Source organism: Ammospiza caudacuta, chromosome 2, assembly GCF_027887145.1.
Source record: "Ammospiza caudacuta isolate bAmmCau1 chromosome 2, bAmmCau1.pri, whole genome shotgun sequence".
Taxonomy (NCBI): domain Eukaryota; kingdom Metazoa; phylum Chordata; class Aves; order Passeriformes; family Passerellidae; genus Ammospiza; species Ammospiza caudacuta.
The window spans coordinates 15,890,654-15,962,742 of record NC_080594.1 but is presented as its reverse complement, the minus strand read 5'-3'; the positions used below and the strand labels follow the sequence as shown (position 1 = coordinate 15,962,742).

At 40.1% G+C, this 72,089-nt stretch overlaps 1 protein-coding gene across 1 annotated transcript; it reads right to left on the bottom strand.

Moving 5' to 3' along the window:
- Positions 1-26,308: 26,308 nt before the first annotated feature.
- EMSY (EMSY transcriptional repressor, BRCA2 interacting) lies at positions 26,309-67,890 on the bottom strand. Its single transcript, XM_058825742.1, has 21 exons — positions 67,781-67,890; positions 66,699-66,807; positions 63,249-63,348; positions 62,531-62,605; positions 60,130-60,305; positions 58,763-58,915; positions 53,958-54,217; positions 49,254-49,521; positions 46,952-47,215; positions 44,694-44,843; positions 42,806-42,979; positions 40,494-40,630; positions 38,808-38,981; positions 37,706-37,904; positions 36,248-36,412; positions 35,833-35,988; positions 34,094-34,153; positions 32,864-33,015; positions 30,820-31,383; positions 29,466-29,978; positions 26,309-27,887 (listed from the first exon to the last, which is right to left on the bottom strand). The coding sequence occupies exons 2-21, from the start codon at positions 66,766-66,768 to the stop codon at positions 27,693-27,695; spliced, it is 4,005 nt and encodes a 1,334-aa protein (XP_058681725.1). The 5' UTR covers positions 66,769-66,807; positions 67,781-67,890; the 3' UTR covers positions 26,309-27,692.
- Positions 67,891-72,089: the final 4,199 nt, after the last annotated feature.

The window sequence follows — 72,089 nt, the reverse complement described above, 5'->3', positions numbered from 1 at the left end:
AGGAAGTCAACACATTGTGGACTACAGGAAAAGCAGCAATTTTCTGCTGCAATAGTGCTGCCAGTCCCAGTGAAGACTCTGGGGGAGCTGTGTGGTACCAGGCTTTGTGTCTGATGCATGCAAGTGATGCAATTGACACACCATGAGTGGAAAACCTGAGCCCAAGTCTCCTGCAGTGTATGTTTTGTATTACTTTTTGCTCCTTAAGTTACTGCAGCACTTCTGAGTTCAAAAGAGCAATGGGGAAGATGGACTGCTCCTCCAGCTTCCTCCTGGAAAAGGAATAGAAATCTGACAAATATCTCAAGGATCTGAGACTTTACACAAATGAAATCTGCTCCCGAGATGGAACCCAAGCACCACCCAGTCCTACTTTTCCTATGAGCTGTGGATTTTAGGAGAAAGTCAGTGCTAAGAAGAGGGCATTTTCATCTGGAGATGGTCCAATACTGCCATGTATTCAGTGGTTTCATGGCATTTCAACAATGGCCAGGTGCTTACAAGAAAAGTCATGACCCAGATGATGCCCTCCAGGGCACCTTGCACATGCACAAGACTGCTTGGAGCTGTACAGGTTTCTTTAGATCAGACACTTTTTTTTTCTTTTCTTTTCATGGGGATTTTTCCAGAAGACATGGCATGGAGAGAGCTGTAAGAGATAAGGAATTTTGCAGTGTCTCTAGACTGAAACCACCAGAAACCCTGAAATGGCAGGAGGGTGCCTTGGGCTGAAATAAGGTGGAAAAGACCCAACAAGGAGATTTTCCCTCATCCTGGTTGAGCTCTGCTCTTTGCTGGGGCTGATCTGGCTGGAGTCAGATGAGGATGGGGCAGGATGTACAAGTGTTACTTGTTTCCTTATGATACAATTTCTAAGGAATCAATACCGCGTCTACATTCTGGGCACACAAGAGAGTTAATGAACTTTGTTACTGTTGGTTACCTTTCCTGGAGGTGCCTTTGCCACAGCACTTTGATCACTTTTGTGATCAAATTCCTTGTTAAACCTACATTTCCCTGTAAAGGATCTCAACTACCTTGTACATCTTTCACAATCCCCTGAAACATTGGGGTTTACTTTACTTTAGAGTTCAGTTTAGTTTGTCTTTAGTTTAGAGACACCGTTTTACTGAGTTAAATTTGCAGGTGTATGAGTCAAAACTGGGTTCCTACAGCCATGTTTAGGTGTTCTGAGAAATGTGATCTCATTCAGAGAAATGTCAAGAAGCTTTCTGTGGCCATGGAGAGCAGAGGTACTCAACACCTTTGAAATGCTGTCAGCCTTGAAGAGTCTAAATATAGGTTTTAAGGTCTAATTTGAGATCGTGGTTTAAAAATAAAGAAAATTCTGTGGCTTTTCTTTCCTTGAATATCTACAGAATAGAAAAATTCTAGTGCAATATACTGTCATATACTTGTAATCTTGATTATTTCACTTACCAAGAAGCTGCTTTTCAGTAGACTTAAGATATTTCTTCAAAATAAGTTTGATGTCATATCTATGTTGTTCCATTTCATTTTGAGGAAATTTCATTTTAAATTACTTTAAAGCGCTATTTTAAATGTCTATCATGAATAAAGTCCTATGAATCCCTTCAAGATGCAAAGTATGAGGACTTTTTTTTTTTTTGTATAATGGAACAAGAATAAAAAAGTTGTACAAATATATGCACATGCCTTATGTCAGGCATTCAAAACAATTTCATAGAACACAATTTTGGTAAGATGACACCTGATAAACTTCCACTGAATGACATGCATCTGCATTATTAATTTAGTTAAACATTTTGTCCTGCATTTTTGTTGGGAAAAAATCAGAAGAGCGATGTGATGACCTGAGATTAGGGAAAAACCCCACAAGAATCTCTCAAACTTCACCCCTAACCTCAGTAGCAGCATCTGGGAGAAGAATGTTGTACCAGGGATGTCACCCAGAGACTTGTACAGCACACTGACTGCGATCCAGGACCATTGGAAAAAGGACCCAAAAATCGTCCCAAAATCAGCCCAAAATTACCCCAAAATGATCCCAAATAAACCCCAAATAAATCCCAAATAAACCACAAAATTACCCCAAATAAATCCCGGGGTCATGTGAGCACCAGGGATGGAGCCAGAAGTATGAGGAGTATTAGGAAGGATTGCAGAGCCCTGGGTGAGGTGGTAAGAGACTTGGGACTGCAGACAGTTTTTTCCTGGATGCTCCTGGTCAAAGGGAAGGGGTTTGAAAAGTCCAGTTGAAGCTGAGCAGTCCACAAATCCTTACAGGACTAGTGCCACAGGCAGGGATTCAGATATTTAGAATATGGGTCTTGCTTTGAAAAATCTGCTCTGCTGGGGACTGATGGGTTTCTTCTGTAAGAAAATGGAAAGAGAAATTTTGGTTATAAGTTGGCCAACCTGGTGAGGAGGGCTGTAACCTGAAGTTGCTGGGGAAATGACCCTCAATCCCTCCCACTCCCACCAGTTTGATGCCAAGGCCAGCAACAGATGCCCAGAGCCTGGAGAGGGATCCCAGGTCAGCAGAAGAGCACCTGAAGAGCAGCACAATGCCTTGGTGCAAATGCAGCAAGGGGAACACAAGAGGACACATGCACACACATGGAGCAATGGAAAATTATCAGGGCCACGGGGATGTGGTGGGATGGCTCCCATGCCTGGAGTATTGGAATGGTGGGATACAGACCCTTAGGAAGTGCAGGGGAGATGGCTCCCATGCCTGGAGTGTTGGAATGGTGGGATACAGATCTTTAGGAAGCACAGACAGCAGTGGGCCTTGTCAGTGGCCACCTGGAGTTCATGGCGCTCTGCCTGGGGAGGGATGAGGATGAGCTCATGGATCAGCATCAAAGAAGGGAAAGGGACAGGTGACATTGCAGTGGGCTCTGCTGCAGGCACCCTGAGCAGGAAGAGCAAGTGGGTAAGATCATCTATAGATAGGAGTAGCCACACATTCAAGCAGGGCATTGGAACTGGATGATCTTTAAGGCTTCTTGCAACCCAAATCATTCTGTGACTCCATTATTTTGTATTTAGCTGAAGATGTAGTTTTTGAACTCCAGTCCATGCTTTTTCTCTATTGGACCAACAAATCGAAAGAAATGTTGCTAATTTACCAGTCGCTTATTGAAATCCCATTAAAATTATTCAACGGCTATTTATTTCTCCCCAGTTATTTCTTGTATGGTCCTGCTATCAGTCAGGAAGGAGAAAAAAGACATATCTGATATATAAACTTATTTATCTCATTTTACGATCAGCTATAGAACTTAACTGTTTTTTATAAAAAATAAATAGGACTTCTATTGCAGGTGAGAGTTTTCAAAAGATACCTGCTGAGTTTCTGAGCATGTGTATTATCTTCAGTATGATGACATGTTGTCTGAGATATTTTAAGTCAAATTAAGACATGATTTACAATTTACATCACTTTTTCCAAATAACCATGGAAAGTCCCCAGCTGTGAACGTTTCACCAAAAAATCAGCGATGAACTGATATTTGGCAAAAAACCCTACAGACCATTAAAAAAGTTAAACCCAAAGGAAAAGGGTGGGGAAGAATGTGTGGTTTAAAATGATCAACCAGCTTACATTGTCCCCTCCTTGTAATTCTGCAGTCTTGCTGCACAACCAGCTGCATCCTTAGAAGAAAGCTTGCTTGGTAGCAGAGCCACACAGTGGGACCCACCACAGCCACGATGACACATGCTGGGCCTCATCCAGAGTGGCCTGGAGGGGATGGACAGGCTGTGCTTGCCCCCCCAGGCATCTTAGGGTGCACAGCACATTGCAGAGCAGTCATCACTTACAGGAGCTTGGCAATTCAGCTCCCATCTCTGCTCCTCACCCACACCACACTGAGCCAAAGCTGCTGGACATCATCTCCAAGGGGTCTGGTGTCCTTTCCTTGGTGTCCAGCAGCTCCCAGCTCCTCAGAACTAACCCCAACAGAGCTCCTAAGCTGTGTGTCAAGTGCAGACATGTGTGGCATGATATGCTATGACTGAACACATCATTGGATCAGATGACGTGTCCTGAGGCTCCCATCCCTCAAGGATGACCTGCACACAGGTATTATCCCAAAACACTCTGGGGCACCCCTTATCCATCACCATGAGATAAGAATATATGGTATTAACAGAGTTGGGATCAAACCAAGCATTTTGCATCAAGCCCTGCAGATTGAAGTATCTTTACTCCAACAGCCATACAAATCTCACCTATCTCCAAGGAATTATAGAGGCACCAAAACAGCAAGCAACAAAGTGAGCTGTAACTAGATGAATGTGAAGTATGAAAAAAAATCCTTAAAAGAGAAAAAGCAGGCAAAAATGTTGCAGCAAGTTGTTGCAACAAGTGTGTCTGGCCCTGCTTTGAGCAATCTTATTTGAGGTGAAATTGTCCATGTCTTCTTAGGTGACTCGCTCTCTTCTGGCCTTGGTGGTAGCACACCCTAGGAAAATGTGGTAAGGAACAATTTTATTTTCATTATTCCAAAGACTTGCATGAGATGATTTATCTTGACAGCAACAAATTCTTAGGAAGAAACTACCACTCACTGATGCATCCTACTGCAGATACATCCCAGATGTCCGGTCCCCTCCCAGTTTGAATAGCAGCAGACCTCTCAGAGGCAGAAGAATTCAGCCTAGGACATCACAGTGTCCTTTGTTTAACCTTTTAATGCTCTCTAGGCTCCTACCTGTTAGGTTCTGCTTATTACTGATTATCAGAAAACTTCTAGATAGAAATGGTGTTTCTTTCTGTTCAGCTTCTGCCAAATTTGGAGCAGCATCTTAAGAAACCTGACCTCTCTGCAAAGCTTGAATGTGAATCCATCCCATGCTCAAGGCTTCAAAATCCCTTACAGATTTTGGGAGTGAAGAGTTTGAGTGTTTGCTGCCTTCAGGCCTGTAAATCTGTGAGCTTCATAAGCAGTTAATTTTGTGTGATGCTGCAATATTGCACCTTATCTCCTTTTTTGTGAAGAAGACCCTGATTCTACTGCACACAGGACTGAGATGTTCTCGCAACAGGTTTGCAAGCAAGTACTGATAAAAGCAATAAAAATGAAAGTGCTTTGAGGATGCAAAGGTCGCTAGGTGGGAGTGAGGGCAGGAGAAAACATCAGGCTAGGTCAGAGGAAATGAAGAAATGGAAGCAGTCTGTGCAATGGAGACCTTGCTGCTGGAGGAAACATTGCATCATATCTCCAGGTGGCATCACTTGTGGTGGCAGGAGCAGGTCTGGGGGACTTTTTTCCCTCCAGATCTGCTGGCAGGGGGATTGTGGTGACTGAGACCAGCCTAGACTCACACAAACCTCTACCCACGCACAAAGGTAGGAGTGGGTTTTCAAGTACGTCTTGCCCTTCTCAGAAATTGCTATCACAAATTAGAAGAAGATAATTTGAAATAATTCTAAATCTTCTTAGGCCACAAGTCATCAATAGCTAATTACAGCTGAGACAGCTCTGGAAACATCTGGGCCACCAAAACCTGTATCTGTTACACCATACATGTGATTTCTCCTCAGAACATACAGCCAAACACTAGACTCAGACAACTGAATTGAAGGGTAATTTGAACCCCAAAGAACTTCTACCTTTTTTTACCATTATTATGCAAAATTAAGCTTAGAAGCTGTCTCAAAAAAAAGATCAACTAGAAAATCACATCAGTAGGATTAGGATTTCAGAATTGATGACTTTTGCTAATTTCAAGTCCAGCCTCTGTCAAATCCTTGCTCTATCACTTCATCCCCTCTCCCAGGCTTCAGGGCAGGGTTGCTCACACACCACCCAATATCAAAATAGTCAGCTGGGCAGTGCAGCGAGTGGTGCCATGGGTGTCACAAGTGTCATGAGTAAAGTGACACCTAATGTTAGGAAAATTAGTTCACAAACACCAGAGGTTTATGTATACAAAAAGGAGACAGAGAAGTCCTGTTACTTTATTTGAATAAAGGGAGAGGCCATGGGGCATTCCCATGGGGTCTCTTAAATTTTTGGAGGATGCAGCCTCCTTTTTATCCTGATTTCCTGGGCACATTTCCCTTCTCTCTTTCCCCATTGGCTGAGGTACTGGAGACATACAGACTTCCTGGAATGCCTGATCCCAAAGATTTCCCTCTAATGTATAACCCTCCCTTTTCATTTTTAATTCTTACAGAATTTAGGGGTTTTTCTTCCCCATTGTTTCTTTCATCTTTCAATGTCTAATTTCATTTATCAGCAAACCTAAAGTTTATTTGTAAAAGCAAATATATTTTTCCATTCATCAATCAGTGGAATCCTTCCCATTGTTTCCTTTATCTCCCAGTGCTAGTTTTACCTACCAGCAGACCCACAGCTTGTTTGTAAAGACAAATCTGCTATTCCTCCCACTAAGAACACTTAGTGCAGTGCTGCTTGGCTCAGTTATGATCACACTCCTCCATCACTGCCCAGCTCCACTGACCTGCACAAGAAGGGAATGGGATGGGACTGGACTCCAGATGTTGCTGCAAGGACAATTGCACAACCTACAGACAGAAATGTCCCACATTTGAGTGATCACTCAAACACATTGAGTGATCTAAACGTGTGCGAGGTGGGGACATCCCCTGGGTGTGCCTTAGAGGTTGTTTTTGGGTACTGGCTCATCAACAGCCTGGAAACCACCATGAGAGGTGATACTGATGCCTGAAAGAACCTGGAAATGAAACAACACACTTTGGAGATAATATTAGCTTGGGAGGTAATATAAAGACTGGCCTTTACTGGAGGCTTCCAAGGGCCAGATGTGGAAAATGCCTAAAAGCCGAAATGCCCACCCTGGCACAGGGTGAATACAGTTTTATAAGTTTAGCAAATTAGCATAATTGACCAAAAAATCACCAATTAGGAGCACAAGTAGTGAGGCAATTCCTCCCCGGTTCAGCCCCTTTCTAAATTCTTCCTCTTCAGATGAGAACTAAACTTTGTTTAGCAAAATGTGTCTCAAAGAGCTGGTTTCAGCCTTGGTTCCCAGGAATAACCAAGATAGGACAGGAACTTTGTACCCCTGGGGCTTGGAGACCTGAAATGTATTTTGTCTTTCTGCCTAGGGAAAAGGTAGGGAGAAGCTACAAACACAATAATAGGCTACAGAGCTACAAATTATAGAGAATATATAAAACCAAAAATAATTCTGGCAACATTTCTACCATGGGGCTCAGCAGCTCAGCAGCCAGCCAAGGCACTGAGCTGCAGTGCAGGACAAGGGCACCAGCAGCTGTGTGGGTAAAGCTACAGACTTATGTCACCCACCTGCCCCCCAACAATGTTGTTTTGATGTATTTTGAAGCAGTCAAATCTCTCTAGGCCCCCACTGATCCTCTTTCTTGTCCTTACAGGGAACTGAAGGGGAGCTTTTATGATGAATTCTCCCCAGGGAGGGTGGTGAGGCCCTGGCACAAGCTGTCCAGTGGAGCTGTGGCTATTCCACTCCTGGAAGTGCTCAAGGCCAGGCTGAATGGGGCTTGGAGCAACCTGGTGTCCCTGCCCATGGCAGAGGCGTTGGACTAGATGGTCTTTAATGTCTTTTCCAACACAAACCATTCTATGATTCTATGAAATTCAACATTTTGCATAAGGGCCTGGAGTCAGGAGTGACTTTGAGAAAGGACAAAGAGAAATGTGTTGACCAGCAACCCCTATGCATTATTCCATAAGATTTGTCTTTTAGATTAAAAGACTGACGTTTACAAATCACCATGCAGGCTTCCTGATAAATAATTTTTAAGTGGAAATTCCCCAGCTATTCCAGGCCAAAACCAAACACTGCAAGAGAGAGAAAGAAGCTCATGAGACTTTACAAAGGTGAGATAGGACTAAGGGTGGGAGAGAAGAAGCCAATGCCTTATGTAATGGCACACACAGATACCTGTGTTATTTGCTGTGAGATGCATGTAGCATTTATAAGGAAGAAAGCAAATGAAAAGGTGCTAAGAAAAGAGACAGATCAAGAGTAATCTTTTGTGCAAAGGCAGCTGGCAGCTTTGATCTGTATTGAGGAGGGGGAGGCAGTTAGGCATAGAATTCAGTGAGTACCCAATGCCCAACTTTTAATGGCCACAACAATGCTGTGATGTTCACAGTTCCTGGGTAAGAAAACTCCACGATAACCAAGATTTTGGTAAATGCCAATGAACCTTGTGCTGTGCTGGTTTTCTGGTGCAGCAGAGGAGGGAACCAATCTGCTCAGTCACTAGTAGTTATTTCTATCCACACATCCACATTGGATAACATGCATGACAGTGCCATATTGATTGCATTTCTTACAGACTGAGTCAGGAGGGCTAATAATTCCACCAGTTTCCCTTGATGCTTCACCACATTTACGTCAGGAAAATCTTTGAGTCCCATGGACTCTACTGGTGCGAATCTGGGAAAAAAAAAAAAAAAAAGGAAAGAGCAAGCACTGGTCTAGAAATAAAAACCCAAAGCACTGAGATTGGACACGAATTAGAAATATTCATCATAGAATAACAATGGCTTGGCTTGGAAGAGACCTGAAAGATCTTTGGTTCTAAACTCCCAGCCATGGGTAGGGACTCCTCCCACTAGACCAGGCTGCTCCAAGCCCCACCCAATCTGCCCTTGAGCTATTGCAGGGACGGGGCAGCCACAGTTTCTCTGGACAAGCTGTGCCAGGGCCTGAACACCCTCACAGCCAAAAATTTCTGCCCAATATCCCATCTAACCCTGCCCTCTGGCAGGGTGAAGCCATTCCCCTTGTCCTGTCACTCCAGGCCCTTATCCAGAGTCCTCCCCAGCTCTCCTGGAGCCCCTTTAGGCTCTGGCAGGGGCTCTGAGGTCTTCCTAAAGCCTTCCCTTCTCCAGGCTGAACACCCCCAGCTCTCCCTGCCTGTCTCCAGAGCAGAGGGACTTCAGCCCTTGGAGCATCCTTGTGGCTTCCTCTGGACTCACTTTGAATGGGTACTTATCCATGGGCAAATTACATTGGTGTGCAGGGATAAAGGTATGACACACCACTGACTGTCTCCCTGTGCTGCTTAACAAGAACCCTGAATCAATTTTTTCCCCATTTATGTTATGGAAGTGGGGCCAGCATTTCCTGACTGACCCAATACACTGATTAATATAGTCAACAGTCACATCTTGTCATTATTCCAACCCACTTATTCCACTCAGCCTGAGCAGAAATCAATTTTCCCCCTCAAAAAAAAGGCCAATGACTTTTATTATTATTATTTCATTTCACACTCTATTCAGCCCTTCAGTTTCTATATGGGAGTCAATCCTCTCCAGCTGTGAATCTGGGCTAGTTGCTGGCAAAGCAGCTTTTGTCCTGCCCAGCATTCCTTTGAGAGCACTACATTAAGGGAACAATCATCTTTCCATTATTCTTCAGCACCTTTGCCTTCACTCTGAACGTTAATGCAGACTAGAGGTGCCAGCTGGGGTGTTTTGTAGACTGAAACCCCTGAGCAAATTCTCTTCACTTCTGTAAACCAGGAAAGACCATAAACTTGGTATCATCACATGAACATCATCACAGATATTGTGAGTCCTCTTTTGGGGACTTTATGGGTTTTGGATAAAGAAACCCCTTCCCTTCGTTTGGGTGGGATTCAAGGGTGGTGTGAGAGATGACAGTGGATTAGGCATAAAAGAAATTATGGAGTTTATCAGATTTAGCCTAGGAGAGAGTTTTGTGTCCTATATTGAAGTTAATCCCATAAGATATAAATAATGGAAATTTTAAATGGTCAGAGGGGTGGATTGCACTTGGTCACATCTGAGCTGGACCAGGAAAAAAGTTTGGGTTTAAATAAACAACTTAAAACTATGGAGAGAGTCAGACACTGCAACTCTGAGCTCCCGACTGTGAGCTCAATGTGACACCCTCTTTTGCTATCAGACAGACTCAGTGGTGCCTTTACATAGACATTAACTTAGACATATGGAGAGACATCTGCCAACCCTATTGTGAAACCCAATAACTGGCTTCAGACCCACGTATTCCCTACAAGTGCAGTTTCTGTTAAATCACTGTGCAAATTATAGATGGGCTGAAGCCCCAGGAGGATTTTTAAGGTTCATTACTTTATTAGTTCTGTTTATCTTTCTGTTCTGTGGTGACAGCTGAAGTAATCCCAGACTTTAGGAATAAACTCACCTGTATGATCTTCATCTGTGTTTAGTTTAAGACAATGAGGTACAATATTGTCCACAATCACAGCCTTGTCAGGGGACTCATACACCATGCATTGTGCTGGAAATAACATCTAGTGCCCATTTGGTGCCCAGTGAAGCTGGTGGAAACTTAAAAATGTTGGTGGCAAATAAGGAAAACAGCTCTTTATTTTTAGTTCTGCCAAAATCTCAGCTGAAGGTTTGTCAAGGGGTCACCAGTCCAGCTTTCACTGCAAATTTGCTGACTCTGAACTTAAGTTGTTTGTTTGTTTGATTTTCTTAAGTGTCTGATAATGCACATAAAAGACTGAAACAGAGTGTTACAGAACAAATTTCAACTTTGATTTCAACTTTGCAAAGAGAAGCAATAGAAAAACAAAACAAACAAAACCTCCTCAATAAATCTGCAGTTAAAATGTTACATCTGAGCAGACTGCTGGCTTCAGTTTCTGCTGTGGGCTGAAACCTTGTCCATCCCCCAGTGAGCTTTGAGCCAAAGTAGTTTTTGGCCAAGTACAGTTTCTTCAGGAAGGTCAAGCCCTTAACCTCCAGTCCTCCTTTTGCTGGCAGCCCGGAGCCTGAATATTTTGGGACAGATGTTCAGGTCCTTGGGTCACTTAAAAAACAGGGGGACCTGTTTGCCTTTATTGGAGTTAGTCTGAAAGATATTATTCAAAGCCCTTTTTTCTTCATGATGGATTTTTCATTTTAGTTTTATATCAAAAGATCTGTTACCTATTTTCTTTTTCTGCTAGTGAAAGAAACCACAAATAAATTTTCTCCTCAAAAAAATACCAAAAAAAAAAAAACCAAACCAAAAAACCCCCAAACCAAAACAAACAAAAAAGAAAAAACAACAAACCCAACCAACCAAAACAAAACAAAAAACCAAACAAAAAACCCACTAGTGGTCCTGTATGGGACACTTAAGACCGTATCATGTAACAACCACAAAATATTCAAAATATTCAAAGCAAGTGAAAAGTTTCATAACCTTCATCCAGGAGACACTGGCTAACAATTTGTGCTACACGACTTGGCCTTCCACCCAGCTGCTGTCCTGTGCAGGTTGTATGAGCACACCAAGACAGTGTTTCTAATAGTCTCATTGGGGACAAAGAGCAGAAGAATTTACATCCTGAATGAAGAGGGTCTAGCAGAAGATTATACTTCTAAGTGTAAGTTAGTAAATGCCTGGATGCCCAAGCTTGCTCTCGAAATCCATACCTGGGAAAGAGTGTGGAAGGAAATGGGATTTTTGGCAGAAGGTCACTTATTATGTGCATCCTGAAATGGTTGGAGTGTGAGATGGGCATCAGGAAACAGCAAAACTGCAGGAACAAGCAGAATTTCTAGCACCTAAATGTGTGTAGGAAGGAAACCAAGTTGCACCCCTTCCTCTGCTCTTCCTGTGCTGGTTTCCTCAGCAAGAAAACCTGCATGGATGTGTGAGGAAGCAGCTGAAGTGCTTTCCAGCAGGGCTCTGGGTGAGGTGGCTGTCCCCTGGTTTAGATACTTCAGTAGACAATCAACTCAGATTAATGTAGCATTAATGTAGCTTTAGTTTCCTATTAAGTTTCTGTAGCTTTAGTTTTCCTATTAAGCATTTAATGTAGCTTAGTTTCCTATTAAGCTTCTGAAATAAATGTATACCCTCAGCTTTTCAAGAAGATCAGATTAATTGGCAAGAGGTTTTTGGTTTCTTTCTTGAACTTGGGTAGCCATCTTCCAGCTGGTTTGTACCCAACACGTCTTAATCAGTTTTTTGTCCTGTTTCTACAAGATCAATGACCACTGTTCTACCAGAGGGCTGCTGGGGTGACACCAGAGATGCTGGGATCGCTTGGTCCTTGGGAAGACGGTCTGGGAGGATCTTGGAGTGCCCAGCTGAGTGCTCAAGCTATCCATGCATCGAACCAGCAGTGCCTGAGAGGGCACACACTGCTCCCACCTCTGCCATGGCACAGGAGGCAGAAGCAGCAGCTTCCCAAGAGATGAGTGTGCTCACAGCCTTACGAGGTCGGGCTCAGGGCTTCTGCCCTCACCCTGCCTGCCTGCCCAAGCACAGAGCCCTCTCCCTGCCACACCCAGCAGAGAACTCTGACACATCCTGGAATTAACAAGGTCAATCCTAGAATTAACAAGGTCAAAAGGAGAGCTGAGGAAGGATCTGATTCTCTGGTATAGAAGATTCAGTTGGGAGAAAGGGAAGAGTTCCAGATTCCTGATCTCTTCACAAATCTTCTGTATTTTCTCACGGTGTTTTGTCGGTATTCCCTTCAGCAGTCGCAGCGCAATACAGACTTTCCCACCCCAAAATAAGGTTACAGACTTTCCCACCCCAAAATAAGGTAAGAATTTCTGGTAACTTTTGCCTGGAAATGTGGCTGAAGTAGCAATGGACAATTGATAATAACATAGACAAAAAGCAGACTCATTGTCCTGGTATTAGTTGGCAAGAATTGTCTAGGAACCCAATCTAAACTGCTGCAAGGAGGGTGAGATGGGAAGGAAGCCTGAACACACGTCACAGAGGAATTTATATCACAGGCTACGCTTCACATGTGATGTTTTTTCCCCCACCTACTCACACAGTAGGTTTGTGACTTTAATCTGTTTATTTTTAGTAGGAAGTGTAAGTCAGTAAATACTCTGAGCTGATAGTGCTCTGAGCTGATATTTTAGGCAGAGAGGCTTAATTGTATTAGTGTGCTAGTTGTTGTTATGTTTCTGGGTATTATTGACTTTGGACTTGCTCCCACACACTCCCACACTCCAGGTGAATAGGTTGTTTGGCTACAATCACAAACACTCCCTGCTACTACTGTGCAAACTGCTCAGGGTGGGTGTTTCCACACATCCCACATCCCCCTCCTGATCTCTGCTAAAAAAGTTGGAGCCATTGGAAGCTACCATATAGGTCTTCAGAGAGAATTCTCTTGTTTGCCTGCAGGATGAGTGGAGGAGAGACTATGGCCATGCAGGTTGTGAGAAATGATACATCTAAAAATTTTAAAAGGTTTATTAAAATCTTATCCAAAATACAGCAGAAGACTGGATAGAGAAAATGTTATGATGCTAGGAGCAGAGGATCTCTCCCACCATGAGCTCACCCACACAATGGAGGTTTCACCTTTTAACCCTTTAGCCCCTCCCAAAGTTCTGTCCATGGACTCCTTCTTTGCTGTCCAGTGGTGGAGTTCACTTCCTCAAATCTGGATTGGAGGTCAGGTGCTGCCATAGTAACAATATGACCATCCCAAATGTCCCAAACCCAGGCCACCCCCAATAATAACACAAGGGGAGGTAAAACATAACTATAAATCTATAAAACTTCTCTTAACATATAGACATGATATTTGCCTTTTAATGGTGAGAGTCAACCATCACATTGCTCATCTATCACACAGGTGGCCCCTACACTACACTGGCAAAAGGCAGCCACAAAGATGGTCAAATTGAGATACAGACTCTGCTGTTGCTCTGCTTTTGCAAGAAGTGATGAAATCAGCTACACCAGCACAAAAACTGGTTGTGAACTTCACCCATCTTGCTAAATTACTTGACTTAGATCTTGCTGCCTCAACCTGTCAGTGAAGGTGCTCAGGGCTCAGGCTGGTAAGGAACAGTCCTTTCACCTGCTGCCTGTGCTGTAGTCTGCAGTCACTCAGGTAGTTGTGCAAGCACTTGGCCCCAGTTCCACAAGCAGCATGAGATTCCTCAGTCATGCACAGATATCTTCTAGGACGTCCTTGCACGGGAACATTTGTCAAAGAAAACTTTATAACCCGGCAAATTTGCACTGAACTTGGAATCATCTTTACACAGCCTTCTCCTGATTCCCTATTTCATTCTGACTTCCTGAGTTAAAAGCTCTTTAGGTGAATACTTGATTTTTTATAAACACTCAAGTTCAAATCCAGACAATTTACATGGTTTGGGTAGCATCATCAAATAAAACACAGTATAAATAAGATCAAAAACCATAATGCAAATTGGCAAACAAATTACAAGTTTTTTTTTTAATTACTTGATTTTTATTAAAACCAAGAATAAAAGGGCAGACCAGAGTTTAGTCTTCAAATGGCTGAGGTCATCTTGGACTAGATGAAGACCTCTCAACCAAAGTGTTAACATGCTTAACTTACTTTCTAGACTGCAATTAATCTAAACTGCAATTAATCACCACCACCCCAAGCAAACAATCTCCCCTAATCTCCTTGTCATGACAATACATTTTTGTAACATTGCAGATGCTCAGGGACATCTTATAAACAAGAACTAAGTGCATATCTATTAAAACAATTAACTGAGTTACTGCTATTACAGATAGGTAAGGAGATGGTTGGCTCTTGCATTTAGGACATAATTATGTTGTGAGAAGTTATGTTAAGAGAAGTTTTATTGATGTAGAGTTATGTTATAGTCCTGCAGGGAGAACAGGGGTTTATATAGGAGTAGTGAGGGGCAGGGCAGAACACTGGAATGAATGGGATGAAGGCAAGAGGGTGGAACAAAGGAGAAGGAACAATGGGGTACAAAGAATCAGCATAGGGTAACAAAACATTCTGGGGAAATCCTTTTGCTCACCATAACTAGGGAGGTTATGGCTTATGGGTCGGTTCTCCAGGGGAGTGCAGCAAGCTTTTTCTTGGCTGATTTTCCAGCCTCCACATCTGATCTTCAATCAAATTGCAAGAAAGGAGTCTCCACCAATGGATAGTGAAGAAGAGTTAACTGGTAGACTTTGGGAGGGGCTGGGTTTACCTGATGCAACACCAAAGGTATAAAAGTTAGAGCATCCATTTAGTGGATGAGCACATGGCGGTTTAGTTCAATGATCCCAGAACTGTATTTTTCCTTATTCAGTCTTTTGTTGCATTAAGGCTTAATAAACCTTTTAAATTTTAAAAGTGAGTGTTGTTTCTCACACTGCAGTTGGTAAATATTATTCCAAGTTTCATAATACTATGTGCTTTAAGGCAAACATATAAAACAGCAGCTGCAGTTAGAGGAGTTTGCTTTTCTACTAATAATCAAATTTTGGCTTGTGAAAGGCTATTGGTTTTTTACCCTCATTTTTTTTTTCCTGGGAATTGTTGCACCAAGCACAGGCATTAAAAAACCCAAAAAAACCAAGAAAAAAAAAAAAAAACCCTGTCTTCCCAAATTTTTTAATGGGTTTCTTTACTTTTGTCTTCAATCCCCCCACCTCCCTGTTCATCAGTTGCTGGTAGCTCTCTTGTGTTACGTTGGTGCTGCTGGAGAGAGCTCATTCTCTCTGCATTTATATTGCTAACCAGGAGATTTCTCAGATCCTGTGCCCAATTAGGAACAGAGCAAAAGGCAGTTTAAAATATTAAAAAATTAATGGAATTGAAGCTCATAAGCAGTTTTGACCAGTGTAGCTCTACTACCATGAGCATGGACTGGTTGATGTACAGTCCCTTTGGACCCAGCTAATTAATTTTAACCTAACCCTGTAAAACACTTTATCTTGTATCAGAACTATAAACACCTTGGACATGACTGCATGGTTGTATCTGTGCATTCATAGCTATGACTTCTGTGGATTTTTAGTCTAACTCATAAACTTGGATTTGAATTAAGTAATAGAGGTTATAGACACATGATCAGAGAATCTCTATATAAATAACATAATCTAATAGCAAAAGAAGGCTAAATTGAGCACAGCTTCCTCTGAGAAGCAGATAGTATGGGGAAGGCCCTGGAAGAGGATGTTAGTTGGGTCTTATTCTTCAGGAATAACCAGGAACATTGCAGGGAAGGGAGGAATTGTGCTAGAAGAGAGAGATTTCCCAATTAAAAGCTGCTAGCTGGAGAGAGAAGTTGCAGAGCCCTGTAGAGAACTGCTGAGTGAGGATGAGCAGCAGCTTGGGATGTTGGATTGGCTCAAGGAAAGACACAGTGGTTGGTTAATTACATGAGGAGGGTTGGAGACCAGAGAAAAGACTCTAGAAGATGCATTTTTCTATTTCTGTACTATTAATTTTGCCCCAAGTGCCAACAGTAGTATCCAAGCAACTCCACCACAAATGGATTTTATCTTTACACTACCCCATGGAGAAAGGAGATGGCCAAAGGCCTGGGGAGCCAAGGCAAGAGATGTATTAGCCTGGGGTGACAGAAATTCTGGGGATGAGAGCCCTTGTTAAGCCTCTTCACCAAAAAAGCATGGTTTCCCCAAAGGAGGGAACTGATCAGCAACCTCCTGGTGTTTATTTGAGAAAAGGCCTGAGGATAAGGAAAACACTAACCATAGAGTTATTAAGGTTGGGAAAAACCCTCTACATTTGTCGAGTTAAACTCATTAAACCAGCATCACTGTGATCACCGCTAAACCATGTCCCCAGCTGCCATATAATGGAGAAGTGTCACACGCACAAAACCACGACCACATGGTTATTATAACATTTCTCCGCTGGAAAAAGAAATCCATTGTTATAAATGTGCCAAGCTGAGGCAGAGCTCACATTGCTCATACTGTTGGGTTTGCTCATGAGAGACAGCAGTGGGATGGGTCCTGATGAGAGGCAAGATATTGCTCCACTACAGCCATTCATGTGGGCTTTTTTCCATAGGCTACATGCAAAGGACTCCTGCATACTTCTCAACTTGGAAGCCACTCCTGGTCCACCTGTATTTCCCACCATCTGAACAGTTTGGTGAAGTTAAGGTGAAGTTAACACATTTTCCCCAAAATAACAACACTTATTTTGGCCTTTAGACTGGCAGTTCAGTACTGATATAAAACTGGCCATTGCTAGGCAATGTTCCCATCATTCAGATACAGCAGAGGCTTCCTTGCTTCAGCACGAGCCTTTTGTGCTTAGAAGTTCTATTACAGAAGTTCACCTGTAAAAGCAGAATATGGGAGATGCATGAACAGCAGAATAAGAAATTAAATGCAGAAGCATAATTATTTTTATTCCATTTAACACATAGAGTCATAGAACAATTTGGGGTTGAAGGGACCTTTAAGATCATCTACTTCCAAACTCATAGTGAAGAATTCATTCTCATAGTGAAGAATTCATATTTATGATGTCATGGTACATGGCATAACCAAATTAAGTAATTTGGGGATTTTCTGCTATTAACTTGATTTTTTTGAGCTATTTTTTTTTTGGCAAAAGATCAGGAAGAAGACCAGCCTGCCACCACACTCAAGCTGCAACATAAAAACTGATTAGGTATTGTTCTTCACAGGAAACCATTTACAGCACAATGCAGTTTGGGCTGTTCTGGCTTAGCTTTGCTGTGACACATCTGCATGGGATTGTTTACACTCCTGGAAAACAGGAGAGAGCTTACAGCATGGCTGGAGAAGCCTGGCTACATTCCTAGAGAGCTTCATGCAGGTGGCATCCAATAAAGGCACCTTACCCTTTGATTTGTCTTTTACGTCAATAATTGTATGTTTTTGAGGGGGACAGAGTGAAATCATATGTTGAATTTAAAACTCACCTACGTTTTCCTTCCAGCAAAACCCTTCATCATTCATAAAAGAAAAACAGAAACATACGACATCATGAGCTCATGTTTCAAAAATGAAGCATCCAAATAAAAGAAACAGTCTTTTCCAAACAGCAGTCTTTCTTCACTTCCATTATAATCAAGTTATATTATTTTGGCAAAACTATTTACTTTTTTCCATATGAAACAATGAGTTCTGAGTAGTTGTACCTGAAAGCAAGCCGAAATTGAAGCTGTGGCAGAGAAACCCATGGAAATCCAGGGGTGATCAGGGATGGCGGTTTTAGACTAAAAGAGGAAAATTTTAGATGAGAAACCCAGAGAGTGGTGAGGGCCTGGCACAGGTTGTGCAGAGCAGCTGTGGCTGCCCCATCCCTGGAAGTGTTCAAGGCCAGGCTGGATGGGGCTTGGAGCAACCTGGTCTAGTGGACTGTGTTCCCATGGCAGGGAGATTGGAATGAGATGATTTCAAAAGTCCCTTCCAACCCAAGCCTTTCTATGGTTCTGTGAAATCCAGAGTATAATTGGCCTTTAGTTTTGTTGTTTACCCTATCCACACTACTCATGGCCCTGAGCTACTCCATCCTTAGAAATTGCAGAGACTCCTTGCTTTTCTATTACATAAACAAGCAGTATCCTACTGCTTGTTTACAGAAGGGACTGGTGAATAGCAATAAAATAGTAATAAAATAGTAAATGACAGTAACAGAAAACTAAATCTGTGTGCTAATATAAGACTACAAGGGAAAGGAAGCAGGAGTGAGGTTGAGCAGTCCCCCTGGTGACTCCTCTCTGGTGAGGAGAAAATGGACCAACACAAGGCACCAGCATTAAGAGGATATTTTCCAAAATGTTTGTGAAAGAACAGGACAAATTTGAACAGCACACAATAGCAAAATGGGGGCATTACAGCCACAAACTAAGAGGAACAAGGCTGTAGCCAAGACACCTTGCACAGCATGGAACATGTTATGGACATCTGTAGGCTGGGTTCCTGCCAGGCCAAACCAGAAGATATCTACACTAAGCTCTCCCAAGTTGGAAAATGTATTTTGGTATCAAGAAATTAAATGCAGAAATTAAATACCAAACAACATTTCTGGTGGTACTTCAACAGCAGCAATGGTGAGTGTCATTTGAAGTTGCCATTATGAAACACATCCGGCCAAGGGAAGCACAAGACAAGTCTGATGGACAAGTCACACCAGAAGGACACACCAGAAATTCAGAAGTGAAAACAGAGACTATTCTGTTTCATTGAGCTTCTTGCACTGATTTGGTGGAAACTTGTGACTCTACAAGAAATATTATGATCAGCAGGATGGGTGGAATATTACAAAAAGAGGGTTCAAATCACAAGACTTTGAATTTTCATAAAACATCAAGCCAAAAAATTGAAGCATAAGTTAGAAACAGATTCTCAAGTCTGTAAGAGAAACAATCACCATTTTCCATAGGAATAAAATCCAAGCTCTCCAAGCGCATCCTGGTGTTTCCATTACCTATTATACACCTGGGTTCATGAGGGAGCTAAAAAAAGAATGCAGGAGCTGTCATTGCTCTGCATTGTCATAGGATGCAGCAGCAAATGGGATGCCTGGCAATGGGGAATGTTTTTGTAGTGTGGACTCATTTATTTGTGGAGGATTGTGTAGCATCCTGCCAAAAGAAAAAGGTGAAGTGTGAAAATGTGTTAGCTTCCTCACAGGAGACTCCACAGGTCCTTGGGGGTCATTTTACTTTTGTACTGCTTAATTTTATCACATCCAGGACTCTTTACCAATCCCACGGGAGAGTTGTAATGATTGCAGGATTGGTGTCACCACATCTCTCAGGGGTGTGATTGACTACCTGAAGTTTGCCAGTTTATGTCTGTCACCGTGATATTTTCTGAAAAATCCCTTTGCCAGGATTTCTTCTCCTGGCAAGATGAGAAGCCTCAGCTTCTCCATGTTTGGCTGCTCTGGAATGTGGTCTGGAGATTGTTTATCCAAACATGTGAATTGCTTTTAATTAATGGACAATCACGGCCAGCTGTGTCGGACGCTCTGAGTCAGTCACGAGCTTTCATTATCATTCTTGAAAAAGCCTCCTGATGTATCCTTTCTCTTTCTTTAGTATAGTTTTAGTATAGCATTTTTTAATATAATATAATCTAATATAATATCCTAAAAATTAGGATGACTTTTCTACAGTCATCCTAACTAACTAAAGAATTTCTTGGCAATTTCCAAGGGGAACTTAATTTAGATTTGACCTAAGAACCTCCATTCCTTACATTACTGCTGTCCTGCTAATCTCTAGGCTGTAGATTACTGCAATATGACCACAAAGTCCAGAAAGGACAGAAATAAAGGGAAAGGGAAATCAGGAAGTCCTTTGGAAATCACACAAAGGACACCTGTGGAGGGATAGAATGTAAGAAAATAAAGATAGTGCAGAAGGTAATCTCACACCTGAGGAGCTGCAGCTGTACTAATTATCTAAGATTAGGAACAGGCCTGCCCTTAATAGACCACAGGTGTCTCCAATAAGAAGAGGAGTGCCACAAAAGAGTGGGTTAGCTGGGTGAGGAGAGCTGTAGTTTGTTGGCTGTGCTGTGAAGAAGGAGTCAGTGCTGTGAGAATCTGCACATGAGAAATCACCAAGAAGGTATGGAACTTTTGCAATAAGATGATAACAGACACCCTTCCTGCCTCAACCAAGATCACAAATGTGATTTGTAATGAAAATGAACCTCACTCTCCTAAAGAAGTGGTTGGACAGGAAAAGTGATTTCCAGTAGCTTTAACAATGAAGTTGGGTAACTTAAACTTTTTTCTCTAGGTGTGGAAGGTAAGGAGAAAAGAGGTAATGGGGGGCATAGCCCACCTCAGTCAGGAATTTGGTAATTTTTTGAGCTCTTTTAAGATTTGCAAACAAGGGTACCGCTACCAAATCAACCATCTAGGTGCAAACCATGGCTGTGTCTCACCATAACAGGAGCTGCAGCTCTCTGTAGGGGATTTTGGTAGTTCCCCTCCAGTTGTCCTGCTGGCTCCTGTAAACCATTTCCCACATTCCATCTGTACATACCATGTACATCCAAATAAAACAATTTACCAGATCAACTCTTCCACCCAACTTTTGCGATGGGACTGAAACTCTGGGGTCAGAGTTGTTCTTGTGCTATCTGCACTTTGATTGAAATAATTCAAAGGATCCAGGTTACATTTACCCTCAAGTTTAAAGTTTGCAACCCCGGTTCCTCAACCTGTTTCTTTCAGCTTGAGGTTCTTATTTTATTTCTAAACAATATCTTTCCATAAAGCACCTGTGCTAACCCTAACCAAAAGTAATCCCAAGCCCTGCAGTACTTTCACAGTGGCTGATCAGATGAGGCAGTTGCTGAATCCACACCCTACTGTCAGTTAAACTTCATAGCAATTATTTATAATACAGCCATTTTATAACAATTATTTGTAGTAAAGCCTTATTCTGGGTTCTTTGTACTTAGCAAGCTCTGCTTTGCAGCATCTTCCTGGGTTAAGATGCTTTGGCAGATTTTTGTCATGATTTTGGTCTCCTCAATTCTATTTATTACAGGAGAACTCATACTTGCCTCAGGACAAACTCAGAGGGGAACACAATCTGCAACCAAGTGAGTATGTGCATCCTCAAGGAATGGCTCTAGCAAGGCTCCACCCTGACCAAAGTCCCTGCTTCACATGGAAGGCAGCCCTCCAGATCTTAAATTAGTAATTCTGGGCTTGGAGGTGTCACATTCACATGGTATATTTGAATAAAAGATGTAATTCAAGAGCTAAAACTGTGCTGTGGTCACTTATAGATCTATATTATATATTTTCATGCAAAAGCCAAGGCTGCACAATGCTCAGTAACAGCCATTGCATCCACTTGTAGATTGATGTGGTTGGAAAACATTTCCAAGCATTCAAATCTTTCTCTGGACACCTTTTCAATATTAAGAAATACTGGAAAGTGACATCTGATGAGAGTGTTTTGTTACTAACCTGTGTCTCTGCAGTCCTGAAGTGGCTGCAGGGAAAATTGAACAAGTTTAATTCTGGAGGGGAAAACAAATATCCCTGTTTCTGGGAACACTGCAGCTACAACACTTTGTTCTCACTAAATTTGTGCTTCTTCCCTGTGGTTTGTTCTCATGCTGTTGTGAACCTCTTCTCAATATAGTATTTTTATTTCACATCCAAAACAAACCAAGAGAAAACACAGCACATACTAGGAAAGAAGAAAAAAACAATGCACAGGTGGTCACTGGAAAAGGTTGTTGAGTTTCCATCCTGCTAGGTTTCCAAAAAGCTCACAGGACATGGTCCTGAGCAGTCTGACTCTGCTTTGAGCAAGAGGGTTGGACCAGATAATCTCCAGAGCTTCCTGCCAACCTCAGTGATGTGTGGGCACAAAGAACTGTTCCCAGCTCTTTGTTGTATGCAGGGCTCAGGCAGCATCCTCAACAGTAAAAAAACCTGTGCAAAGAGACTTTCAGCCTTTAGCTGGCTTCTGGTAGAGCCTGACATGAAGGAAGTCACAAAGTACTGGAGATCTATAATCCTCTGGGACAGTTCTGGCTAAGAGCTGTGACAAGCTGATTTTTTTTTTACCATTGTTCAATTTCTGAACAATGTTTGCTCTAATGAGTACTATATTAGGCTCTCACAAGTAAGGATTATCGCAGTCTTAGTAAAAGTGTCATCAAAAAGGATTCTTGGTTTGGCATTCAGGTGACAGAATTGGATAATCTTGGTTCCTTCTTTCCAAGCCAAACCATTCCATGGAGTCTAAAATCCATATGTAATCCGTACGAGATTGGCTGACATACCTACCACTCTCTGAAGGGTTCATTAACAGCCCAAAAAGCCCATGGTCCTGATCATCCACTCTCAGTTGGGTGACAAGAGTAGCTTTTCTAAATCCATTTAATAATGGCTACAGGAAACAGGATCACAGAAAATTTCAAAACTGCTAAAATCCTTACTGAGCTGGAAAGCTAATGGAAACACTGTGAAACCTAAAAAAATCCCAACTAAAAAACCAACCAACAAAAATACCCCAAACAACCAAAACAAAACACTGAAATCTCCTGGGTTTTTTTGAAGAGGCCAAATATTGAGCAAAACTGAAATCATAGGAAATTTTAAGTAGGACCAGGTCTGGAGTATTGGATGTTTCAAAGCTATCACAGAATGGTTTGAGTGGGAAAGGACCTCATACAGCATCCTGTTTCGATTAATTGCTGTGGGGGCAGTCCTGGGCTTCAAAGATGGTGCAAAACCATTTGATTAGTCTTCAGTCCACAGTGCTTGAAAACTTCTTAATGTCTTTTCGGTACCAAATAATTCAAAGGCCCTTTTCTATAGAATTAAAGAGCAAGTTCCCAGGTACTGATTTTCCTATTTTAGCACTTTAGCAACTTTTCACCAAAGTACAGTGAAAACACCACCCCCCAAATCCATCCAAGATGATGAACTATCTCTGCATGCCAGTCATAGCTCTGCATGCCTCAAGGTACCATCAAGTTGTCTTTTTTTTTTTTTCCCAGTTTAAATCCTTAGCACACTATTGGAAATTTCAATTGCCAGTATTGGAGATACAAGACGAGTAGATTTCAAACTGCACCATCTGTGCTAATTTCAGAGAAAAGACTGCAAATGATATAAAATACTATACCCCTTGTCAATCCCAGTTAATTATCCTCAATCTTACAACTGTTTTTTTTTTTAAGCTTTTTTTTTTTTTTTCTGTCAGTGTCCTTGACCTTGTCCTTGACCTCCACCAGGCAGGTCAAGGTCCTGGCACAGGCTGCCCAGAGAAGCTGTGGCTGCTCCATCCCTGGAAGTGTTCAAGGCTAAGCTGGACAGGATTTGGAGCAACCCTCTGCCCATGGCTGGAGGGTTAAACCAGAGGAGTTCTAAGTTCCATTCCAATCCAAATCATTTGATGATGATGATACTCTGCCTCTATACCAGACTGAAATGCCCCAACAACAATTTCTTCTTGCAAAGGAACCCACAAATACACCTGTAGGTACCTCTTCCCTAACTTTCTCTTTGATAAGTTTTGTTAAGCTCTAAATTTATCACAAGGTAAGGGTTTCTTTTCTGCTGGAAGAAAACAGATTCAAAGATTCTCAGGACAGACTTTGAGTAGGGGAAAAAACTCAGTCCTACAGTTTGGATGGAAACCATGCACATGTAAACATTCTTCATGGTTTACTTCAAAACTTAGGGAAAGGAGTCAGCCATAGACACACAGGTGCTAAACATACTTCTTTTCCATTACAGGCAAACCCCAAAGCAGTATTTTTTCTAGCTCATTATTCTAAATTATGATCAGTTTTCTCTGGATTCAATGTTGCCAAGCTGAAATCATCTGCCTTTGTGGGGATGCACAATCACATTCACCTGTGAAATCATTAGACTTCAGGAACTATTTCTGCATTAGAAACAAAAGCATATAGTCTTAATTCAAAATTTTTGATTTTTTCAGAAGGTTTTAGAGAGGTGGTTTTGTTTGTTTGTTTGTTTGGTTTATTTTTTTTAAATCCCATTGATTTAATCATTTATGCTGTTCAAAGGGCCCTTCTTCTATTTTGCCCTGAAATTTCAAAAGCTCAGGGCTTTGTTTTGTAAATCGGAGAAATACTGAGACTGAAAATACAGTCACCACAATGGTTTAACCTTTCCAGAAAAGATGCATCTTCTGCGATTCCCTGCATTTTTAAAGGACACATAAATTCCCCCTAGTTTCAGTACTTCCTCTAACTTTAGTTCACTTTTTCAGCATCCTTTTTTGAAAATTCATGTGTATTGCTGCAGCACTAGAGCACGTTCATTTAACTGCTGAATTCAAAGCAACTCATTTATGCAATTTCACTTGCTCTACAATTTATCCACAGTTTTCTGATAAGATACAAGCCTATTGCCTGCTAATTCCCAGAACCAAAAATTATCACCATCATACCTACTCCTTCTTCCATTCCAAGAAAGGACATCAAATTAATTTCAGGAACGAAGATGCAGCTTGAGGGACATGGGATATGCAAATATTGTTTCACATACTAATGGTTTATTTTTAGCAGTTTGATGATATTGATAGGGCTGTGTGAAGTGGATACGTGGCTGCAGGGGGATGAAGTATCCCAAGGGCAGGTAGGAAAAAAGCTGCACATCTGGCAGGCAGACAAAAGGACAGGCAGTGATGCCTAGAGTTCATGCAAAGGAGAGAAGGCCAAATGCTCCAAGCACCTTATCTTACTGTCATTATAAAAAATAATGTTAAAAAACCCCAACTGTATCTACCCTACATTTTAGCTTATCTTCTCTATTTCTTATTTGTAAAGGTATTCATATGATGAAGTGCTGAAATATACGAATTCAATAAAAGAATCTGAAGAAAAACAAGTTAAAATTTGGGAAAGCAGCAAGAGAAGAATTCAGGAATGAGCACACTGATTACCAAATTTCTTCCTTCTAAATTTCTCACACCACCCCTAGATATCCCCACCATGTGCTTCAACTTGCCAACCTTAATCAATCCCTTCTCATAGAAACATGAAAAGCTTTCAGATATTAAACAATTTGCTGTCTTCAAAGAACGGTCAATTAGTCCAGTGTAGTTGTTCATACCTTTGCTCCAGTCCTTACTAAAGAGGCAAAGAAAAGTCTTACATAAAACATCAGAATAAACTGGACCAGAACTCAACAATATAGCGAATCCACTAGGTGTTGAATTCACCTCACATTACTTCTTGGTATCTATTTTTGGCTGGGGAGAGCATATACCTTCACCTAAAACTGAAACTGTAACTTAGGGCAATGTTCCTAGTCATAAGTGTTTAAGACAAGTCTTGCTCTCTCTTATATTCTCATGGCCTTCCAGTCCTACATTTACCAGGGACACTCAAAGCACTGCAAGAGCCCAGGTGACAATGAAAATTTGATACAAGCCAGAAGCACTGTGTGTGTCACCTGCTTTGGACCCTTTGCAACTGAGCATGGAAATACAGACCACTCCTTATGCTGACTTATGCAAAGCACCACAGACTGTCCACTGCCAATAACATCAGTATTAAGCCTCTTTTTGTCATCATGTAGCAATGGGGAGCTTTCACAACTTAGAGCATCACTTCTTCACTTTTGTTGATTGCTGTGGTCTCATTAAAACAAGAGTAAAATCCCCTGAATAGTTATCAAAACCTTAGCTACCTACAATGACTGGCAGGGTTATTACTTAACTAAAGAAAGGAATGTGGAACATTTCATTTAAACATATTATTCTCTTCCATCCTGAGCACTATGGACATCAGAATCCAAACTTATTTCAATACAAAGGTAACACAAAAATCATTACTTTCATAACCCACTATTCCAGTATTCACATGTCAAATTTATCAGGACATTTCTCCACAATTATATTCTACACTATTTCAGAACTAACGTTGATGGAAAAAGAAGACAGAAGGAAAAAAGAAGTTTATGAAGATCCCAGAAACTTAGTTTGTAAGACAGCTGACGTTAGAGAAAACCAAGAGCCCCCTCTAGGGGTTACTGCAAGTTCTAACATAGGTGGATTCAGAACAGGTTAGATAATGGTTTTTAGGGTCTGTATTTTTCAGTTTGAGTTACTCCAACTGGAATTCAACCTAAACTACAATATCAACATTAAATGACAATTTAAAAAGAAAAGACTGACGCAAAAAGCTGTATTAGATTTTGGATGAAATCTACTTACAGTACTTCAGCACCAAAACGTGGGCAGTTAGGCTTATACATTTATATACAATTAAATGATGTCAAAGTCATAAAATGCTTAGTTATTTATAATGAAATCTATACAAAACAGTTAAAAACATGGTTTTATATACATTTTGAAAACAAAGTATTGTCTCAATTAGCAGAATGTATTAAAACTGGTTCTCTTGTCCCATCTGAACCCAAACCGCTCTCTGTGACTTGTAACTACCACAAAACCCCAATGTATTGCTTTAACAAGCCAAGGCATAAGGCTAATTTTGGAAACCCACCATTGTACACCCATTTAAGCTTTTAAACTCCCCAAATGGTCAATTTTAAAAACAGCATGTAAGAGTAAAATATAGATTTTTAGAAGTCTTGGCTCACTTCTAAATTCTCAAGTTCAACTTGGAAAGATGTTGAACTATTTATCCCCAATTTTGAAAAACTGATTATAGCAAAATGCACCTCCTTCTCCCTGGTTTGTACTAGAATTAATACAACTGCCTGTTTCACAGGAACTTTTTTCAACAACTTGTCTCACTTTAAATTTCATATTTAAATAAATAATCAAAGGTTAACTAGAGTAGATGAGCATTTTGTATGCTTATGGCAGAAATGCCTCATCTACTATTACCCTACTTCTTGTAAAGCATGAAAACAAAATTCCACTAGCAAATCCACTTTGCTACCAGTTAGCAGTTTTATTTCCAAACATTCATCAACAAGAATTAAAAAAAAATATTTTAAGCTTCTGAAAAAAATTTTTAAGTGAGCATGAGTGCAAGAAAGCCAACCAATTCCAAAATTCCTGGGGCTTTTCCAGCACTGAGACATTTTTTCTCTCACATGCTATTTGAAAATAAAAATATTTATTAAATTTTTTTTTTAATGGTGTTTTGTTCAACAACTAAAAAGACACAGCAAAATAATGATCCCTTTTCACTTAAAGCTGATTCAGTATGTGGGCAAGGGCTTCAATAGCACAAGCTGTAGGATTCATTACAGATTTGTTTCTGAACAGGAGTACATTCCACTGTCACAGGTTACTAAATCTTGGTACCTACATCTTCTTTTTTTTTCCAAAACAATTTTTAAGATTCAGCTTTTGCAATACTGTCTTGTTAAAACCTACTGATGCTTCAAGAGTCCAATGAACAATTCTAATAGGCAAAGTGCTCTAAGACATCACAATAGAAGGGCATCTTGGATGCTCAAAAATCCCAAGATATTTTAAAGTACACTCCAGTGTCTCTATTCCTTAGGATTGCTCAAGAGAACTTTGAGAGGGGCTGGGCTCAGTGCCATCCTCAGTGCTGCTGTCCACATCTTGCTCCATTGCTGTCTCCTCATCATCGAGGCGCTGACTGGTGAAGTTGTTGAGCTCCAGGAGCCCGCTCGGTTCCACCACCACATTGGAGCTGGAGTGACAAGGGATGGGATAGTGAGGGATAGTCTGAAAGAAAGAAAATATTTAAGTTTAAGGCACAATACTGAAGGTAAAGGCATCTGTGCAAGCACAGATTTGTGGAAAAGGGATTATTTGGTTTCCAAGGGCAATTTTCTCTAACTGAGGCTTCAAAGCAACCTTTCACTGGATTGGGTTTTGAAAGGTAAAATTTGAATAATCTTGTTCTCTAGGCCTTTGATCTTCCCTAAAGGTCTGTGACAGCATAACCAATGCCCATCATCCACCTTTCTGCAAACCCAAAGCAGAGATAATTTTTTCTTCAGCCTGATCTTCTTTAGACAGGACATGGTGATAAAAGAATAACCTGAGTTAAAATGACTCACAAGGACCATCGAGTCCAACTCCTGGCCCTGCAGGGGACAACACCAAGAATCGCACCAGGCAGTGCATTGCCCAAGCACTCCAGGAGGATTGTGTTTCTTGTGTACAATAGAGTTCAAGCTCTGGCCCTGCTCAGAGCTGCAGCTCAGAGGCTGAGGAAACACAGTTGCTATTTATTTCTAAGATTTTTGTTATTATGTTATTTATTTTTACTTGTACTTTCATAAGTTGAAAAGCTAAATCTGTGACTTTATACAACTGAAATTCTGGGCATTATTTGACTTTTGAAACAGCTCATAGCATGCCACAATGATAAATAGCACCGATTCTCAAAACAGAGAAAAAGTTTGAAGTAAAACAGAAATCTATCTTTGTATATATAAAGAGGACTAAAAATGAATACAGAACTGGTAATTGCTACGAAAGAGAAGTTAGCCCCAGTAAAGACTTCACAAAGTGTCACGAAAAATGTGAAATCTTTGTACATAAATTGTTTCCCACATCAGAAGTATTTTCACTGTAACACAAGCATGATACACATTAAAACACTTTCAATCCACACTACTATTTGTGTGAACATATGCCATACCAACTCGTCTACAAAAATTCACACTACACCACTTGGAAGACTTATATACGCCTCCTCAGTTGACATTGTGACAACTTATTACATAAACCATCGTATTTAAGGCAGCAGAATCAATGAAAATATCAAGCATAGCAGTTAGGAAATGATTCAAAGCATTTAGGCTGAAGATCAACAGTAATTTTGTCTCAGAAGTGCTCTTACCCTAAGTGAAGTTAAAAAGTTTTCTTCTGATTTCAGACCTTATTTGCTGAACCTTTCCAGTAAGCAAACCCTACAATGTCATTAATTTTACACTCAGAAGCAACTTTAATAGATAGTATAAAGGATTCTAGAACATAACTCCATACTAAGTGTTGAAGCAGTTTTAAGCATTGCAAATGAAAGTACTTTGTAAAATGGGATGAGTTTGGTTGTTTTCTTAGAAGAAGGAAGACACTGAGGACAGTAAATGATACACAGTACTAGAGAAACCTGAGCCCAATTAAGAAGAATTACACTTCAATGTTGCAATGATTACAAGCTAAGAGTAGAAACAGAACCAAAACCTGGGGAATAAACCCAGGAGTCCTCAAACATAATTCAGTGACTATCATTGCATCAGACACGTGTTTGCTGTGCTCAATCTTTGCCTTATTCGCTCAGTCTTCTCTTACCTGGACAACAATTTCTGAAGAGCTCTCTTCAGCTTTCTTTTGTGATATATTCTGAATGTGTATAAACTGGTTTGTTGTAGGTATTCCTCGTGCCTCGAGCTTCCTCTCTGTTAAAGTAGGACCAACAGCAGGAGGACTTGAGCTGGATTCTGTATGTGTCTGTTGCTGGGGGATGGAAGGTGCCGTCATCCCTACTGCAGCCACCCTCGGGCCCTGGGAACAAGGTGACGACTCTGCTTCACTAGCAGCTGCACTAGTGGACGTGGCCTTGTTTGGGGGATCCACTACCGTGTGCTCTATGTTTGCATCAATCTGAGCTTCCACCATAGACACTCTCAATATATCTGCTACTGATGTCTCCGTGGATGCCTGCATGGGAAATAGGCTGGTAACCAGCAATGCCAGTTTGGGCACAGAACTGCCACCTGCTACCTTTGAAACAAAAGGAGGCTCGTGCCCCTCTAAAGTTAGCTCTGTAACAGTGGATCCTTGCATTACACTTAGATGTTGCACCTGAAAATCAAATTTTTGTTGTGCATATTACAGTTAATATATTTTTATTGAAATCCTCATCAATATTTCCAAGGAAAGAAGGGCACAAACAACATACTTGCTATTAGGAAGACAATTGAAACTCAGTGTTTTAACAAAGGAATTAGCAATGATAGGGCAACAGTTAATTGAAGCCTGGGGAAAAGCAGCTTTTTAGGCTGCTAGGATAAGGATTGTAGCAGTATAATACCACAGCAGCGTAATTTTCCTTTGGGATTTACAGCCCCCTGGTGTGTTTGCTAGTTTTCACATCTATTCCTGAAAGGGCCAAAAAAATTGTACTTTTCTGGACTTAGTTAAAATACTTTTTTTTCCCATGTTCCTCAGTCTCTGCCTTTTTCCCTCCCAAGGAAAATCAAAATACTCCTGTATGTGAAAGCCATATAACTTCAGAAAGATGTAAACTACAAAGGAAGAGGAACAATGGAGAGCCTTAGGAGACTGCAGTGTATTCACCTTTATTTCTACAGAAATAAAAAGTGCTACGGGAACGGAAATTACGAATGTGTCATTATCTAAAAATTAAAAGAAAATAACTAGGGACAAATTCCATGCACCAGTGATGGTTGAAATTAAGAAAAACTGTCCAACAAAATAAGTTTGTGAGCTCTATGGATTTTTCCCCTATAACATGTGCTTCTCTCTCCTAGTGTCAACCTTCTGCTGGGCTAGTTACTACCAGCGGAATGAGGGATTCTCTCTTGCCAGGACAAAACACTGCTACAGCGACAGGGTCGGTGTTTTATATTTTTTTTTCCTTGAACAGCGACGTGTATTTTGCATGCTATCAATATTCCGTTACCTGGCTTGCTGGCTGTTTCTCTGAAGAGGCAGGTAGCTGCATTTGACTCTGGGGGGGCTGGGGTTGCACGTAGATTTTTTGTGCCGTTGGTGCCTGTTGCAGTTTGGGCAGCTGCTGCGTGGTTTTTACTGCAAGCACCTGTACTACAGTTTGCTGTGGCTGTGCCACTAAGGTAGGGAGTTGCCTTTCTTTGGCCATCATATGATGTGGGGGGTGCTGTGCATCTGGTTTGGTCTGTGCTTGCTCTTGCTGCAGGGGGGTTAGCTTTTGATGCCTTACGGAAAGTTGGGGCATTTGTGGGAGTTTGTGCTGGATTTGATCAGCCTGCAGGTGGATTGTCTGCTTCTGCTTAGTCTGGAAACACTGCAGAGTTTTCACTTGCAGTTGAGTCTGTTCCAGCTGTGGCTGACTCAGTTTTTGCTGCTTTTGTGCCTGCGATTGTGTCAGGGCAGATCTGTAAAACAGGCCAGTCTGAGGATCTAAGGTGTCCATCTCTTCCACTTCTCCCTCCTCAGTTCCAAGTTGTTCACTGTGTTTGGTAAATGCAGTGTGACTGCTTAAGGCCTTAAGAAGAAGAATTTAGAGCAAGTTAGTAAAGAGAAATATAAGAACAGAAATAGAAATAATAGAAATAATTTAAATTTTATAGAATAATTTTTATAGAAATAATTTTTAATGTTTCAAATTGACTACTTCAACTTTTTTACCATTACAGACTCCCAATTATATCTTTTTATACATCCCAATGCATGTATAAAAAGATACGCTTACACAGGTATTTCACAATATATAAGCAATCAAGATCTATTATTATCATGTTAGACTGTGGTACATCTCTATGTGAGAACAACTTCACAACTAACCCTCCAAGGGATTATGGTGGTCTTGCTTGTGTCAGACCGAGGCTCAAAGCTCCCTAAGGTTGCCTGGCAGTTGGATATGAAGCAGCAGGGAGTAGCAGGAGGCTGAGCCAGTAGCTCCTCATTCAAGCCAGAGTCTCTCTGCGCAATAATTTTTTCATTATGCCTCTTGAAAGCCTAATCATCTTCTCTAAGGTTTCTTCTGCAGGGCCATATTTAACTACAGGCTGTCCTATTTTAGCAGAGATCCTCTCTTTTACTTCCTTTCTCAAAACTGCATTGCAATTTTTCTTGGGCATTACACAAACATTTGTCTTTCTGAGGGAACAAGCAACCTATGCTTTGTAAACCAAAATGTATAAATGCACTGAAAAATGGTGTTAGCAAGATCAAACAGCCTAATGCACTTGTAAAAATATACTACCTGGCATGAGTTTATAACTCTAATGCAGAACTGTTCTGGACTGCAGCTGAGGTTGCCACAAGTTAAAGCACTGCAGAGTTGAGGAAGTCCTGATCAAATTCATTCAAGTGGCTTCAGCAAGACTTCACCACAAGCTGCACTTCTTGTTAGAATAGTTTGGAATCCCCACAGTCCTAATCTAAAAATGGTCTGATTTTTGATTCAGAGAAGTTTCCCTGTTCACAAACTAAAGACATCAAATGGAAAAGCTACTGTGTGCTCTGTGTACTGACCAGATTCCATTTCAGCCCTCTTCCCCCTGCACTACAATCAATATAACCTAATGAGGTCAGGCCACTGCAATACTGCAACCACCCTCACCATGAAAACACAATCACAGAATGGCTTGGCTTGGAGAAGACCTTAATGACTGTCTAGTCCAATATCCCTGCCACGGGCAGGGACACCTTCCACTAGACCAGGTTGCTCCACGTCCTGTCCAACCTGGCCCTGAACACTTCCAGGGATGCCACATCCACAACTTCCCTAAGCAGCCCATACCAGTGCCTCACTAACCCTAGGAAAGAATTTATTTCTAATATTTAATCTAAACCTCCTCTCCTTTGGCTACTGAAGTGCTATTAAAAGGATTTCTTTTCCTGTATGCTGAACATCTTAGGTGGCAGCACCATGATACATACATTCAGACTAAGCCCTGGTCCTATGCAATTTATATGACCTACTGCTGTTTACAGCCTTCTGGGAAAATAAAGGATCCAACCTGCTGCATGATATGGGTAATGGCGCCAGTGGAGGATGCAGGAATAGATTTCACCACAACAGAAGTCTGCGTTGCTGTCTGGGACTGAGCCACGTGCTGCACCAGAGTCCTCTGGGGCTGAGATGACTGGTGGGGCTGGGACCGATGACTGACTGCAAGTAAAGAGGTCAGTGGCACTTCTCCAGAACTAACTGCAGGAACTTCAACTGTCTGCTTTGCAGTTAAGCTTCAACTGAAAGCATACATGAGTGAAAAAGATCTAAGCATGGAAAATGTCTTTCACTGTGTGCTAGTGTCAACCTTCATGATCTATTCTGAGAAACCTCTTAAAGTAGCAACTCTGAGGTTTTGCTTTTGTCTGTTTCCTAACTACACTTGGTCCAAACCTCCTCTGGCCACCCTTTCCCAATACATCAATTTTGCAAGCAGAGTTTATATTTGATGTTCAGCTGGGTTCTTTATACAGCACTAGAATATTGCTGTAGAACACAAGTTATTATGGTTTTTACACTGTTAAAAGCACAGCCACAATTGACTGCAATTAAGAACAGCAAGCCTTGCTCGCCAGGTTTCTACCACTGATGAACTGCACATAATACTCCCCAGAGCATAAACTAAATTTGGAAGATTAGCAAGATTAGATTAGCAAAATATGATAGATTAGAAAATGTTTGTGCTTTATTAAAGCAAATGAGGCTGATCAGAAATGATAGATAAAAAAATATAGACCTTGTTATGGGTCTGTCACTTTGGAGAACAGATCTAGCTTGAGTTACAGAGCTATAGTGATAGGCCTTTAATTAAACAATGGATTGATAGAAAAATCATGTGCTGCTGAGGAAAAAAAACCAAACCAAAAAATTCTATATTCCAGTCACAGATAAGATATGAATCTAAATCTCTTTATGTCTGTCCATACTAACATGCAAATATTTGTGTAACCTAATTTCTTAGTTACAAAGTATTTAATCACTGAAGGAGAACAAGCAAAGTTTAAACTCAGTTGTAATATAACTTAAAATTAAAAAGTTTCTAGTGACCTTCTTGAAATGTCTTCTTTCTGTTTTAAAGAAAGGTCAAATTTTGAATTAATATGATAATTTTACTTTCTCACTCCAAGAAAGTTTGTTTACATCAATACTGGCCTGCATGCTGTGCCAGATTTATCCTGGATATCTCCCAACAATTCCTACACAATTGAAAACTTAATTTAGAAATAAAGTTTCTAACCTATATGGTTGTGTAGATATTCTTCCGAATGTGAACCAATACAGTGTTGTCTTCCTGAGTCTGCAGACAGACAAAAAACGGTGACACTAAGATGTGTGAATTGCTCCCTTCATCTCATGAGGAAGCACACTCTGAATCCCAGCTCCCAAATCCTTTGGTCTAGGCACATGCAGGACATTTCACAGCAGACTATAGATTCTTTACAATCTTACTACAGAATTTTTAGCAGAAAATATAGCTATGTGGGTTACTGATAAATTCAGAGAATCACGACTCAAACCAAAAAGAAACTCAGTTACTTGCATTTCTTGGCAATGTTCAGAGAAACTGGGGGAAGAGACAAAAATCTAAGTGCAAAATAACGAGTTTAGTGCTGCAGCAGAACATGCTGCTGCCAGCCCATAGGAGTCTGCACTTCTCTGGAAGATTCCCACATTTCAAATCAATGTTTACAGAAATCCTAATATTTAAAATAGTATCTCCATATCTCCAAGAAATTTTTAGCCATTGCACTTTGTATGGTTTCTAAGAAAAAAGAAAAGTTCTGAAGTCTACAAAGACACAGACTGTAATTTTCCATCCTCCCTGCAAAAGGCCCTCTTGTACATCAACTTTCACAGCAAGATCCATCAAAAACTGGAACCTTGAATAGAAGCTCAATGCACAATATCTGTGTAAGTGAAAATATTTGACTGCTAATTGGAAAGCACTTTAACACCATTTATTATACTTTGGAGTTTGTTCTAAAGGAGATCCAAGGGAGCATGATTCAAATATTTGAAATTGAAGCCAGATACAGGAAGTGCTATTTAAAAGAAAAACAATAATATCCCCTCAGCCCAAATTTCACACAACTTAAATTCAGGCCATTCAAGGGATGGGAGCAAGGAATGGAGGTACAGAACAAAATGAAAATATCAGATTAGACATTTAGCACTAAAATCATGGATCTACAGATATGTGGTAATACAGTTTAATACAATTAAGTTTTTTTTCTCTTTTCCAATGTAGACTTCCAACATGTTTTTGCTTGCATTTTGCAAATAATATACATACCAACAATATGGGTTTAAGAAATGAAAATGGAAAACAGGTAATCTGATCCTTTCATGTAAGTGTCTCATAGCTAGTGTTCTGGGGTTGTAGGGAACATCAGAGAGACAAGAGAAAGGACTTACACAAAATGGATGTCCAAATAGGAGTCAAGAATTTAAAGAGATGAATTTAAGTAATTTATATATTTAGAAGGGCATATTTATTAGTTCAAGGCTTTCTAGAAAATGAAACTGGGGCTACATTACCATGCTAAATGCACACCTGGCTTTAACTCAGGACTAAATGGATTTTAACAAACTCAATGTCTGACTCCTTTCCGTAGGTACAAAAACTAGGCTATGGTTCCTCTAGCTTTGTTTTCTACTTTCTTCTTACTGCACATTTTCATTTAAGGGTGCTGGGACAGTCGGTCTTCTACATCCAAGGAATGGAAAATCTACTCAAGTGGGCTATCCTGAAGCAACCACTCTGTTTCAGTTAGAAACATTTTCCCTTATGTCCCAGCAAGGCAGATACAATCTCTGTCTCCGGCATAGGGTTTCAGGAGCGGAAGAAAATACTCATTTCCTCTACAGAAAATTACAGCAAAAACACAAAAGTAAAACCTATTGTAAGAAAACTCTAAAATAAAGTCCTCAGACTTCAACTGCAAAGCCACCCTCACACTAACCTTAGACACTTACCAGTTGTGATATATTCAGCCACTAGTTCTGACTCTACAACAGCAATTGAAGGACTTTCTGGAGAATGCCTCTTTTCTTGAGTCATCTGGATTGGAACAGCCATTTGGCTCAAGTCAATGGTAGGCTGCCTTGGCTTTGATTCCAACTTTTCCTTCACTGCTTTAAGAAAGGCAAAGCATAAAATCAACCTCTAATATATAAACCTTCATAATAAAATAAACCTACAATATAAATGTACTAGTTTAATTAAATATAGTGAACACTATAGATACAAACAAACTGATGCAGGATAAAAAACAAGGAATCAAGTTGATTCAAGATAAGTGCTTTTCAATTATAAAACTTATTACAAAAGCCTGCTTAAGCAAAAAATCATCTCTGAAGTTATCCTAAACAATCTCATGGGTTTTCAGACCTGTTGTCTGCTGAAGTTCCAGCAAAGCTTTTATTGTGGAAGTAGCTGACTGAGATTCACTGGATACATCCTGGTAAATTATTGTAGGGTTTGTGTCCACAGGAATTTCATGTTCTGACCAATCTTGACTTCTTGAAGCAATCACATGGACTACAGGCTGAGAATCTGTTTGCAAAAAAACCAAAGGCACATCATAAAATTATGGAATGGTTTGGGTTGGAAGAAACCTGAAAGCTCATCTCATTCCAACCTCCTGCCAAAGGCAGGGACATCTTTCACTAGACCAGGTTGCTCCAAGCCATGTCTGACCTGGTCTTGGACACTTTCAGGGATGAGGCAGCCACAGCTTCTCTGGGCAACCTGTGCCAGTTCAAGTCATCATAAAACAATTTTTGGTTGGAGGGCTCTCATCCAACTTCTTGCTTTAAAGCAAGGTGATAATTCAAAATTATACCAAATTTCTCATTACTTATTAGTTTTGAACATTGCCAAGGATGCATACTCTCATTCTGCAACACTTCAGCTTCTATTTCAACTGATTCTTGAAGTAAAACACTGTTGATGTTATGTACAGTTTTCCAGCAAAAAACCAAAAGTTCTGTATCTTAGTTTTTTGTAAAAGATTTTGTTTGGAAAATCAAGCAGGTTTCTTTGTATGTTGAATTTGTCTTGGACTGAACTTTTTTTCCAGGTTTTAGCAGTTCAGGTGATCAGCATGTATTCAGCATTCTGAACTAACAGCACCTAAGTTTTGGTAAGTTGGTTGAATCTTCAGAACTTTTTTAAAACTTACTTAGATGGCCATATAGACCAACAGTTACAAAATTATATAGAAAAGGTACAAAGGTTTCACTGAGAAACTTGCTTTAATTTGCTGTACTGATACATATCATGGTCACTCCCAAACACAGGTTGGATTTTGTTTATGCCCTGTTATTTACTGCGCCTCTTACACACAGAGAGCTGGATCTGTGTCATGGCTTGAAGCCAGGGCAGAATTCCCATCAGGACTGCATGTCTGACGTATGTCCTGATGCATGTACACATCTATAAAAGGACCAAGATCTGTGCTGGTCCCATGGTAGCTTTCAGACATGCAACAGAGAGATTGTATTGCTTCAATACAATCTGCAAAGGCAGTGGCAGAGCATGGACTGCCAAAATAACCTCCATAACTTGCTACCCTGCCTATCTCTGGCAGACTGCAGGAAGAGGGAACAAGGGAACAACAGCAAGTTGGAGCCCAGCAAGACACCTTTATAACCACTTTTCAGGATTAATGAAAGCATAGTAAGTAGCTCAAAAGAAAGAAAAATATAAAAGTATGGGAACAAGGGTGCTTCACTGCAAACACATGGGGTGAAACCTGTGCTAAAAGGAGACACATGGAGCTCTCTGGAGCAAGCTGGCATGCTTGGAAGACAGTCCACTCATACATTATGTGACACCAACACAGACCTTGAGAGCTCTGGGAAGACTCTGTAGAAGAAGAACTACTGTCAGTGTAGGTTTGTGGTTCTTCTTTCACTTCTGGGAGAGATGAGTTTCCTGTCTCTGCTACCCTTGAAGCCTGCTGTAACGTTTCAGTCACCAGCTGTCTGGTTTGTTCACTCACAACTGTTGCTTGAAATGTCACTGGCTTTGGTTTTATGAGGACCTAATTAGAAAGGTAAATTTTGTTTATAGTAAAAGCACTCAAGAAAACAGATCTGAGCAATCAGAGTACAGGGTGCCACTCAGATCTATGTACACCACCTACATAATATTAATATTTTACTAAGAAAGTCTACCTCTAAGTTCAGCAACTTTGATTATTAAACCAAAAAGTCCAAGTAAATGGCAATGCACAAGAATGTACTTCTCACTCAGTAATTTGAAGTGTTTAACACAATAAACCACTAAACAGTTATTTTTCAGGACTAGATAAAACTAGTGTGCTAAGAAAAAGCTATGCAAGTGAGCTGGAACATGCACTGCACTGATAAGGACAAGCACTTCCACAATAAATACAGTCTTGAACAACCAAAACACACAAAATGTTACATATCATAAAAGCTTAGTTCTTCCAAATACTAAGTGCAGCCAGAGAAAAAGCTGAAACTGAAAGCATCCAGAAATAAGCCAGATTCTCTGTATACAGCCCCACCAACTACACCAGGTTGCAGGGACAGCCAGAACAGGTATTAAGCAGAAAATAAACTTCAATAAAACCTCAGATTTGATGAATGACCTATGTCCAGATTCTGCATCTTTATTTCTAATGGTCTAACCATCAGCTGTAAGATGTAAACAAGTATCTGGAGCCATGGACAGACAATTTCAGCTCCAGAAAAGGCTTAGTAAATCCTTTTGGCTTGCTCTAGGCCTTCACAAAAAGCTAACAAATGCAGATACTGTGCTTGAGAAATCAGGATCGAGGCCACCTCATTACGCCACTAAGTCTCATTCCCCACAGATATATATTAAACCTGGAACAAATGAGGAAACACATTGAAAAATTATTTACTTCCCATTAAAATTTAGGGGTACATTCCAAAACAGAAAGGGGTCCTCACTGTACCTGTGTTTTCCCTTGTTGACCATAAACAATTTTAGTTGGGATGATTTTGGTGGCTGGCTGGACCGTGGACCCTATTCCTTTTGGCTGTGTAACAATCATTTTTGTGATGGGTCTTGTGGCAGTGATGATAGCAGGTTTTGCTCCTGCTGGCACTGCCTGAATAGTTTTCTCCCCCTGTAGAGAAGTCAAAGTTTACAGATTAACTTAATGGAATTGTTCAATGAGACCAAATTTTCAAAAAATATATATGTGAGTGTGTGTACCATGAAATAAATCTGCTGCTACAACTACATTTATTTGATAGAAAATACATTAGATGACCAAGAATAAAAAAACCTATGGTTTTGAATGGAAAAAGCTACCAAAGTCCACTTTTCCATTATCTTATCTTTCAAGCAGCTCTGAAGGGATGAATAAAAAGAAGTAACTAAAAGACATGGAAGTTTTTAAAATTTTCTTCAAATCCTTCACAAATGTTTTTTTAAGACCATCAATTTCTGTTAACACTAACTTTGGCAAGACATCTACAAAACTTGAACTGGGATTCTAAAATATTATTTAAATCGAGATTCTAAAAAAATAATTTAAATATAGATTTTTTGCATTGTCTTCACGACCTAGACATTAATTATGTATGGACTTTTTTTAAATTAAAAGTTCACTTCATCAAAAAATCCAGATTCACAGCACTTTCACAGGAATCATTTGACTACAGAATAGTGTTTACATCTGACTAGACTCCTAATACCTTAAGAAGAGCAAAGACATTGAGCATGATTTTTTTAAGCTCTGCACAGTAGCAAACCAAGTGAGTAGCACAGCAGTAGCCAGGTCCTACCAATATGCATGAAATAGCTGGAAATCCCCCAAACCATACTTGTTTCAAAAATACCATCCCATTTTGGTAGCTACTATTGTGTAACATCATAATCTTTCCACTTGTCTGCAAATAGACCTTTAATTCTAAAACTAAGGAAGTTCAAAACTTCAAAAAAAACAAACCATAAAAGATTAAAAAAAAAACCTTTCAGTAGTTCTGCTACTCAAGCAGCCTTTTAAATTTTACAGGAATAAGACATTAAATCTCTCAGTTTTACCTAGGAACATTGATCATTTTTATTTACTAGTACTTAAAGATAAGCTCAGTAGATGCCAGAAACTTGATTTTATTCTTAGGTATACCTCAGGTTACTAAAAAATAATTCACCACTATGCAGTACCCAGAGCACAGGATACCACAATGTTACAAACCAAATTAATAGAAAGTGGTTCCCCTACTGTGAGGATACAGTTTATTTCTGCCCTTTATACCCAAATGAAAAATGGCTGGAGATGCAAGTTATTAACACAGGATCCCGGTTCTCACTGGAGCAAAAGGCTAAATTATTCTAGTAATTTTCATTTACTTAATTGCTTCAGCAATACAAAATCATTATCCATGGGAAAAAAAAGTTCTAAAATTTATATTTTCCTTTATCTTTGAAAACATCCCCAGTTTGCTTTAAGCATGTTCTGCAAACCACAGTCAGTTTTTAAAGATCCCTGACATCAAGGCATGCCAGATCTGTTAAGGAGCTCATGCACAGTTTGCTTTTAATTGAGCCTTTAGCAGAATGGAGGACAAGCAGCAGCCACCACACAGCTTGTCACCAGGCTCTCAATCTGAGACTTGAAACAATTACTTACCCCAGCATTCAGCAGTGTTGTGACTACATTTTTGCCTGGAAGCCCTTGAATTGTAGTTCCTTTCCCAGTAGTTTTTTGCACAACAATCACATTGGGTTTCGATGTCATTGGAATTGTCGTGATTTTGGTCGTAGTTCCTAAATTTTTGTGGGGAAAAAAATAATGTGCAGTTTATCACATTTTGTATATTTCCTTTCACCATAGAAGTTGGTGAGCTATAGAGGAATCATTGTATTTAAATCTGACAGCATAGCAAGAAACCTGCAGCATCTGGAAAGGGAATTCATGTCACCCAACTCAACATGGAAAGATTACATGCCAACTCAAGAAATCTTTCACCTACAGTAAAAACAGGTGTGCCCAGGGGAATAGAATGCATTCTACATTAGGACAGGCAACCCCTTCTCACAAGTTACAGAGCAGACTAACACACCTTTCTCAGGCAAACATGTAGAACTTCTGAAAGGCTGGAGTTAGGGTGGGATAAGGACATCATTAACACTCAGGTCAAGGTCCTATTTGCACAGACAAATACTCCTCTACAGATGACCTCTGTAGAAGAATCTATGTACCAAGGATGTATCTCCAGTTAGTTGTTTTGGGATTTTTTGTCTTGTTTTGGGGTTTTTTTGTGTTTTGTTTGTTTCTTTGTTTTTTGAAGAGGTGACCTGACTATAGCTGCTCCTATGTCAGTATTTATTTAGTTCCATTCCCTTTATCAGGTTTTTAGTTACCTGCACTCACTAACAGGTAATTCTGGTCAGCTTTCCACAGTCCACAAAAGTCCCTACACTGGAATCAGTCATCAGTGCTATCAGACTGCCACTGCAGTAGCTACTCAGACAGCTTTTTATCAACAATTTCTCCTTTCTCCAGAGGAAAGCACCATTCAGTCACAACAGAGTGGCAAACCCAAGGATTCCCTTTACTATCTTCTACTCACTAGTCATGCCTGTAGATTCTTCACAACCTATTTCAGATTAACAATTCTACCAATTGTGGGAAAGGGAAGACATGCTGAGACAAGATTATGATTTATTTAATCCTACTGACTTCAGAGGCATCTAAAGACTGCTCCCTTAGCCGAAACAATTAAGTAAACAAAAAAACAAAAGCAGGCATGATTTCCAAACTTGTGCTCTTTCAGGACAACCATTATTATCCTCATCAGGATCACTCACAGGTTTCCCCACATTAGCTGCTGCTCAGGAGAATACTTCCACTTGTGTATAATTTATTACAAGTGTATATTACAAGACATTGTCTTAATAATTCACCATACCCACAACAGGCTAAAAAAAGTTAGTTGTTGTCAAAGAAGATGCTGTATCATTACTAAATATAATTCTGTGGAAATCAAAACCTGTAAAACTGCTCTACCAGATTACAGGCCAAGAGTGCATTTACTGGATGGCTTGTGCAGCACCTTGCAGTGACTGGAGCTGGCTGGTGCCATGTCAGGTCTTTGCTAAACAAAGTCCTAAACATACACAAGAAATTGTCTCTGGTATCAGTGTGCTTGGTCCTGGTCCTAAAGAAACCTTATCTTCAGAGATGATGGAACCACCAAATGTTTTGGGTTGGAAGGGACCTAGAAGCTCATCCAGTTCCACCCCTGTCAAGGGCAGGGACATCTTCTACTACACCAGTGCTCCAGGCCCCATCCAACCTGGCCTTGAACACTTCCAGGGTTGGGGCAGCCACAGCTGCTCTGGGAAACCTGTGCCAGCACATAACCAGCAGGGAGACCAATGGCTAACCAGCAGACTAACAAAGACAACCAGCACTGTCTGCATAAAGCTGGGAGGGAAAGCTTAAGGCAGAACATGGCCTAAAGGAAAGACAGGCTGCCACTGGTAAAATATCAAAGTAAGGTGGAGACTGCATGGCTGAATTTAACATACACAGTCCATTTTTATTCTGGTCCTTTGGATATGCAGTGGAACAGAGAAAGGCAGCACTGAGATTATAAAATGTTTTGAATTTGGGCCAATAGTGTTTTCTGATATTTCTGTCCTCTGTACAACATACTACTACCCACCCCACATTTCTCTTTCTTCCCAGTTTTCCTTCACATTTGCTGTTTCCTTCTTAAACACAAGAACTATCACAATTCTTAAGAACACTGTACCTTCAAACTTCTACCTATTACCTTCTTCATGCTCAGCTATTTTCCTTCTGAATTCTCCAATAAAGGTTCTAATAACTATTCGAGCACGTAACCCACAGAAAAGCCCTGAACAATTTGATCAAGCCCAAAGTTACTTTTGAAATAAAAGTCTTACAAGTAACAACAGTACTCATATGCCTACCAGAAACAATATTACTGCTGATGATCTTTCCTCCTAGAGTAGCCAGGGATTTTGGTACTACAGTAATGATGCTGCCACTTGTAGTTTTCACATAAGTAGCAGCCCCTGGAGTTCCAGCCATCCGAGCTCCCAGAGAGGGGCTCACTGTTGGCCGTGTATAAGTTGCTTGAGTTCCTGTTTTAAAGAGAGAGAAAAAAAAGTTCACTATTACAACACAATCCTCTACTAATGTTTGTGGAAAAATATGTTAGTTTCGGAGAAAAGTGTCAGATTTATTTGAAGATATCCCAGCCTGCAATCTACTACCACCCTTTAAAACTCTTCTAGTAATTTTTAAATCCACAGAGCAATATTCAAGTATATACTAAATTTAAATTGAATATAACAGTCTTCTCACAAATGTTCCATGACTGCCTTATTTTAATTCATGTCCTTGTGTGTAAGACTGTAATTTTTAGTAGATATGCAGACTCTGCCTGTAGGTTTGCCTGTTGCTCCCTTAGATGCCCAGGAGTCAGGCGTCTGATGACATGACCAGAACATATCCCTTCCTCTCAGGAACGACACTTCTCCTATATGATAGATTGCTTATAAAGAGAACCATCAATGATTAGTTTAAGTAACACTCTTAGAAAAAATATTATTTACAATGATGATGCTATTTTATGGACTTAGCATACAGCAGCACAAAAGAAACCTCTCAACATAGTATAAATGCTGGTTTTTAGAACTAGTCCTTTTCTGAATACAAAGACAACTGAGTCCACAAAAGAAACTTGTTCAAAAATAACAACACAAACACTGAAATTCCATTTTGCTTGTAATGCTGCAGATAGTGCCCTTAATTGCTGAAAATCAAAGAGGAAAGCAGTTTGTTTCATCCAGAAGGATGTGTTCACATCCAAGAGAGCACAGTACAGATTTTACCAACTACATGAACAGCAAAATATTTGTAATGCACTTAAAAATATATCTGTGGAGTACTTTAAAAGTTATAAACAGAGTATTAACCATTAGTTTATGCTAAGGACATGAGGAGATGGCCTCAAGTTGCACCAGGAAAGGTTCAGGTAGGATATTATGAAAAAATTGCTCATGGGCAGGGTGGTCAGACATTGGAACAAGCTGCCCAGGAAAGTGGTGGTATCAACATCCCTGGAAAAGCCACATAGATGTGGCACTTGGAACAAGGTTTTTAGTGGTGAACATGATGGTGCTGGGCTAACGGTCAGACTTCATGATCTTAGAGGGCTTTTCCAACCATAATGATTTCATGGTTCTAATATTCCCAGCCCAGATTACATGCCAACATGCCAAAAAAAATAAGGAAATGAAGAGTTTTCTGAAAACCAGGATAAAGCTACCTTTTAAGTTTTCCTCATGCAAGTTTACAATCAGAACAGTCTGCATTATTATCTATTAGAAACACAAATACAACCAGATACTCAGGAAAACACTGGGAGCTTAAAATTTAATTTACTGGTCTTTTTATAAATTCACTGCAGGACTATGAGCAAGTCACATTTCTTTCGAAGTCCATCCATGCAAAACAGGAATAGTGCTGACCTGTCTGCTTGAGTTAAATCAGTATAAATCATGTCATATAAGGTACTACAGAAGTGCAAAGTATCTGTATAGATTTCATTAAAACTTCCTTTAAAATAAACCCAGTGGGGAAGACACAATGGTATTTTTGGGTACCAATTCCAACAGTGGAATAAAAGAGCACTCAGTGGAAAAATCCTGATCAACAACAGGATTGTGAATGTACTGTTGTGCCCACTGTTCAGAAGAGGTAAGTGCCTTTTTTTTTAACCCTAGGAAACCATGCTTGATCACCTGTATGTCTGGATTTACCCTCCCTTCCCTTCTCAGAGCCATAACTTACCAGTGGGAGTAGTGACCAGTTTAGTTGTCATGATAGTCCCATTACTGCTAACCACCATAATGGGTGAATTGCTACTGCTGGGCAAGGTCGCTGTAACTGGTTTGGGAAGGATTTTACTGGGCTGCACCTGTTGAGTGATTATTTTAACACCTAGGAAAGGAGAAAGGTCACTGTTAAAATACAGGCACGATAAGTTACTTTCTGAAATGCTTTCTCAGACCAAGGCCTAGTGGGCAAGTAGCCCCACAAGGCTTCAATTCTGAGCCCATATATTCTTGATAATAAAATTATTTAACTTTTGAGTTTGGCTTTTTTTTTTTTTTTTTTTTGCTTAGTTTTGGTTGGGTTTTGGTTGTTTTGCAACACCAAGAAAGTCATCATCTTTGCCTTTTATGTGCCTGTTTCAGTTCTTAACTACTTCCACTGTCCATTCCATCACTGATTTGTTGATGTTATTTTTTATTTTTCCTGGTACATGATACAAAAAAAACATAACTTTCCCAGGAGCCAACAGGTTACAACCAAGACTGAATAGGTTCATATACAATGAACCATCTAGAAGCAAAGTAATTCTTCATCAATTCAGTTTATAAATCCTAACGTGTCATAAGCCTACACAAACTTTACCATCCTGAATAAATTAAAAAACATTTCTGCACAAAGAGTATTAGAGACTATAAGGCAGCAACTATGACACTGGCTAGGGAAGGTTACTTTTAGTAAATGCTGACTTTTCCCTTGATTTATTGGTCATCTTAAAGCCACAAAGAAATTTGGCTTAAGCTACGAGTGGATCAGTAAGACTGAAGGATGAGGGCACCTTAATGCCTCCAGGATTCTGCTCCCTTTCTCTTCATTTTATTTTGGGGAATGGTACCTCTGTGAGATTCACTTCTCAGTTGCAAACCAGTGGATTGACAACATCTGTTCAAAAGTACATCCAGGAGATGTGCATCTTATGATCTGTTCCATGATGAGGTAAATGCATGGCATTGTGGTGGCCAAATGCCATGGAACATAGAGCCTGAATGAATCCCATCTAGATGAAGCACTTAGGTTTATACACAAGTATTTCTAGGTGAAAAGTCTTGTCCATTTGAGATGTGGAACATCCTCCAGAGAAGTTTTCTTCTCTCTACACTTGACTATAAAAGCAGTACAGAGCAAGACAGCTCCAAACTGAAAGAGAATTTGAAGTCTCTGTATCATCCAAAGAGTAAAGTCTCCATGAAAACTGAGTCACATCTTCCAGAAAGAATTAGTATCAGATGGTATTTTCAAAGAAACTTTCAACTACAAAGCACAATGAGCCTAAATTCATTGTAGAAGATGAAGAAAATGAAACTCTTGATATTGTTCAGTGGCTGGAAGCCTTTTTTATCTCTTAATTAGTAGCTATTACTTTTCTTAAGCAATGGTTCTATAATCCAAAAGGTACTTTTATCAAAGGACAGGAGTAGGTAGTTTTATCAAAGGAGTAGGGCTGTTTATTTTTTTATTCCATGGTCTAATCTAATTGTTTGATCTAAATGGTATGATATAAAATAAGAATTTTACTGACAGGATTAAAATAAAATACTGATTTTATATTAATAGACATTAAAATACTTTGCACTTTTATAGCACTTATTTGAGAACTGGTTAACTTTGCAAACTTTATTTCTTAGTGCTTCTTGCCGAGATAAAAACTGTGTGCTAAAGCAGAGAAAAGCCAAAAAAGAAAGATAATATGACTTGCCCAAAGTCAGCTGAGTGAATCAATATCACAAAAATAATCCAGTCGAACTTCCAGATCTAACTGTATTTGTTTTGACAAGTACCTCAAAAGCACATTTTGATTTCTGGACCAAAGAAAATAATTAAAACATGGAGTAACTTCTTTTTCCAGGTGATACAGTTGAACAACTCTTGGATCTTCAGAAAACTGGTGTGTTTCAGGTTGCCAATCACATTATTTTAGAAGTTATTTACAAACCTCTCAACCTCTAAGATAAAAACACATATACCTAAAGCATGGTCTGTAATACCTGAATCAAACAAGAAGAGTAAAAGAACCAAATTCTTTAATTAGTGTTACTTGAAAACATGAAAACATCCTTCACTATGTACTTATATTCATGTTTGAAGCCAAATCCTGTACTCAAGAGATCACACCTTCACGACCACTCCCCCATAAACATTTTGGGGCAGAATTCTGCCCTACTTCCCTGAGTTGCAGCCAGACCTCACCAATGTGACCCAAGATCAACTCCAGCTACCTGATTCCTGTTTGATCTGAATGGTGGGCTTGATGCCAGCTGGCAGCTGAGACTGCTGTGGCTGCTGCTGGGCTGCAGAACACGGCACCAGCTGCTGCTGTGGCTGCTGCTGCTGCTGGGCCTGCTGGACTTGGTGCAGCTGCTGTTTGGGAGATTGCTGATGCTGTTTGGGAAACTGTGCTAAGATCTGAGTTGGATTCCCAACCAAACCTTTTGGGGAAGGTAGTCTGGTCGAGGCAACTTTAACTGCTGATGTAGATACACCTGTGAAAGAGTAAAGGGTTTAAGATTCACCAGTGCAACGAGAAAGAAAAATACTATAATTTCTAAAATAATCTTACATTACAATTATCTTTACTACTGAAAAATACATTGATATATGTGAGGAAATAGAGCTCCTGTGTAGCAGAAGTGCTCTGTTAGGAGGCAATGGAGCTTCATACAGATTTGCAATGTGGCAGCAGAGCAGCAGCTAATGGAAAGACCACAAAGGCAGTTTACTTCTGCACCTTTTGTAACACACATAATTCAATAAAATTTTCAAAGTTTAAGCTTCAAGACAGCAAAATACTTACACTGAAAATATTTTAAATAGAGATATATTTGTATTTATAAATATTTATAACAATCTAGTTTAGTGGAAGGTGTTTTGGCCCCTGGCAGGGGGGCTTTAAGGGAAATATATCTTTAAGGTCCCTATCAACACAAAACATTCCGTGATTCAATGATTCCAAAATCACAATTGCAAGAAGCTGGCATTAAGACAATGTCAAACATCAAACACATCAACATTGGAAGGGAGTATCTGCTAGCAAAAGAGTTGTTTGGAATTTAAAAAAAAAATCAAGTGATTGTATGTAATTTATAAAACTGTGGGCCACCTGTTTTATGCTGTTAGATTAGGTTAAAAACATTAAAAGATGTTTGCAGTAAGATGGAAAGACAAAGTTCCCAAATAAATCTTATTACTTATTTCTGTCATTCCCTTACATAGTTGTCACAACATTTACAGCAAAATCTGACTTTGTATATAATTCTAAACAACATATCCATAAACACCAAAACAGAGAAACTAAGTCCATATTTTATGAAGTAATTTTTTAACTAAATCCCAGTTGCAGTGGAAAACAAACAGATGGCAGTGATAATGACAGAAATCATAGTAAAAGTACAATTCTGGCAATCTAAATAAGCAACCCTTTTCTCACAGCATCATTTAAGGTGACTTACACCACTTCCTTGGGCAGCTCTTTTCATTCATGAGTTTAACTTTACATTTGAAGATATTACCAGTTCATGTCACAAAACTTTTCACCAGCATCTTCTGCAATGCCACTGACAGTCTTGGAAAAAAATGGTTGGAGAGATACTCCACCTAATGTACTTTAGAATTAAAGCCTCCTCCATGATCAAACCCAACTAAGAATCAACAGTTCAAACAATATGAAAGCCTGCTGTGAGCCCTTCTGCTCCACAGATTAATATCTGATTATATTAATACAAGCAATAGGGAAGGAAAATACCTCCTCAGCCTTGATATGGCAACACAATGTTTTGTGGAATGGAGCAAGACTGGAAAATACAGACCAGGAAAATTGTGATGTGACGCTTGTAATTGTCAACCAGTTTTCCTTTCAAGTGCTGCTCACTAAGGCTCATTCATTCATAGCTTCCCTTTCAAATGCTAGCTGGTGGCTGTGAAGCTGAAACAGTCAAGCTAGCATACACAGTTGAAATTTGAAATCAGAAACCTAAGAATTTTAATCAGGCCCACTCAGGTCTTAATTGTAAAGGACTTCAAAACTGGCATGCTGATAAAAGACACCAATAAAAAGTGAAATATTTGCACCGATAAAAAGGTGCAAATATTTCTCTACCTTTCAGAATTGTCATCTGGGCATGTTAGTAAGTTGTATTTACTTGATGTTAACTTTGCATGTTTTTGTAAACTGGGCTTTTAAAGATGCAAACACCTTCAAATATTGAAAATATATATTTTAATATGCACCAGGCAAAGTTCTTGAAGACAGCCATTTTGAGGTTATATTGTTTTAGAGCTAGGTCACACCACCACATCACACCCTCTTTAAGAGGAGGATCTGCACATTAACTGTTGAAGTACAGAGGAAAACAGCTCAACAAGAACTTTTGTGGAGCCTCTTGCATTGGTTTCATCAGCAGATTTCTTTCACATGTTCTGTGCTTTATTCACACATAAACAAAAAGTGCATCTCCCCAGTGCTATTCTCAATGCAAAGTCCAACTCCTCAATGAAAGAGTCTTGATTAGAGAAGTGCCATACCTTGTGCTACTGTTGACATAACCACTGATGGTGTGGATGACACTACAGCAGTCACAGCAATGGTATTTGCAGTGCAGGAGGGAGTGGAGCAGCTGCTGCTGCTGCTGCCCACAGAGGACTGGGAAGCAGTGATGACCACGGGCTGCTTTTGAGTAGTTGAGGCAATGACTGATGTTGGGACAAGTTTTGTAACTGCTGCATAGTTGTGGGACTTGGAAAGGATGTTGGGTACAAAAGTTGAGCTTGGAGAGGTGGTTACTATTATGACCTAAAAAAAGGAAAAAAAAAAAAAAAACAAGAAGAAATTCATTTGTTCCTTGCATCTATATTTCAGTAACATGTCTGTCTATTTAGTTTTAGGGATATATATTTAAGAGCTTCTAAAATTGTCAATCACATTTGCTCACAAGAAATATTTCAACTATTTTGAAGAAGTGGTGATAAACATTTCCTTAAAATTAGGATTTTTAAGGAAAATAATTACTATTGAATAAAGCAAAATTATCTCATGTCTGAAGGCAAACAGACAGGAATGAACTTGACTTCATTAAACTGGGCCAGGAAGCTTGAAACCCATTTTAAGAGAAACTGAATGGATTTCCAGCAAGTTTTAAGTGTCAGTCTTCCAAACCTTGCAAAAATATCAAGAAACAGCAATGAGAGAAAATAATAGTTTCTTTCTTTAACAATTACAAGCACTTGCTGAGTCAGTAATGGGAAATGCTTTTGATCTACAAGGCTGTAAATAATATTTCATCAGTGAAAGAAAAATGCTGTAGTTTTGAAGCAATTTCTGCTTTACTTAGTGCTCTCAATAGCAAGAAATTATTTCAGATTTGTTTGAAGAGCATAAACACCACCCCAGTGCAAAGTTACAACTACAACTCCATTAATCTGATCTGACATAGAAAAACACAGAATTCATGACAGCATTGGAAGAAGTCTGTCCTTGTGCAACTCACCTAGGAAACTAAATATTTATTAAGTATTGAATATGGGGACTGTTTACATTTTAAAAATCGTATTATTCAACTTATATGTCCCTCCTTGTATTTACATAGTTAAAACAGAAAAAGAAGCACAAAAATACAACATTTTCAATTTATCATGCAAGAATATTGAGCGATTACTTTAATAATGCTGTTGTCCCAAGAAAATAATTGTTTATTAAAACCTTGAAAATTTCAACTTATTAATGATTCAATGTAACAAAAGCCGATGGAGAAAGAAGGCATAAAAGGGGCAAAGAAAACCTGTGTCAGCTCACACAAAGTCTTACATTGATAGCCAAGCATCACTGAAACCTTGCCCGATAAAGAAATAATATGATAATGGCACCAGAAACAGACTTAAGCAACAAATCAAGCATCAAGAGATTGCAAGTTTATAATTTGCTTAAAGAAAAATAAGAAAAGAAAAAATAAATAAAAGGGAAATAGCCACATGGATGTAATAAAAGCAGCAAATTTCACCAATATGGCTGGTTCAGCCTCTCCTTTTGCCCCAGCTCAAAGTTTGATGGTCTCTGCTGCTCAGATAAATCTTTAATATCTTGATCTGAGGAAAATCAAAACCTTACTACCCTGCAAGCAATAGCAGGTTGACCACAACTAACGTGTGTCTGAAGGACAAGGTTTCTACATTCTGCTGCTTTTCTACTTGATTGCATTCTCCAGTGAGAACACTTTCTCTGCATCAGTCCTATTTTTGCATTCTGCCTAATTTTGATTTAATCAAAACACCTTTCTCAAATTGCTCTTAGGCTACAAACATGCAGATGAGCTGAACATGACACAGCTTGTTCTAGTGTGAGAATTGGAAGCGAAAGGATTCTATGATATGCCTCTGGAGTTTTATCCTGTTTCTTAAACTCTCAGTTTACACTAGGAATACTTGCAACTGTCTGAAATTTAGGGTCAGCTCCATTCCACCCAGAGTAACTGGTTTAGGAACACAGTCAAAGGACAGCTTGCAGTTTAAAAAGGCAGATTATAGGTTAGAGTGAATATGAACTACACTACAACATGGCAAGTTCAGCACCAAAACTAATATAGATATGTAGAATGAAACTGGGCATAATCACAACTCCTGTAGACAATTGCATTTCTTTAAGTCCATGATTACCACTCAAAAATTCAATCAAGGAAAGAATAAAGCCTCCAAAGCGTTACAGTTCAACAGTGACTGCTATACTGTGACCAAGCAGGTTTGTGTCTGTCTATTCTACCTCATCTTTCAAAATTAACAGAGCAGAGCAAAGTTCAGTACCTTCTGTGTTGTGGTGTTTGTTGTCTGTGTTGAGGGCTTAGTGAAGGTTATTTTCACATGCATGAAGTATATCCAGAAAACAAAATTCAGGTAAAAATGTAAGTATTAAAGTTCAAATCACAACCACTGTATTTCTGAAATATTATTCCGTCATATATGTTGAAAGGATCAAAAGAATCTCATCATGGGTACCAAAACTGCATCCCATGTTTTACAGCAGAGAAACTGCCTGACTTTAAACATACACACACACACACAGAGAAATCAAGGTGCTAATTTTGCTGTTGATGGTTCTAGTTGTTACAGTAAAATCTAATTTCCAACATATACTGAATTTAGTCCTGTCAGCTCTATTTTGAGATATGTCAAAATTTAGTCCCTGAAAAAATAAGGTTAATATAACTGCCAGAAACTTCACTGGCTAGATTCCCTCCACGTCCTACACAGGTGACTTTATTACAAGAGAATCCAGAAACTGGAGCTGTGACATTATTAGTTGTTATGACAGATCTTCCTCCAACCTACTAAAATGTCAAAACAATTCAAAGAGGTGGCATGCAGAAACAAAGAATTTCATTCATATCTAACAACTTACACTCAAATTGGAAATAGCCTGTTGGATATGAATCAACTGAACTGACTTTTAATTTAAAACTGCTAAAGGGGATTTCTCCCACCAAAATCATGCAGTTATGTATTTTGGCATATCTAAATCCAACAAAAGAGGGCACTGTGACAAGTTCAGATACAAATCCTACTCTGGCTAACAAAACAAGCACTGATTTTCCTGTCACTGCAGATTAGTAAGACAGTCAAATAATAGAATGCAAAGTGAACTCTAAAATTTCCAAGTCAGAACAAGTGGAGAGGCATAACTGTAGTAAAGGTCCTACCAACAGTCCACTCTTCTTAGTACAGTCCATCTTTAACTTCCATGATATAACACACCCATGCTTAATACAACCCTACAGATGTTTAAGGCAAAAAATTATTCCTGCACTAATGTATATGTGCAACAGGAAGGATAGGTTAAGCCCTCTAGTAGCTGTGGACTTGCTGCACTGAATTTTAATTTGATGGTTTATGCTCACACATGGATTTCCCTGAAACACTCATGTATTCAGGGATGAAATTTGATTAAGGACACTGTTAAAGAACAGTGAATCAAATGAAAGCATCTTCCCTGGAGTGGGAAGAGGTCAGAAAGCCAATATCTTTATTGCACATTACTCGGTTTTAAAGTTTCCAAAAATCAAGACATGGGCACACTGCTGATCTGAAAAGAGTCATAAAGCAATTAAGAATACTAGTAGGACAAATACCATGCAAAGGTTTGAGCTCAACAGTCAAACTCTCACCATTGGAAAAAATGCCTGTTAGTGGCCAGCCTAGCATAAGTCTGCTGGTATTGTGGCAAAATTAATTCCACAGAGACCCTACATCTTCCTGAAGTCTGCTGTACCAAATAACTGTACCGAGAATGAACTTGGTCTGAACCATTCATTTTTTTTTTTTAAATCTTAAAAACAGAAAAATAGACACAACTGAAATGCTTCCTAAAGAATGGTAATACAGTCATGCCATAGATTAGGTACTTTAAAATCTAAGTCCAGTACAAAATTTAAACAAGGAAAGCCTTTTCTGCACTTTGCATTGTGGTGAAAGCTAGGCACACTCAGCTGAAATAATGCAACTGATTTTGACCACTGTAACACTGTTAATGTAGAATGAGAAATGGCAACTAGTACTGAAAGGAAAATAAAGCCCCTGGACTTTGACCAGCTCCAAGAATAAGCATTATAGAGCCCAAAACACTAGTCTCTAGATAAAAGGCTTGGCAAAGCCCATGCCATCTCTCCTGGAATTCTACTACTGCAAAAAGTAATTATGAATAAGGAAAATAGAAATAAGAAAGATTACCTTTGACCAACAGTTGTTACCATCTGAAGGCTGTTCAGTGGCCTATGTGATCCAGTTCTCAGTGGACTAGTGTCCATATCAAAACCCAACACCACAAATGGTACTAACTGGTAACCTTGTTGGCAGTCTCACCAGACAGGCCAAGAATTGAATGAGCATGGAGACTGAATCCCCTCTCATCCCTAGAAGTGGTCCCTTCAGGTCAGGGTTGAGGCACATTGGTGGGGCAGTCTGGGGGAAGCTTGCACTCCCGCTGCCTGTGCTGTACCTGTTCTGTGGATAAAAAGAGGGCTTCAGTCTCCAAGGCTGTCAATCCAGGTCCTTTCACACACAGGTGAACTAAATTCATACAAGAGTTTGGTTTTCCCTTTGCTCGTTTTAAAGAGGGATTACCTTATCCCAAGTGCAATCCTTAAAAAACAGCTAGTCAGATCACAGAAAGGAAGAGTCAAACATCACATCTTATTCATTGACAAAACCAGAATAAAGGAACATTTGGCAGCTTCTCCCACATACCTTCTGTGTTGTGGTGTTTGTTGTCTGTGTTGAGGGCTTAGTGAAGGTTATTTTCACAGGCGACATGTGTGGTGGTAAAGAGTTGGCAATGCTCTGCATTATATTACTCATTTTGGGGCTCCCACTTACAGGCACTGTGATAGTTTTAGTGACAGGAGTCACTGCCTTCGGGACTTCTTTCAGGAGAACAGGGGAAGAACTAGAGGAATTCGTTCGCCGTCTTTTGCGGGGCTTTTCATCGTCATCTGAGCAGCTGACACCTGGAAAAGAAACACTTTCTCTAAATTGTGTTTCCGCTGTCTGCAGATCTCAGTGCTCTCTGAAACACTACATCCTTTTTGAGTCTCACATCCTCTTTCAAGTAAGATAAAAAGAAATAAAGGATAAATTACATCTTATGGTCACAACCAAGCTGTATCACACCTCAGATGCTCTTAGTCCTTGATATGGGTCACACTCAGTGCCATGAATCGGGGACAAATCACCTAAAACCCCAAGCTACTCAGTTACTGAGTTACATCATTCAGTTTGAGAGATTAAAAGAACATAAGAGCCAGTACAGGGCTTTCATTCTGCCTACAGAAGTTTAATCAGTGAAGCTACACACATGAGGGGATTGGGATCGTGTCACGCACATTTTAGTTTAAACTTTTACACTACTTTGGGGTTTTTTTGGTGGTGGTTTTGTTTACAGCAACTGGACTATTGAATTTATCCCCCTATAGTTTCCTTAGACTTCAGCCTTTGCACCTACCTTCGTGTCATGTTTACCCTTACAGTACCCTTCTGCCTTCCACCTTAATACAGCATCTTGAGATATAATTCTTTTTTTTATTATCTAGTTTAACTGTGAAGGTCAATCCTCAGTTCGTCAGCTTTTGCCTTCTTTGGTGCATTTTGTGCAACAGATATAAAAGGGCACCTAGCACACAATAACGAAAAACAAAAGAAATCCAAGCTCCTAAGAGTTCTTTCTTCTTCACAATCATATACTGCACACATAGGAAAAAAAATCTGCTGCAATATTCAGTTCAGAAAAGGATAACAGCATGATTAATGGATCTCAAATCCAAATGAAACTTGCTAAAGTAGGCAACATATTCATAAACTATGGAAAGGCACAGGTGTCACGGACATATTTTATGAAAAATTCTTTTGCTAGGATCTTCTCTCCTGAGAAGCTAAGAAGCCTCAGAGGAAAAGAAAAAACAATAATTATCTGCTGCTGTGGAATGCAACAGGTGTATCTTTGATTGGTCTCATGGTTGTTTTTAATTAATGGCCAATCACAGTCTGGCTGTCTCAGACTCTCTGGTCAGTCACAAGATTTTATTATCATTCCATTATTTTCTATTCTTAGCTAGCCTTCTGATGAAATAATTTCTTCTATTCTTTTAGTATAGTTTAATATATTAATATAAAATAATAAATCAGTGTTCTGAAAGATGGAGTCACGATTCTTGTCTCTTCCCTCATCCTGGGACCCCTGCAAACACCACCACACACAGGTTAGTGACTTTGCAAACCTCTCACAGCTGCTTGGTAGCACTGAAGGCAGAAAGGCTCTATAGAAGGATCTGAACAAGCTGGATCCATGGGCTGAGGTTCAACAAGGCCAAGTGCCAGGTCCTGCCCTTGGATCACAACCATCTCATGCAGAGCTACAGGCTGGGGGCGGAGTGGCTTAAGGGTGGCCAGGCAGGAAGGGATGTGGGGATGCTGGCCAAAGCTGTCTGGATATGAGCCAGGTGTGCCCAGGTGGGCAAGGACAATGGCACCTGGCCTGTATCAGCACTGGTGTGGCAGCAGGACCAGGGCAATGACCATTCCCTATGCTGGGAATTGCTGAAGTACCTCCAGTCCTGGGGTCACTTCTGGGCACCTCCTGACAAGAGACACTGGGGTGCTGGAGCACTTCCAGAGAAGGGAACAGAGCTGGGGAAGGGTCTGGAGCTGCAGGAGCAGCTGAGGAAGCTGGGGGGACTCAGACTGGAGAAAAGGAGGTTATGGGGGCATATTCGTGCTCTCAACAACTCCCTGACAGGAGGGTGTAGCCACATGGGCACTGGACTCTTCTCCCAGGTAACAAGTGCGAGGACAAGAGGAAATAGCATCAAATTGTGCCAGGGGAGGTCCAGATTAGGTATTAGAAAAAAAAACCTCACTGAAAGAGTGGTCAGGCATTGGAATAAGTTGCTTGGGGGGACAACAGTCTGGAAGTGTTCAGGTGGTATCTGAATGAGACACTTGGGGATGCAGTTTAGGGGTGACTATGATGGTGCTGGGTTGATGGTTGGACTAGATGACCTTAAAGGTCTCTTCCAATCTTGACAAATCTGCAGTCCTGTTATTTAAGTTTACCATGATAACCTGTGTCAAACCATTTAAAAAGGAAAACAATCAGAGAGAAGCTGAACAGATACAATCTTGCCTATGCAAAAGATGACTGAAAATCTTGTTCCATGTGCCTGGAGCTTAAAGACAAAGAACACCATCACAGCAAAAAGCAATCTTGCTGGTAATCAAAGCAAACTTGATTGGTAGTCAATCTCTAGTTAGGGCCAAGATTTAATTATGGCCAATCTCTAATTAACATTACTATTCTGGCATTCAAAAAGTGAAGATGCAAGAATTAACATGAACAAGAAACTGCCCAGGACCACAACAGCAATTGTGGAAACAGGAAAAATGGTATTCTCTCTCAGCAGGAGTAGCAGCTCATTTGCAGATACCTGTCCAAAGGCTGACAACTGTATCTACAGAGACAGAAAACTGAACTGGGGAGGAGAAGCAAACTTCAAAAATGTAGCTTTAGCTGGCTGTAGCAGTACAAGTGAAGTGTGGATCTATAAAACCAGATTTCAAATCAATATATTCTATCCTATTCTCAATCAATCAAATATTCTAATCAATAATTTACCCTATGCCCCTGAATAAGCCTAGTGGTGACCTCCCTCTATAAAGCAGAGGTTTGATTACATAACTTTCAGGTTTATTATGGACAGGCTTCTAAGTATTACTGTGAGTGCACTATAGAAACTTGTAACTATGAGTGCACTAATCACATTGAATGTGTGCAGTCATTTAAAAATCTCAGAATCTATTTAAATCCAAAATCCACATGCAGCTAGCATGCTAGGACACAGTTGTTATTTTGGTGGGGCACCAAGAAATAGAAAAAACTTTGTGGTCCTCATCCACAAAAAAAAACCATCAACCAACCCATCAAGACATCAGAAATTAACATTGAACTAGCAGACCATTATTTTATGTTAAGTACAGCTCATTTCACCTCCTCTTTTCACTGCTGGGGTTTTGCAAGAATATTATTCTCATCATTTCATGTTAGAAATTGCTGTACAAAGCTTTCCACAGACATTTAGCTAAAAGGTAATACAGCTTTGACTGTAACTCACACTTGGTAAGTAAGGAAGCAGAGCCATGGAAAGGTTAATGGCTCAGTCAGACTGTGACTTGGAAGAGGTTACACCACAAACCAGTGGCAAAGTCCTGACTGCAACTCAGATCTCCCAAATCTGCTCCTAAGCAGGTTTGTTAAAATCAATGTGACTGATGTAACATATTCTGAAAGACACACAATTCCTTAAAAAAAAAGAATAAAAACAATAACAACAAAACAAAGCACATGAAGTAGGGGGAAAAAATTAAATCTAGGGACAGACAATGAAAATTATCATCCCTGTATCATGTGTCTAGACTTATTTGATATTCATTATCATGTATTAATTCAATAAAGCCTACACTAAAATTTTTAGATGTTAAGAATGTTTTCCCCTGAATCTTCAAACTAAACTCAAGTGATTAGTGCATAGATCAGAAAAATGAAAAATGTAATGGGTTTCATGAGTTGACAGAGCCATTAACAATGGTTGTTTTTTTTTGGAAGTAACATTATATTTATGTACTAAGTGGCATTTCTGATTAGCTAGAAACTTATGCAGATGTATACATATAGCATAAAGATAATAATTTTTAACAATTAAATATTTTTAAATATTAAAGGTATACAGAGCAAGCATAAAAATAGCATTTATCTACATCTAAATATCATTTATCTACTATTAATCTTTACTTGTTGCTTTGAGAGAACCAAGTAAGAACTGAAGGAAACATTTAATAGTAAAATAAAGCTAGCCATGATGAGGGCATATATGAGAGAATAAAATCTGCTTTTAGAACTGGCTGACTTACTAGCCAAACAAGATGGGGACACATACAGCCTCTGAAGAAAACAGACCTTTTCTAGATTCTATGTCCTGGATTTCCAGATTTAATTACATGAAGATGGGTTTCTGGTAGGAATTTGTACGAAGTTTTCGCAGCTGCCAAGGAACACAAGCTTCACTAAGACTGACTTCCAGGTAAATCACAAAATGACCAGACTACTTCCATAGTATGGAAGCATAAACCCCTGCCAAACTGCATCTAAAAATTAAAAAATTCTATGTCAACTGTGAAAGTGGAAGAGAGGAACCTTTTCTAATTCAACTAAGTGACTACTATGCATTAGTTCTCAACAAGATGGATCAGAAATTCACTGATATACAGAAACATTTTTCAAAATATTTTTCACTTGTTGTCCTTGCAGCATTTTGCAGTGAGTGGATTTATCCTGAACACTATTTATCTGAAAAAAGGGAAGCAGTAAATTAATTCTCTAGACAAAATGAAGGCACAAAGGCCTGAAATGACTTGCCCAGTGTTGGAGTGTATAGTTTGGTCTATGCCTCAGCCATGCTCTCCCTTTCTTTCCCTTTTGTTAATCAGGTGCCAGTATCACTTACTTTTGACGTAAACAGTACTTCCACTTGGCAAGACGACTACATTGGAGGCTGGACTGGCAGGTCTGGGGGACTTCACTGTCGCTACACTGCCACTTGGAACAGGGGTAGATGTTGGGGTTGAAGTGGTACTTGTGTAGGAATAGCAAACCACCACTGAAGAGGAGAAAAGACACCTTCCATATAACTGAAGTGCAGAATCCCAATATGCTATCACTATTTTTACAACTGAAATGGAAGCCAAAGACTTACTGGGTTTACTATCTGTGGCTTTGCCTCTGCATTCCTGTTACTGTGGAATATTCCCCAGTTTGAGCTAAGCATGGCCATGAGATCAATGGTCTTCAAAGACAACACAAAAATCTAAACTCCTGTCCTCCCATCCCCAAAAATCTGTGCTGCCAATGTGAATATTTTTTACTTTATAATTTGTTATTTTTAATTTTAGCATTAATTCAATATATTGATCTTTTTGCTTTTCTATAAGTGATCACATCCAGACAAGTAACTGACAGAAAAGTGTTATGGCCTCAATAGTACATCAATTGAAAAAACCAAAATATTCGTTCAGTAGTCAAGAACTGATTGTGCCAATCAGTTTTTTTAAACCATTGCTTTAAAGTAATAACACAATGATACAGTACTTCTCACAAAACCAGGATAAAACAGCTTGTTTCAAGAAGTGTTACACATTCTCCAGTTGTATGATGCCTAATTCAAGTCTGCTGAGCCAAGCTAGTTGGAATGTGTACTACCATTATTTAGAAAGCATAGGAAAAGCAGAAAGCAATCTTTTTACTTGTTCCCATAGTATATTTAATCTGAAGGAAAAAACCCAAAGTTGTATTTTCTTGATTTTAACCAAAACCTACTTGCACTCTTAAAACAAAACATTCTGAAACAGCTTTCATCACTTACAGAACTTAACAAAATCTAGCCATTAGTCCAAGTTTTTAAAGTTTACAGAGCTGAAGAAGTTAATCAGCTAATGTCATTTCCTGACAGACTGGGTTTCATTTATATTTCAATTGCTAGAGTGTCAATAACACAAAGCAGTCAGATTAATGTTGCAGATACCACAAAGGTATCTTAAAAAAATGGGTATTTTATATTTCTGTGAATAACATTTGGTAAGAAAGATTTGGATTTTTTTATAGGTTCATAGAATGGTTTGGGTTGGAAGGAACTTCAAAGCTCACATAGTTCCAAACCCCTGCCATCAGCAGTGACACCTTCCACTAGACTGGGCTGCTCCAAGGCCCGTTAAAATATCTTTAATATTTAACACTTAAAATCTAAGACACCAGTTCCTACTGTGACGTTGTTTATACATTCCCACAGATTGCAGCAGAACTCCATCTTCCTCTCACCTTCTTTGTTTCCAGTTTCTGCAGGAACTGGCAGAGATGCATTGTGCTGGATGGCTGCGTTGGCAACAGCGTTGGCGGTGACAGTGAAAGCTGTTTGTGGCACGAGCCGCGGCATCAGCGGCACCAACCGACGACCTTCTATGGACCACTCAGAAGAGCTGTTTGGCCCTGACATACTAAACAGAAATGCAAATGCTGTAAGTTTTTTGACAAGTTTCCAAATACTCAGTATCCTGTTTGAGTACATTTTTTTTTCAATAGTGCAAGTCTAAAAGGAAGTTTAGGACACAGTAGAGCACCAATACTCAACTTTATTTCAAGAAAGCCCTTGCATTTTGGTCACCTGATATAAAAACCCTCACATTTTAAATTGAAGAGTTGACTCTTCTTTTGTTGTTTTGTTTTACACAGCTGTTCAAGGGCCAGAGGTGTGTGAATGCCATACTCAAACCCCCCACATTAGGTTACCTACTATTCAGGTACAGTTGCTGTACTCTCTACTTCTGGATTATGAAAATACCAAGAAACCAAACAGATATCACGAAAGACTATTGAAATGGATTATGTTACAGGGAAAAATTCTCTGCTTCTAAGACAAACTTTATTTTACCTCAACAAAAGAGTTTCTGATGCTTGTTAAAGTAGTCCCAAGCAAGGTGACAGAACATGAGATTATTTAAATGCACCCTCAGCATCTTTCTAAACAGAAAGCTGTCTTCTGCTCTAGTTTGCTCTTAACCTCAGTACTTACACCCACACTAGAATGTTTCATAAAAACACCATTCTTATCTAGATGGAGAAATATTTTTGACTGTTTTACATGAGTCATTTGTCAAATCAGCAAAACCATAGTGGCAAATTATTTTTCAATGCTGTGATGATTTTAAGCAAATCAACCCATTTAATGTATTAATATATTCTAAAAAAAATAACTTCTCACATGAAATAGTTCAAGCAAATTGCAGCAAGAGCTACTACAAAGTAGTTTGTAAAATCCAGAGTATCTGCTCTGTTATTAAATCTTGGTATGCTTCAGCATGCCTCATACATATGCATATTGTATAAAGAGAGCTACATAAGCTAAGGAAAGATACATTTTAAAAACAAAAAATAAAGGGTACAAAAGCTAGCAAAGTAGGCTTTCCTAATGAGTTAAGAGAATTATGTAAGTCAAATACTATATTACCAACCATCACTCATAAGGAATCACCATAGGAAAAATAAAGAAAATCAGCACTTCAAAACTGCACCTTGTCTGGACTATAGTATTTCTTTGAAGGGCAATACCTCAAGACAAACTATTCATGTTTTGCAAAATGCTAGGACTAGAAGTATTACTTAAAAGGAAAACTTGATTCAGGACAAGAATCCTGATTTGACAACTACATACTTTTCATTATTCCCCCCACATTTATTTAAAGGGATGTAAGGACGTTGGTGGGTTTTGTTTGGTGAACAGCATACTTCTAAATCTTTAAACTTGAAAATTAAAACTTGAAGTCTTTCTATAGCACTAAATCAGTATGCTGATTTTGACTAGACATGGATCAAACAATTGTTAACTCCAAGTGTTCTGCTATTCATATTATTTCCTTTCTTTTCTCTTCACAACACCAAAGCTACAACAGTCAAACATAAAAAAGTCAACAGCTGTAACACAGAATAAGAAAAAAATAGACACTTACAGAGCAGCTCTGTTTAAAGACAGTCCTTGACAGTAAAACTATTAAGTAATTACCAAAAATACATAACCACCTGGTCTACTGCTCCTCCACCTCTCAAAATTATGTGGAGCTTGTGAAAGCAAATGCAAGGAGGAACCAGCCCAGCTGATGCCAGCACAGCAGCTGCATCGCTGAGAGTGGTGGACACTGATGTCATCAGCTTGCTGCAGCTTTTTCTACTCTGACCATTTTTTCCTTTCTATGCTGATAGTCTGTTTTCTACTAATCTGCCACCTCTTTACCTCTCTTTGTCTTTTCTATGTAGTTTTCTCTTTCCTCTTAATACAGCCTTTTCAAACTGATTAAAATAAAACTAAAAGCAAAACAAAGAAACAAAGAAAAGCAAACATTTCATCCTATTTAGGAGCATCTCTATTTTCTCCATTCTCTGTTTATTCTGGTCTATCTTAGAGAATGGTCTCCATGCCAAAAAACTGTTTCTTACATAGCAATTGTACAGTGAATGGGATAACCTTGGATCCAAAACGTAATGGTACTAAATAACTGTTTCTAGGTCCCTGTCCATGCAATACAGTAACTCCTTCATCCATACAGTGTTTTAAGTACTGGTTCTTTAAACCACCATCAATCCTCAAAATTCTATCATTCAGTTAAGGCATAATGGATTTCCCAAAAGGTACTTTTGCAAATCAGTGACAAAATTACTTGGAACTTACTTGTGTGCAATCGTTGTTAGTCGTTCATCATTCACTGCTCTCCGAACTTCAGCGCGATGTCGCTCTGTTGAAATACTATTCAAAAAACAATAAAGCAAATATATTTTAATCAGAGGAAAATAAGAACATTCATCTAAAAATTCCAGCTAAAATTAAACTTATGAATAATTTATCTAAGAGAAGAAAGGGGACAGCACTTTACATTTAAGAGACTGTCACTTAACCCTTGCTGTCACAGAGAGAATGAATCATATTATTGCTCAGAAGCATTACTGAAGAATGAAAGGAACATTACTGTTCAAAGGATATCCTTGAAAAACAGCTAGAATCCAACCTCCTAATGAGATCAACATGTTTAAAAGATAAGGCAGAAAAGTTCACAGGACACATAGCATTCTTTCTTGAGGTACCTTGTGTTCAAAGACCGTGGAGTTCTACCTTGACAAAACCCCAAGCCAGTGTACATTCAAGACCTGGCTGTAACCCTTTTAACACTCAGTATCCCAAGAAATATCAACAAACCAGTAAGGTTTCTACCACTGAAAGATGGTTGTTTTCCTTATTAAAAACTCCAAGGAGAACAGGAATGAAACCTCAGCAACATGAAGAATTACTTCTCCAAATTCAGATTTACGTTGTGATCTCAGTGAAAGAAAAACCATGTAACACCTTAAAAGAAAACAGGTCATAGCTCTTAGTTTGAAAAGATCAGGGTTACCTAAGCACTTTAGACAGTTCTCCAAGAAGATCCTTCTTCTCTTTTGTAAGGTCTCCCTGTGCACGTAAGGCACTGATGACACCTGCATAGGCCTCCAGCTCTGAAGAATAAGAGTAATATTTCCATTTAATGCTCACAGCAAAGGGGAAAAAATGTTGTTTTTCATATTACTGACAGCATTCTAATAATTTTCAAAGTCATTAAGAGTAACATGTCTTTCAATTATTTAGTGCTATTTCAAAAGAGATTGATGATTTGGAACTCTCTCAGTCAATTACTCTGCAGCATAAAACATTTCTATGAAACAATTGACTCATCACAGAGGATTATCTAGTTTACAAACCCAAATGAATGTGTCAAGCTCTCTCTGACCTGACAATTCAGGCAAAAAGCCTGAAGAAACTGTTTAGAGTAGCTCAGAATTCTCTTCACATGTATCATTATTACGAGCTCTATGGAAAAGCTCAGATTGGAAAAAGAAATACACTATCAAAGCAGCAACTGATTTTCTTGGAATGCCTTTCCCTAAGCAGCATGGAGAACATCAGTTCTAGTTTGTCAAATGTGATTATCATAATCTTTTATGTCTATTTACTTGATATGGTACAACTGCTTGAATCTGAAAGAAATGCAACACAATGAATTAAACCTGCTCAACACAAAATAAACAATCTAGCTATTCTTAAATATAGAACTACCACAAAGACTAACTCACAAAAATACAAGTCTGATCTACCAGAAATGTGTAACTCCAAGTGACAGATGTCATGCCAACAGCACTTTAAAAAAATCAAAAAGTAAAAGGCTACTGATATTTTTGAATTTTGTCCTACTAGACAGGGTGAAGATACATCTAATGCAAATAATGAATCCTGCTAATTTGGCAAAGAATGACTTGCTATTCTCAGCTTCACACTGTTTAGGGAAACCTAAAACAAAAATTCTCTTGATCCTTACACAGGTGCCTTTCATTAGACACTTCCATTTCAACAGCCAACCCAAACAATCCCACAACAGATCCCAGTTACACAAAACCAAGAATAAAAGGTGCAGGTCAAACCCTAACATTTCTGAAGTTTGCTGCAAAAGAAAAGACTGATGCTTTTCTGAAAAGTTTCCATTTAGGATTCCAAAGAGCTAATTTGCAAATGAAATCAAGGAATTGTGCTGAAAATAAGTTCTGCTCTCCTGTCCCAATTAAGCAGATAAAACAAAAAGCAGAGTAATTTTGGTTAACTAAGCAGCCTGCACAGGGATGCTGACTGACCTACAGAAGCATTTACAGCTTAAGTTATAAAACATTCACTAATTAATGCAATGGTTATTACTAATATCAACATTTATTTAGACAATCATGTTACAATGTTCATGATACTAATTATTTTCCTCTGTTAACAACTTAAAGTAATTCTCAGATGCAACCATATAATTATTTATTGAGGCACACTTTTTTTCTCTTTTGCATTATAAATAAAGAGCCTCTACACTATAGCTGTAAAAATGCAAATTCTGGTATTTTGGAAGCTAGCAAGGATTACAGAACAGCTGTAACTTCCTCCCCTTTGTGTTTATGCAACAACACAAAACACATGAACTAGCTAAAATGGGGCTGGCAAGTAAATATCATTATTGTTAGTGTTAGGTGCTACAATCATCACCTCATTCAGTAATAAATCACAACCAACATCAGGTCCTGCATTCCTCAAGATGCATTTCAGCCTCAGCAACATCCCTGCTTCACTCCTTGCAGAGCACTCCCACTACTGCTGTACCATTAGCCAGATTAGATGTTGGGCTGTGAGCTGGAAAAGCAGGACCCTCTGAAGTTGATGGCTATTTCTGCATGTGACTGTCACACAGCTACTGCTGCCACTGCCTGCGCTCCTTCACCCCCAGTCCCGTGTGTGCCTCCTCCCTGCTCACAGAGCCAGGGCCCCCTTGTGGGGACACAGTTCATGCCAGCAAAACAACGATTATTATTTTTGATTTTTTTTTCCCTTACTGTCAGAGTAGGTTATGTCACTGAAGGAGGTGTAGCTGCAGTTCTGTTTGGCTCAGCCGCACCAGCAAGGTTCTGCCAGCACACCGCTGTTAGCTCGGGGGGAAGGTTTTTTTCCAGGCTTCCAGCCAGCACAGCTACGTTAATGAAACTTAGTAGCAAAATCTGGTCAAAAGCTTTTGGCACCCTGAGCTTTCTCCTAGTTTCTGTACTTCTTGAGCCTTGCTTAAGACTTAGGGTTGTCACTTTAACAGACAGTACAGCTTGTTGCAACCTTGTGTGCAACATCTGCATCACTGTTCCAACAGCACGCAAATCCCGTATTCCCAACAAATCAAATAAAAAGGGCAAAGGGAGGGAAAATAAGTTCTCAACTCTCAAAAAATAAAGTAGATGGCTTCACCATGTGAGAACCTTGGCACAGTTAAGAAATACAGCACACCATCTCTTAGCAGTCAAACAGAATGAGAACAGAAAAGCTGTCACTTGACAGTCACAGGAAGTTAGAGGGAGCCTCAACTTTCTCCTTGACATCTTCCCAGATTATAGTCCTCAGAAGAAACTGAAAAATATAAGGTTTTTTTCTTTTCCCATCTAGCATCATTTAACTGGCAAAACCCTAAATCCTTAATTACACAAATTTAGCCATAAGAACTCAAAACCAACTATATCCAATCAAATGTCTAACAAAGAATTCTCTCCCCTGCAGTAGCCAAAAGCAGGTAAGTGAGGAAAGAGCAAACGTTTTTAGTACTTTCCAAAACAGAAGCATCTCTCCTCATACACTTAGATCTACAAAGACAGAGCACAAAAATATCTTCCACTGTCTTGGGCAGCAGCCTCAAGTACTGAGCTACATTTGAAACAATGAAAAAGATTCCTGTGGTTATGGCTGTTGAGTGAGGACATAATTTTCCCAATTCCCTGACAACCTATGTAACTGCAAATCACAAACAGCATTTTTTTAAAAACCTGTTTTATGTCTTCACAATCATAATTTCAATATTTGATTCATTCCTACAGGAACAGTTAAACCAGGATTCCACTATGTTTTTTTGGGGTACAAAAAGGTGACTAACACAGAACTAGGGGAAAAAAAACCAACAAAAACCACAACAAAACAGGAGAAAAAAACGAACCCCAAAGGTTCTCTTTGAAAATTTTGCTGCATGTTTACAGTGACAGAAAAACTCAGCCCTGCAACACAGCAATTAGGACATCCAAGAGAGATTCAACCACATCAAAACAATTCTTCTCTACTCATTTTGCCAGGGCTGAGAGTGTCAGCCAAACATAACTTTAAGCCAGGGCTGTCAAACCAATGACACATGGAAAATGCAGGAAATTACTTGCAAGTTGCCTGTAGACACATTAAAATATTTCATGCAAGCAGCATGAAGGCAAATCTTAAAAGGGCAAAATACAGACCCACAAACTGTATCTTACTGTACCCAGTTTGCGAAGGATCCTCTTGCACTCATCCCTGCTGAGGTCCAGAAGAGTAGGCCACACCACAGGCATCCTTCCCTTGTGTCTGTGCTCCCACAGGGCTCAGCCTCGCTGCAAAAGGAATATAAACGCTCAAGCCCATCATTTATTGATTTCCCAAACAGATTAATGTAAACTCCTCAGCCTGCTCACAACTCCACCGACACATTCGCTCCCATCCCCGCCCCAACATTTGTAGTGGCATGAAGGAATTCGGCAGTTTCACAAGAGCATGATGGACTTCCTATGCTCTCTAGCTCAAACGCATCACTCAAGCATTTTTACAGTGTCCTGTCTCCTTCCGAAGCCTATTTTTTTCAGCCTGAAACGCTCTCCGAAATGATGTTTAAGTCTCCTCCCTCTCTTTATGCAGAGTACCTATTAAAAGAATTCTTCCAGCGAACCGCACGCTCCCCTTCCCCCCGGGGAACGCGTTTTGCGCCAGCCTATATTGTATGACAGGATGGCAAAAACACCGTGTGTGAAAATTTGCTCTCCATATACCAACACCAGCCCCCTCCCCCTAAAATCCAGCCAAACACGGGAACACCTCCATCCCAACGCAGCGAGATTCCGTGGGTGGCGGGCAGAGAGGGCGCATCTCCGCGATGCGACGAGGATAATAAAGGGAAAAGAGCGGCCGGAGGCGAGTTGGGCAAGCGGGGCTTGGGCCGGGAAAGGGCCGGGGCTGGGGAGGGCTGGGCACCGGGAACAAAAGCCCCGACGCCGCCGCGGCTTCCAGCGTGGGCTCGGGAGGGGGGAGGGTCTCCTGCAAGGACGCCCGAAGGCAGCCGCCACCCGGGCATCCCCGCCCGCCCTGCCCGGCCCTGGGCGCGGGCACTGCCTGGAGCCAGCGGCGCTGCGTTCCCGCCGGGATCGGGGAAAGAGAGGGAGGGAGCGGGCGGCGGCTGGCGCTGCTTCCCCGCGTCGGCCGGGGCGCTGCCCTGGGCCCGTAAGGGGGCGGCGGGTCTCCGCCGTCCCGGAAACGGAGCTGCCCCTCTCCCTGAGGCGGACGGCCTCGGGTGGGGCGGGGAGCAGGACCCACCTGCCCGGCCGTGCCCAGCACATCGAAGGCTCCGCGGCAGCCGCACCCTCCCCCCCGCCGCTCGCCAGTGCCGGGCTCGGGTTTGTTTAGTGGCGGCGGCGGCGACGGCGTTTACTCGGGCCAAGATGGCGGACGAGCGCGCTGCGCATGCGCGGGCACCGCGAAGTACGCTAGGAATTGTAGTCTCTGCCTCCCTTGTGCTGTGAGGAGCTGGAAGAAACTGGTGCCAAGATGGACGCTCGAATGAACACTGCGCATGCGCAATGACGAGGAGCGTGCTGGGAACGATAGTTCTCTCGGTGTTGACGCGTGGGAAGCGGCGCCCGCCGTCCCGCCGCGGCTCGGCGGGCGGGTACGGGCTACCGGAGGGGACAAAACACGTTGCGCGTTCTCTGCCCGGGCTGGGGCGCGCTAGCGCGGTTCGAACGCAGCCGCGTACAGCAGAACTCTAGGAAATAACAGCCAGCCACCACTCCTGGAACGAAATACGGCAGGGGAGAACATCACCCCGACGCCATTTGGCTATCTGCAGTTTTCTAACTTGAAACGGAGGCAGGCGGCGCGCGGGGCTGCAGCGAAGCGCCTGCAGGGAACAATAAAGGAATAAATTCCGCACCTACAGCCCCGTCACAGCCGCTCCGGGTGTCTCTGTTCCCTGAGGACAGCAGCTACCTGAGAAAAATGCGTATTTTATTATTGGCTTTTCACAAATATTAAAATTAATATTATATGAGTTATGTTAGAAAGTTATGTTGTAATGATTTCTTAAGTAGTGTGTTAAATATAGTTTTAGGTTATAACATAATGTTAAAATAGAAACTATGCTATGTAAGATACTTTTTTTCTAAAGAAAGGACACGCAGTGAGATAGCAGACACAGGACACCTAAATCTTTCAGAGAAAGAGAATTTATTGCTCCATTATCAGGAGAAAAGAACTTCTTCCTGCCTCGCCATGAAGACACCGTTAGGATTCAGAGGAAGAAGCTGACACTGACCAGACAGAATCCTGTATTTGAATGGAATTTATGCATCATGGATGAGGTGTATGAATATACAACAGGCTGTTGTTTTTAAGGGTTAATCCTCTGTTAACGGGTGTCCTTTTTTGGGCTTATGCTGCCCAGAAAAAGGTACCCGGACTGTCCGTAACTCTTTGTTTCTATTGTTTCACATTGTCCTAATCCAAATTGTCCAAATTTTTATTACTCTAATTATATTGCTATTTTTATAACCAAATGATCAAAATTTTTATAACTCAAATGATCAAATCTGATGGTGACCTGATGAGCAACACTTCAAGTTGTTGTGTTCTCTCCTGTGTCTTCATTTCCCACTTTTATAATGCACTTTAAAAACTAACAACAGACAATGATATATAACAGCTAGGCATTTTATGTAGGTGTTGAGGCCCTGGCACAGGTTGCCCAGAGAATCTGTGGCTGCCCCATCCCTGGAAGTGTTCAAGGCCAGGTTGGACGGGGCTTGGAGCAACCTGGTCTAGTGGGAGGTGTCCCTGCCCATGGCAAGGAGCTGTAACCAGGACATCTTTTAGGCCCCTTCCAACCAAAATCACTCCAGGATTCCACGATTAATTTTATGAAAGGATGCTGCTGATTATTCTTGTTAAGAATTTGCTCAATTATATACATTTAAACAAAATCCGTTCCTCCTTTCAGAAAAGGAAAGAAATGACCATCAATCTCTACTACTTTTTGTTATGTTCTCTACAACCCAACAATTTCACATTCCCCATTGGCTTAAGTAACGTGAATCTCATAAATAACTGGTCTAATTAATCACAGTTTTTGGGTGCTAACAGAATATTCTGTCTCACCACACTTATTTTGTCCTCAAAGACAATGGAATAGAGAAGGAAGTGAGCTTGGAAGCCTCAGCTGTGAGATGGCCCAAGGAAGAGCTCTGATTTTCCCAGAGAGGCGATTTGTATGCAGCTCAGGTCACCAGGACAAAGCTGTGTTTCTCAGCTCTTTAGGGGCCCATAGGAAATGAGTGCAGCAGCCTCACTGTAGTTCTCACTGGGTTATTAACTTCATCTCCCCTGCATCACTGCAACCTGTTTGATACAGGCTCTGCAATAATCCCTTTCCTTCAGAACTGCTTCTCATGGGTAGGAGAGAGCGGCTTCAGCTTGGTACTATAAGGGAACCAGGCACAGCTACTACAGCTGCTGCTTTTATCAGGTAAACACTGAATTTCCAGCTTCCAAGAGACTTATGCTAGTAATTTTAAAAGTATAATTGGAAAATCAAGGGAAAAAATGTATTTGTTTCAGTCTGCCAGCAACTGAGAAAGAAGTACAAAAAATCCACTATGCGTTTGATACTAAGAAGAATGTAACGTGGTAGATAATTTCAAATTGTAGGGAATGCAAGGATAGTTTAAGGTACCTTCCATGTCTTGCATAAGGGAGAAATAAACTAGATTCTAATATAAGTTAAATTATTTCTTGGCCTTTTTTTTGTTTCCCAGCAGAGTTTCCACTTATCCTAACAGGTTATTCAGTGACTCAAAACATTTTCCTGACATGAGCATCCTAATCTAATATCATTCTTCTTCCCTCAGACCACTACTAATCTCTCTTCCTCCTCAAACATTTTCCCATCACATCACATTTTTCCCCCTGGCTAAGAGAAAAGCAGAATCCTCAACAATATCTAGGTGCTGGCAGCTTGCAGAGGAGCTTTTTATACACAGCCTTGTCAGACAGATTGTCAGCCAGGACTATTTGTACTTAAAATCACAAAGATATTTCAACTACTTTTAGTAAAGATAGCTTTGTGTTGCCAATCAATAGATATTCCCCCCTATTGTAAGCATATTCTATTCATCAAATGCTTTTTGTTTTAAAAATCCTAAGAGCCTCTGAGCTGAAAGTATCTTAATTCAGCAAGTATTCAAATGCTTCAAAATGCCACTGTGTATCAAGTAAAGCATCCATTTAAACACTTTGCTACATTGAGGCAAAAACTCAACAACACAACCCCAGCTAATGAAAACAAATCACTTGTGACATTTTGTGACATATCAAAGCAGGAATTAAACCTGGTACCCTCAGCAATCTTGGGAGGCAGATGAAAAAACCTCAGTCCTCTTTGTGGCTTGCTGTATTGGCAAAGAACATATAAACTTGCTTGCTCAGAACAGGAGACTAAGGAATGAAGCAAAGTTATTGAAGTTATTGCTCCACTGAGCCACTTGAGTCCTTATCTATGGCCACATAGGTGTTATACAAACGCTGGGTATCTCTAACAAGCCTATGCCACTCAAAGAACATCTATCCCAGATCAGCAATTAGCAGAATTCAGTCACACTGGGAGCCAATTTGCACTGTATTTTAGGGAAGCTTGCACTTTCTCTTTCAAGCTGCACTTTTAACCCATCCACAGAGCGTCTATTGCTTTAAAGTTCAAATCAACTCACCAACAAATTAATTACTTGCTGGTGAGGGGCTTGGAACACAAACCCTGTGAGGAACCACTGAGGGAGCTGGGGGTGTTTAGCCTGGAGAAAAGGAGACTCAGGGGTGACCTTATCGCTCTCTACAACTCCCTGAAAGGAGGCTGCAGCCAGGTGGGGCTGGTTTCTCTCTCCAGGCAGCAACTGACAGAATGAGAGGACACGGTCTCAAGCTGTACCAAGGGAAATACAGATTAGATATGAGGAAAAAGTGTTTAACAGAAAGAGTGATAAAGTACTGGAATGGCCTACCTGGGGAGGTGGTGGAGTCACCATCCCTGGATGTGTTTAAAAAAGACTGGATGTGGCACTCAGTGCCGTGGTTTAGTTGAGGTGCTAGGGCTGGGTTGGACTCCATGATCTTGAAGGTCTCTTCCAACCTCGTGATTCCGTGATTCTGTGAACCCTGTGGACAGAAGTATCTTGGGGTTCACAGAGTTATTGTAAATAGATACTTCTGGATACAAATCTACAAAACTAGCTCTGCGGGATTAACCTGATGTCCATTTAGGTCTTACACTCGGGTTATCCCAACAATAGGGCTATAAGGCTTGGAAAAGAAATGTAGCAGTAAAAAGAATCATGGAAGCATTTCAGCATTTAAATATTCTCTTGCAAATAAATTTTTCATAGCAGGAAACCTGCAAGAGTACACTGTCACACTAACAGTACTCTCAGAAAATTAAGGGATATCAACTTTTACCTTGGGAAAGAGACATACAGTCCACTTCCAGAAGCAAACAGAAAAAGTTGTTTTATACCCGCTATTATGTGAAAGGAAATCCTGTATTTAAGATACAACTAACCTTTGAAAACACAGAGAAAAGCAA

Bases quoted from the DNA above. Each gene is read 5' to 3' on its own strand.
- EMSY (XM_058825742.1), bottom strand. From the start codon at position 66,768: ATGCCTGTGGTGTGGCCTACTCTTCTGGACCTCAGCAGGGATGAGTGC. The intron at 40,631-42,805 runs GTAGGCATATGA...ACAAAAATTTAG, and splicing joins CAGCAGTAATATTGTTTCTG to GAACTACGACCAAAATCACG. The intron at 34,154-35,832 runs GTAAGTGTCTAA...GTCTGTCTGCAG, and splicing joins GGCTGAATATATCACAACTG to ACTCAGGAAGACAACACTGT.